This window comes from Staurois parvus, unplaced genomic scaffold (assembly GCF_062004578.1).
Source record: "Staurois parvus isolate SC_StPar_1 unplaced genomic scaffold, SC_StPar_1.0 ptg001731l, whole genome shotgun sequence".
Classification (NCBI taxonomy): domain Eukaryota; kingdom Metazoa; phylum Chordata; class Amphibia; order Anura; family Ranidae; genus Staurois; species Staurois parvus.
The window spans coordinates 60,714-132,802 of NW_028319527.1; the positions used below are offsets into that span (position 1 = coordinate 60,714).

General features: G+C 44.6%; 1 protein-coding gene across 1 annotated transcript; it reads left to right on the plus strand.

Annotated features, from left to right (window-relative positions):
- Positions 1-7,059: 7,059 nt before the first annotated feature.
- IRF8 (interferon regulatory factor 8) lies at positions 7,060-44,419 on the plus strand. The gene is made up of 9 exons (XM_089663613.1): positions 7,060-7,124; positions 14,528-14,701; positions 21,087-21,270; positions 22,931-22,995; positions 25,580-25,688; positions 27,952-28,005; positions 35,266-35,649; positions 42,966-43,081; positions 44,179-44,419. Exons 2-9 carry the CDS (start codon positions 14,528-14,530, stop codon positions 44,350-44,352), a joined length of 1,260 nt encoding a protein of 419 aa, XP_089519739.1. The 5' UTR covers positions 7,060-7,124; the 3' UTR covers positions 44,353-44,419.
- The last annotated feature ends 27,670 nt before the right edge of the window (positions 44,420-72,089 follow it).

Sequence of the window (72,089 nt, forward strand, 5' to 3'; positions counted from 1 at the left end):
CGCCCCTACTGGACACTGATAAGAACAGACACTACACTTGATCTTAGCCAAAAGGCCGAGGCACAACTGCCCCCGGTCATAAAGGGGTTAAAGAAAGCATATAAACAAATGGACAAGTACATTCCGCTGCTAGGTGTACACACAACATGAATTATCCCAGGGAAGTCACATTTGTAACCTTGGGGTATTGTGTATGATTGTTGGCTGGGAGGAAGTAACAAAGTAACCAATGGAAATGAAAATAGAAAGGGTGCAAACAGAGAGACACTAATAGGAAATACAAGGAAGGAAGAGCGATCAGTATTAAAGCTGAACTCCAGGTATGAGCCGTAGTGTATACTTACATTGGGCCAGCTTGGCATAGTGTAAGTATACAGATCCAGGGGTGTCCCTAGGGTTGGTGTCACCCGGTGCGGTAACACTTGGTGACACCCCCTCCGACGATCCCCGCAGGATGGTTCGGATCTGCGGATTGAGCATAATGGATCGGAGTCCGATCCATTTTGCTCCCCAATCCGCAGATCCCATCCATCTTGTGGGGATCGTCGGCATGCAACTTATACGGGGTGACACCGAACTCACTCTACGAAAAGGTAAGTCGTAAAGTAAGCCGACGATCCCCGCAGGGTGGATCGGATCCATCTTGTGAGGATCGTTGGCTTGCTTTACAACTTACCTTTTTGTGGAGCGGGACCGGTGTCACCCCGCGTGCTCGGTGTCACCCCGTGCGCTCGGTGTCACCCCGTGCGGGCCGCACCTGCCTCGGGATGCACCTGTACAGATCTCATACCTGATGGCCACTGTGACATCATAGAAAACACTGCAAATCACTTTATCAGTCACTGCTAATACAGTGATAAGTGTGATCTTCTGGGTCCTGCTCAGGTGCCAACTGCTGCCCCGCTGCACACTGATCACAGGGGATTGCTGGATTTTTACAACAAATACAAGACGTTCTCTGATTGGATGAGGTGGTGATAATGACATCACCATTCCTTTTTTGCTACTTGTCCAAGCAGAAAATCATTGATTCTTCTACACTTGTCCCCTCCTTTGCCCATATCACAGACCAGGTTCATCAGCAAGGCATACTAAGCAGGAGCCTATGAACTGGTGGATGTCAAAGGGGCTCAGCAATAACCAGGAGGACAGCACAATGGGTCAAAGTTCTGCTGTCATTTTACAGTGGAGGGGGAATGTTCTTGTAGGATGTTGGTGTCGGGGGGAGACATACAGTACAGTTTAGATCAGTGATCAACGATGGGGCACAATTCCTCCTAGTGACACAAATGATAGGATCCAATGACATCAATGATGGAGCAGAATTCCCTCCACTGACACCAAATAATGGGGCATTATTCCTTTCCCACTGATGTCAGGACCTTTTCTACTCCCACTGGCCGCAGTCCGACCCTCGGAAAGACTGAAGGACAGTAAACTGGCCCTTTGTTTAGAAAGTTTGGAGATCCCTGGTTTAGATGATGCAAAGTGCCAAGGTGTTCTGCAATGACATGGAGTGAGACATAGAAGAGTGACAACAGAAAAAAGACCAGGTTTCCTATCACATCTTTCCTGATTTTTAAATAAATAAATATATATATACTGTATCTATGTTTGTCCCAAACATATTTGAATCCACTAATTGTACTGAGTCAGTAAAAAGTGAGTGGATACAAACCTACCTGGGCCAAACATAGATCTATACTCAGACAAAAAAGTTATAGTGTTACTAAACCCCAGACCCTGCATTCACTATATCTGGTCTCCCCGGTCCCTGCATTCACTATATCCGGTCTCCCCGGACCCTGCATTCACTATATCTGGTCTCCCCGGTCCCTGCATTCACTATATCCGGTCTCCCCGGACCTTGCATTCACTATATCTGGTCTCCCCGGACCCTGCATTCACTATATCTGGTCTCCCCGGTCCCTGCATTCACTATATCCGGTCTCCCCGGACCCTGCATTCACTATATCTGGTCTCCCCGGACCCTGCATTCACTATATCTGGTCTCCCAGGACCCTGCATTCACTATATCTGGTCTCCCCGGACCCTGCATTCACTATATCTGGTCTCCCCGGACCCTGCATTCACTATATCTGATCTCCCCGGACCCTGCATTCACTATATCTGGTCTCCCCGGACCCTGCATTCACTATATCTGGTCTCCCCGGTCCCTGCATTCACTATATCCGGTCTCCCCGGACCCTGCATTCACTATATCTGGTCTCCCCGGACCCTGCATTCACTATATCCGGTCTCCCAGGACCCTGCATTCACTATATCTGGTCTCCCCGGACCCTGCATTCACTATATCTGGTCTCCCCGGACCCTGCATTCACTATATCTGATCTCCCCGGACCCTGCATTCACTATATCCGGTCTCCCCGGACCCTGCATTCACTATATCTGGTCTCCCCGGTCCCTGCATTCACTATATCCGGTCTCCCCGGACGCTGCATTCACTATATCTGGTCTCCCCGGACCCTGCATTCACTATATCCGGTCTCCCAGGACCCTGCATTCACTATATCTGGTCTCCCCGGACCCTGCATTCACTATATCTGATCTCCCCGGACCCTGCATTCACTATATCCGGTCTCCCCGGACCCTGCATTCACTATATCTGGTCTCCCCGGTCCCTGCATTCACTATATCCGATCTCCCTGGTCTCTGCATTCACTATATCTGGTCTCCCTGGACCCTGCATTCAATGTCTGGTCTCCCCGGACCCTGCATCCGCTATAAATCGTCTCCCTGGACCCTGCATTCAATATGTCTGGTCTCCCCGGACCCTGCATTCACTATATCCGGTCTCCCCGGTCTCTGCATTCACTATATCTGGTCTCCCCGGACCCTGCATTCAATATATCTGGTCTCCCCGGACCCTGCATCCACTATATCTGGTCTCCCCGGACCCTGCATTCAATATGTCTGGTCTCCCTGGACCCTGCATTCACTATATCCGGTCTCCCCGGACCCTGCATTCACTATATCTGGTCTCCCAGGACCCAGCATCCGCTATATCTCATCTCCCTGGACCCTGCATTCAATATGTCTGGTCTCCCTGGACCCTGCATTCACTATATCCGCTCTCTCCTCGGACCCTGCATTCACTATATTCAGTCTCCCAGGACCCTGTATTCACTATAACTGGTCTCCCTGGACCCTGCATTCACTATATCTGGTCTCCCCGGTCCCTGCATTCACTATATCCGGTCTCCCCAGTCCCTGCATTCACTATATCTGGTCTCCCCGGACCCTGCATTCAATATATCTGGTCTCCCCGGACCCTGCATTCACTATATCTGGTCTCCCCGGACCCTGCATTCACTATATCCGGTCTCCCTGCACCCTGCATTCACTATATCCGGTCTCCCCGGACCCTGCATTTAATATGTCTGGTCTCCCTGGACTTTGCATTCACTATATCCGCTCTCTCTCTGGACCCTGCATTCACTATATCTGGTCTCCCACAGCACACACAACATGGAAATGCAATTATTTTAGTAAATATAAACTGCTAAATACCTTTACTCATCAGCAGTTAGAGCAGTCTTGTGTCTTCTATCAGTGTCCAGCAGAGCACTGGTTAAAGTTTGTAGGAGGGGTTTTCTTTCTGCTCTAGGAGGATGCAGAACCCCTGACCTCTGTCTGACCAGTGCTGATTGGCCCTGTGCTGATCATATGCATCCTCCCAAAAAAATAAAAAAAAAACCTCTCTAGCAATACACACTAAACTGAGCATGTGCAGAGTGACTCCACAAGATATGTCTTATCAGGAGATAAGAGAGGGACACTGGAAGAAGGGGAGGATCAGAGAAGTCAAGATCAAACAGCGTTTTTACACAATGCAGAGGATTAACCCCTTAGGTTTCAAAGTGAGTATAACAAACATGCTTTACCCACTGTAGTGGGTTTAGCAACACTTTAAATGAACTAAAAAAAAAACAAAAACCCAAACATACATAAAAAATGAATACATAAAAATGAGGAAGACTCAATGGACCTCTTTGTCTTTTTTTCTGTCACTCTTATTTTTTTATTTCAGGTACTTATATAGCACCATCAATTTACACAGCACTTTACATATATATTGTACATTCACATCAGTCCCTAACCCTCAAGGGGTGTACAATCTAAGGTCCCTAACTCACATTCATACATACACATACTAGGGACAATATAGACAGGAGCCAATTCACCTACCAGCATGTCTTTGGAGTGTAAGAGGAAACCAGAGTACCCAGAGGAAACCCACACAGGCACAGGGAGAACATGCAAGCACTCTTCTATATTTCTATGTATATATATGAAAATTTTACCTCCAAATTGAAGTGAAAACTGGTAAGAAAAAAAAAATATATAGCTGAAATGCAATAGAATGAAAAAAAAAATACACCACCTTGAGTGTTGCTCCTTCTCTGCTCCCCACAACTGAAAATATACATTTTATGTTTGTGAGACACCCTGTGTAGTCATCAAAAGTAAAGACAGTGTCATGAATAATGAAAACACAATGACAGGACATGAGGGTTCAGTGCTGGGCTCTCTGGTGTCAGGCACAGCGCAGGTCTCTCTGTAGCTCTCTGGTGTCAGGCACAGCGCAGGTCTCTCTGTAGCTCTCTGGTGTCAGGCACAGCGCAGGTCTCTCTGTAGCTCTCTGGTGTCAGGCACAGTGCAGGTCTCTCTGTCTCTCTCTGGTGTCAGGCACAGTGCAGGTCTCTCTGTCTCTCTCTGGTGTCAGGCACAGTGAAGGTCTCTCTGTAGCTCTCTGGTGTCAGGCACAGTGAAGGTCTCCCTGGTGTCAGGCACAGTGAAGGTCTCTCTATAGCTCTCTGGTGTCAGGTGGTGCTGGGTTGGTGCTATGTGTAATGCATTGGGGTTCTGTGTTGGGCTCTCCAGTGTCAGGCAGTGTAGGGTAGGTTCTATATGTATTACGGCAGGGTTTTGAGCTTTCCAGTATCAGGAACAGTGCTAGGCTTTCCTTTGCTCTCCGGGGTCAGGCAGTGCTGAGTGGTGCTATGTGCAGTGAATTGGATCACAGTGTTGAGCTTTCCAGTCTAATGCAGTGCTGGACTCTCTGTTTCTTCTTCCTGCCAAGCACAATGATGGTCTTTCTATCCCTCTCTGGTATTAGGCACAGTGCTGGGCTTTCTCTTGCTTTCTGGTGTTAGGTAGTGCTGGGATTATTTTGTGTACAGTGTATTAGGGCACAGTGCTGGGCTCTCTGTAGCTGTCCAGTGTCAGGCAGTGCAGGGTTGGTGCCAGGGGCGGACTGACAACTCATGGGGCCCCCGGGCAATAAGGTATCATGGGCCCCCTGTGTCCTTGCCCAAACTCAAAAAAGCCTATGAAAAAGGTACCAGGGGCATCTCATGGGACCTCCTACTGACCCCAGGCCCTCGGGCTGTGCCCGAGTTTCCAAATGGTCAGTCCGCCCCTGGTTGGTGCTAAATTCAGTATATTGGAGCACAGTGTTGAGCTTGCTAGCATCAGGCACAGTGCTGGGCTTTCTATTGTTCTCTGGTGTCAGTCAGTGCTGGGATAACATATTGTGCAGTGGATTATGTCACAGTGCCTGTCTCTCTGTTTCTCTATGGTGTCAGGAAGTGCAGGGTTGGTGCTATATACAGTGTATCAGAGAACAGTATTGAGTTTTTTGGGGGTCAGTTGTAGTGCTGGACTCTTTGTTGCTAGTGTTGGCCTGATGGTGTCAGACGTGGTGCTGGGCTTTCTGTTGCTCTCTGGTGTTCGACAGTGCTGGGATAATATTATGTACAGTGTATTAGGACACAATGTGGGGCTTTTTGTTGCTCTATGTTTTAGGCAGTGCTAGGATAATGTAATGTATGGTGTATTATAGCACAGTGTGGGGATTTCTGTTCTCTGGTCTGAGGCAGTGCTGGCGTAACCTTATATACAGCCTAGCAGGGCGCAGTGCTGGGTTCTCCTTTGCTCCCTGGTGCCTGGCACAATAGTGGCCTCTCTATCCCTTTCTGGTGACAGGCGCAGTGCTGGACTCTCTGTTGCTTTCAGGTGTCATGCAGTGCTAGGATAATGTACAGGACATAGTGCTAGGCTTTCTGTTGCTCTAAGTTGTCAGGCAGTGCTGGGGTAATTGTATGTATGATGTATTAGGACACAGTGCTGGGCTTTCTGTTGCTCTAAGTTGTCAGACAGTGCTGGGATAATTGTATGTATGATGTATTAGGACACAGTGCTAGGCTTTCTGTTGCTCTCAGTTGTCAGGCAGTGCTGGTATAACGTTATGGACGATGTATTAGGACACAGCGCTGGGCTTTCTGTTGCTCTGAGCTGTCAGGCAGTGCTGGGATAATTGTATGGACTATGTATTAGGACACAGTGCTAGGCTTTCTGTTGCTCTGAGCTGTCAGGCAGTGCTGGGATAACGTTATGGACGATGTATTAGGACACAGTGCTGGGCTTTCTGTTGCTCTGAGTTGTCAGGCAGTGCTGGGATAAGGTTATGGATGATGTATTAGGACACAGTGCTGGGCTTTCTGTTGCTCTGAGCTTGAGCTGTCAGGCAGTGCTGGGGTAATTGTGTGTACGATGTATTAGGACACAGTGCTGGGCTTTCTGTTGCTCTAAGTTATCAGGCAGCGCTGGGGTAATTGTATGGACGATGTATTAGGACACAGTGCTGGGCTTTCTGTTGCTCTGAGTTGTCGGGCAGTGCTGGGATAATTGTGTGTAGGATGTATTAGGACACAGTGCTGGGCTTTCTGTAGCTCCCCGGTGTCAGACAGTGCAGTGACGGTGTTGTATGCAGGATTGGGGCACAGGGTTGAACTTTTCGTCAATGGCAGTGCTGAGATCTCTGTTGCCAGTCAGTGCTGGTCTGATGGTGTCAGTGGGATTTTCTGTGCTTTCTCTCCCAGCAGGTGGGTGGAAAGGAATCTCTCCCCCGTCTCTATACGGTTTCTCGGAAAAGCCTTCACTTATTAGAATCTGCTACAGCCTAGCCCGGCCCCTCCTCCGGAGCTGATTGGATGCAGGAACTGTCAATCATGCAGAGGGCGGGACACGGAGTTTATTACATTGTAAAGTGACAGCAGAGTGACAGTGTGCACCGAGGACAGACACTGACATCCAGAGAGGTAATTATCCTACCATGGGAGAGAGAAGAGAGAGAGTGAGTGAATGAGTGAGTGATTGAGAGAGAGAGAGAGAGGGGTGGAGGGGAGAGAGAGGGGAGAGAGAATGAGTGTGTGTGAGAGAGGAGAGAGATACAGATAGAGATGAGAGAGAGAGAGAGAGTTAGTGGGGAGAGAAAGTTAGGGAAGATAGAAAAGGGAGAGAGGGAGAGGAGAGAGAGGGGGGGGGAGTTAGGGAAGAGAGAGAGAGAGAAAAAGGGGGGTTAGGGAAGAGGGGGGAGATAATACAGAGAGAAGAAAGGACAAAGAAAGTGATAATAAGGAGAGAGAGAAGAAAACGAAGAGAGGGGGGGGGGGGGGGGAGAAAATACAGAGAGAAGAGAGAGAGAGGAGAAGAGAAAGAGAAATAAAGGGAGGAGAGATAAAGGGAGGAGAGAAAAAGGGAGAGAGAGAGAAAGAAATATACAGAGAGAGAAGGGGAGAAGAGAGAGACAGAAAAGAGAGAGAGAGGAAAGAGAAACAGATAAGAAAGAAAGAAAGAAAGAAAGAAAGAAAGAAAGAAAGAAAGAAAGAAAGAAAGAAAGAAAGAAAAAGAAAAGAAAGAAAGAGGCTGCTTGGTGTATGCATTAAATAATACAGAACTATGGTAATTGATGTGAATATATGTCGGAGTGGCAGCACATGGGTACATCTGATCAGTGACATTATAGTGACATATATTATTATATGGGACAGTCTGCACTCAGCACAGCACACAGGTGGATGTATATCGTAAGACAGATGCAGAGTGACAGCACACAGATATCTGTCCTACAATCTAGCCTATGATATCACAGCTGCATTCAGAGACATTATATCCCATTGTATCAATGATTAAAATATTATTCAAATAATAGAAGAATATTGTCACAGAGATATCCTTCTACATTACCAGGTACCGTACATTCTATCTTATTATATCACATTCTATTACATTGGAAGGGTGAAAGCTGCAGTCAGGGCCATTCAATCACTTTGTGGCATGTTGTATCTCATAATGTTAAAATATAATAATAATAATAATAATGATAATGACATGTGCACAGTCTATCTTAATATCACATTTTTTACACAGGTGAATGTATTTATGATAAAGATCTCTTTAAATTACACTGCAGAGTGACAGCACACAGAGAGCTCCACATTATCAGATGTCATATGTTCTATTCTATTACAGCTGCATTCAGAGCCATTATATCACATTGTTTCATGTTATATATAAAATAATAATAATAATAAACATTGGTATATCACCATCTTCTATGGATTTGTAAACAATACAAGCATGCCTAATACAATATATGATTCTATGTCACAACATATTACATAGCTTTACAATACATGAGTCTGTGTCATGATAGATCACTCTTCACTGCATTATGTCACAATATACTACATTAAATTACATTATTTCACCTCGTGTTGCATTATATTATAACACATTGTCATGTTACACTGCCATATTATATAATAGTCTACTACTGCATTATGTCACAGCTTGTCAAATGATAGTAAATTCAATTATATTGCATCACATTGTTATTATATTAAAATATCACATATGACTTTGTACTACATTATATCATATTTGTATTTCATCACAATCTATCACATTACATTTTTTGTTTTAAATAATTATATAAAACATTGGGGTAATTTTACTAAAGGCAAATAGACTGTGCACTTTGTAGGTGCAGCTGCACTCCTTTTCCTTAGTAAATGTATTGCGGTAAAGCTTCGCTCTGTAAAGAATACACAATCAGGTGCAAGAATTTTTTCTTGCACATTTTTTGGAACATGACTAGTCTCTTTGCTTTGAAGGTATCAGATGATAACAGCCAATCAGATTTACCCTAGGTTCACACCTAAGTGTTTTTCTGCAGAAACGCAATACAGTCTATTTAAGATGATTTCCTATGTGACCAAGGGCAGACTGACAACTGATGGGGCCCCTGGGCAATAGGGGATCATGGGGCCCCTGTGTCCTTGCCCAAACTCAAAAAAGCCTATGAAAAAGGTACCAGGGGCATCTCATGGGGCCCCCTACTGACCCCGGGCCCTCGGGCAGTCCCTCAGGGACTGTCCCTCATTTGGAACAAAGTCCCTCTGTCCCTCCTTCCCCCTTATTTGTCCCTCATTTTGATCTGATCTTTATAGTTGTATATAAATTACACATTTTATCTATCAAAAAGTGTTTTACAGTGCTAAACCTTTCATCCAATTTCTAAATTTGTAAATGTAACAAGCAGGGGCGGACTGACAACTCATAGGGCCCCCGGGCAATAGGGGATCATGGGGCCCCTGTGTCCTTGCCCAAACTCAAAAAAGCCTATGAAAAAGGTACCAGGGGCATCTCATGGGGCCCCCTACTGACCCCGGGCCCTCGGGCAGTGCCCAAGTTTCCAAATGGTCAGTCTGCCCCTGTATGTGACATGTTCAGATCTCCACGTTTTCACCCAGTGTGTTTTTTGGAAAGGGTCAGGGACTTTTTTGAACGAAAAAAGTTGCGTTTTTGGTTTTTTAGACTTCCATAGAAATGCTGCAGAAAGCATGTTTTGTGTTTTTGAAGCGTTTTAAATCTGTCTACCAACAAGGAAAATTTAAGAAAGTGCAAAACGCATCAAAAACACAGGTGCAAAAATGCAAAACGCAATTCAAAACGCAACGGCTCAAACGCAACCTGTATAGGTGTGAATCTAACCTTAGCCTTTTGTGAGTTTAGGGCAGCTAGGGGGATGCTGATTGGTTGTTTTGAGTTGCTGCAGTCTGGGTGGTACTGCGCTCCTTATATAGGATGTATATTATATATACTGTCACAGCTGAAGTTGTGTATTTACTTTTTCTGTTTTTTAGATTTTACTGCAGAAGAATTTTTTTTTTTTGTAATCCTAAGGCTAAGTTCACACTAGTTTTGTAGGCATTTGAGGGACATTTTAATTTATAATGAAAATTATAGACGTGGCAGCACACAGTGCTGTTCACACTGAAGCATTAGTGTCGCGGCAAAATTGACGCCTCATGTAAGGTCAGGAGGACTTGAAGCCTTCCAACACCTCCCATTCAAGTCTATGGTGAAGTTCCTCAAACGCCTGGCAAGTGTTTTTGAGGCATTTGCGAGGCATTTGCAAAGCGGGACGTTAATACCATTAACTTCATTATAGGCATTTGTGGTGCGGTTTTAATGCTTGGAAAATGCCTCAAAAACACGTATAGGGTGTTTGGGGAGCATTAAAAAGCAACTAATGCCTATCAAACCCTATAGGGGTGTCTGGAAAGAAGTCAAGTTAGAACAAGCCCTTAGAGTTTTGTGGCCGCTTGTATAATAAACAACTTAAAGATCACAAAAGAAAAGCAGAGTTTGCAGCGCTGGTACTTCATCTCTGCGGCGGTAGATGCTGCGAAGGGATTCTATATTTAGACATTCAGGAAATGGCGTGTCTTTGTGACAAGTGTCAGGTAAAGAGAAGTGGCTTTATTTTGTGTCGAGGATCGCTGAACCGAGAGAATGCTGAACTTTGAATATTGTTTAAAAAAATAGTTAATTTTGTAGCATTTAATATAAAAAATGGCAAAAATGTAAAACCAATAAAAGATAAAAAAATAGCTTTTTCTACAAAGTTCATCTTCAATCCAGAGATTTCCCCTGCAATCCTTTTTTCTGCCTCTAGAGGTCTTCAGTCTGATGCCCAGCATAATTCAACCTACATCCTCTGAGCCCAGGTTATCCTAGACCCTCCCCGAGCATGTGATACCAGGTCACTAATCATGTAATAATGATTATAGAGCTGTGTTTATTATTGCCTTTTATATCTGCCTGGACTTCAGATTTAACCCCTTGGTGCCGGTGCCTCCTGGCCCTTTAAGGGTTTCAGAAGCCGGGAGGTGGGCGGGGTTTTAAGGTCATGTGACTGCCGTGATTCGCCGTCACGGTGGTCTCATGATCAGGAAAGGTGCTGGTCGAAAGAGGGGATCTGGACCTTTCCGTGAGTACCGGACATGTGTGCAGGGCGCGCTCTCAGCGCATATGGTTTTTTTAATTGCACGCAAATGTGCGCCCGCTCGGCATCTAGGCTCAGACGCCGGGAGGCCGCACATTTGTGTGCGGCCGGCGTGAAGAGGTTAAAGTGTATTTTTTAAAATACAACTAGTGCAAGAATGTGACCGGGTGTCCTTTAATCTCCTGCAAAGCAGAGCTCAGACTGGGAGAGGAGCAGCACAGGAATCCAATCAGATGAGCTACCATGTTCATGTACTGGTAGAGACAGGGGCAGACTGACAACTCATGGGGCCCCCGGGCAATAGGGGATCATGGGACCCCTGTGTCCTTGCCCAAACTCAAAAAAGCCTATGCAAAAGGTACCAGGGGCATCTCATGGGGCCCCCTACTGACCCCGGGCCCTCGGGCAGTGCCCGAGTTTCCAAATGGTCAGTCCGCCCCTGGGTAGAGAGCATGTTAATAGGAGAAGAGAACAGAGTGACTTCATCAGTGAACTGTTCCAATCACAGTCTGTGGGCAGGGAACTGACCAGTATTGTATTTCCTAACTGCAGGGAAGAAAAGTCTGGTCAACACTCTGGCTGTGCCTAATGGCAGAGCTCTGTAAATCTCAGGGCTGGATGGACAGAAATACAAATCATTTGGTAGATAAGGCAGCTCCTATACACGTTGCAGCTGTTTCCCTAGAAATCAGCTTCTAAATTTATAATTGCAAATTTTGTTTTTTTTTTACATGCTTGCTGTACCATATTTTCATAGCACATCGCAGACTCGCCTCTAGTGGCTGTCTTCATAGCTGTCCCTGACTGCAGCAAAAGTAAAAAGGAAACATATTCCAGGCTTTCATTTCAAGGTCATTTTCACTCTGACACATCTACAGACACCTTTCTCCTGGAGAAAATCAGTGTGAATTCTGCAGGAAATATGTTTGAATTTCAGTCTTGGTTTACACTCCTGCGACCTGAAAGTCGCGCAACTCACAGTGCGACTTTGCCAGGCGACTTGAGTACGACTTTGAAGCGACTTTGAAGCTACTTTCAGGGGCCTGGGTAATCTTCCTGTAATGTCGGATCCAAATCACATCAATATAGATGAGGATCCGACTTGGAGGCAACTTCCATTAAAGTCTATGGGCACAAGTCGGATAGAAGTCACACATCAATATAGAGGAGGATCCGACTTGGAGGTGACTTCCATTAAAGTCTATGGGCACATGTCGGATAGAAGTCGCCTTAAAGTAGTACAGAAACATTTTCTAAAGTCGGAGCGACTGCTTACTACTAACCCCTGCATTCTGTGATACATACTACTGATCTCTGAAGTTTGCCTTATTTACTGCTAACTCCTGAACTCTGCATTACATACTACTGACCTCTGCATTCTGCTTTACTTACTCCTGACTTCAGCACTGTGAATTACATACTACTGATCCCTGAACTATGAACTACGTATCCCTGATCCCCCATTCTGCATTACATACTACTGACCTCTGCAGTCTGCTTTACTTAATCCTGACCTATGCACTCTGGATTACACATTACTGAGACCTGTACTCTGTGTTACTTATTCCTGACCTCTGCACTTTGAATTACATACTACTGACCCCTGAACTATGCGTTACCTACTCCCGACCCTACATTGCACATTTCGCACTACTGACCTCTGCACTCTGTGTTACTTACTCCTGATTCTTGCACTCTGCATTACATACTACTAACCTAAGAACTCTGTGTTACTTACTGCTGACCCTGCATTCTGTGATACATACTACTGATCTCTGAAGTTTGCCTTACTTATTGCTGACTCCTGAACTCTGCATTAGATACTACTGACCTCTGCACTCTGTGTTACTTACTGCTGACCCCTGCATTCTGTGATACATACTACTGATCTCTGAAGTTTGCCTTACTTATTGCTGACTCCTGAACTCTGCATTAGATACTACTGACCTCTGCATTCTGCTTTACTTACTCCTGACCTCTGTACTGTGAATTGCATACTAATGACTTCTGCACTCTGTGTTACTTACTCCTGACTCTTGCACTCTGCATTACATACTGCTAACCTCTGAACTCTGTGTTACTTACTACTGATCCCCGCATTCTGCATTACATACTACTGATCCCTGGATTCTGCTTTACATACTACTGATCCCTGCATTCTGCTTTACATACTACTGATCCCTACATTCTGCATTACATAGTACTGACCTCTGCATTTTGCTTTATATACTACTGACCTCTGCATTCTGCTTTACTCAACCTCAACCTATGCACTCTGTATTACACCCTACTGAGTTCTGAACTCTACATACTTACTCCTGAGCTATGCACTCTGCATTACTTACTCCGGATTAATGCACTGTGAATTACATACTAATGACCTCTGCACTCTGTGTTACTTACTGCTGACCCCTGCATTCTGTGATACATACTACTGATCTCTGAAGTTTGCCTTACTTATTGCTGACTCCTGAACTCTGCATTACATACTACTGACCTCTGCATTCTGCTTTACTTACTCCTGACCTCTGCACTGTGAATTGCATACTAATGACTTCTGCACTCTGTGTTACTTACTCCTGACTCTTGCACTCTGCATTACATACTGCTAAACTCTGAACTCTGTGTTACTTACTACTGATCCCTGCATTCTGCATTACATACTACTGATCCCTGCATTCTGCATTACATACTACTGATCCCTGCATTCTGCATTACATACTACTGATCCCTACATTCTGATTTACATACTACTGACCTCTTTGTTACTTACTACTGATCCCTACATTCTGCATTACATACTACTGATCCCTGCATTCTGCATTACATACTACTGATTCCTGCATTCTGATTTACATACTACTGACCTCTTTGTTACTTACTACTGATCCCTACATTCTGCATTACATACTACTGACCTCTTTGTTACTTACTACTGATCCCTACATTCTGCATTACATACTACTGACCTCTTCATGCTGCTTTACTTAACCCCGACCTCTGCACTCTGCTTTACACCCTACTGAGCTCTGAACCCTGCATACTTACTCCTGAGCTATGCACTCTGTATTACTTACTCTGGACTTATGCACTGTGAATTACATACTACTGACCCCTTAAATGGAGCCTTACGAGGTTATATCTTGAAAACAAAACCCAAGTTCCATCCTGGTGATCTTGATTTCTCTCATGTTATTCAGGCAGATCTCCACCTACTCCCTCTGCCTACCCCCCCCCCCCCCAGCGCCCCCACCCCGCTCCAGCCCTTCCTCAGTCCATCTAGAACAATAGAGTCCATCTCTAACAGAGAGATCAGAGGAAGATCTCAGGTGACTCTTTCTTACCTCCTTTTGTCTTCTCTCCCATCAGATGTGTGACCGTAACAGTGGTCGGAGGCTGCGGCAGTGGCTGATTGAGCAGATCGACAGCGGGCACTACCCCGGGCTTATCTGGGAAAATGACAGCAAAAGTCTCTTCCGCATCCCCTGGAAACACGCCGGGAAGCAGGATTACAATCAGGAAGTGGACGCCTCCATCTTCAAAGTAAATACGCGCACCACCCTTCTCAGGAACCACAGATCAGTTGTGAGGTTTGGAATCAGTTCTCCAGCAGAAGGCAGCTGGGCTTGGAAACACCAGAAGTATACTAACCGATCGTCAAAGTAAAGGGGATCGGTCAAATGAGAAAGGGAGGATGTCACCAGCACAGTGAGGATCACCAATTGGGGTCCAAAAGTTTTAATGAACGATCACATAGTTACAGCAAGGAAACGTTTCGGAGTCTCGCAGGACCCCTTCATCAGGCATGAAGCTACATGCCTGATGAAGGGGTCCTGCGAGACTCCGAATCATTGCCTTGCTGTAACTATGCGATCGATCATTAAAACATTTGGCCCCATACTGGTGATCCTCGCTGTGCTGGTGACATTCTTCCTTGCTGATTCTGTTCGGTTCCAGCCGACGGTCACTGTAGCACCCACTTATACACATCGCCATTTTAACCCAGGAACGTGTGCGTTTGGATTGCACTTTGATGCGTTTTTGATGCGTTTCAGTTTTAATCTACCTAGCAACAAGAAGAAAAAAGCAAAACGCTTCAAAAACGCATGTGCAAAAACACTGCAGAAACGGATCAAAATAAAACTGCATGGATGTGAACCTAGCCTTCCCATTCCTCTTACCACAATGATGGGGTGACAACACAGGAGCACATTTGGGAGACAAGGAGGCAATGGGACAGGTTCACATCTCTGCGTTTTCACCCGGTGTGGTTTTTTGGAAAGGGTCAGGGTTTTTTTTAAATGCAAAACATTACATTTTTGGTTCCATAGACTTCAATGGAGAAGCTGCAGAAATGCATGTAGTGCGTTTTTGATGCGTTTGCCTTATGAAGGGGTCCTGCGAGACTCAGAAACGTTGCCTTGCAGTAACTATGCGATCGATCATTAAAACATTTGGCCCCATATTGGTGATCCTCGGTGTGCTGGTGACATCCTCCCTTGCTGATTCTGTTCGGTTCCAGGCGATGGTCACTGCAGCACCCACTTATACACACTGCCATTTTTAATGCAGGAACACGTGCGTTTGGATTGCACACTTGCAGTCAAATGAGAAGACGCCTGGGTGAAATGCCTCAGATGGAAGCTGCCAACTTATGGCTCCTGACTTCACTCACAATGGAGCAGGTTCACCCTCTCAGGCTTCCACCTGAAGCTTCTCACAAAGGAACTCACGACGAAGTGCCTTGAAAGGGTTTCAATTGACGGACCGGCCCATTTTGTTTCTGGTGGAGTGTGACGGCAGAAATGTATATTGACCATGTCAGCCCCGATGTGAAGCGTCCGGTAATCTCCTCCCCTTTGCTGCGCAGGGGACTGAATGCCTACATCGCTGCGAAGTGGGATGGCAACAGAAACAAGACGGCCCACTGGCGGGACTCCGCCCACACCCTGGCGGGACTCCGCCCACACCCTGGCGGAATGGAGCAGCAAGATTGGGAGATGATCGGAGGAGGTCCTAGAACTAGATCAACACATCGGGGCTGTAGTGGTCAATGTACTCTTAGGCTCAGGGGCGGACTGACAACTCATGGGGCCCCCGGGCAATGGGGGATCATGGGGCCCCTGTCTCCTTGCCCAAACTCAAAAAAGCCTATGAAAAAGGTACAAGGGGCATCTCATAGGGCCCCCTACTGACCCTGGGCAGTGCCCGAATTTCCAAATGGTCAGTCCGCCCCTGTTTAGGCTGCATTCACACTTGAGCGTTTTGTAGCTCGAAGCTCCAAAAACGCTGAAACTTAAAAAAAATCAATTGTTCTCTATGCAGGGGCGTCCCTAGGGTTGGTGTCACCCGGTGCGATAACACTTGGTGACACCCCCTCCGATGCTCATTGGCTTGCTTTACAACTTACCTTTTTTCGTGGAACGGGTCCGGTGGCACCCCGTGCGGTAGGTGTCCCCCCCGGTGCAGCGCACACCCCTGCATCTGCCTAGGGACTCCACTGTCTCTATGGTGCCTGTTCACACCTGATCACATGAACAGGCACCATAGAGAACAATTGATTTTTTTTTAAGTTTGAGCATTTTTAGAGCTTCGGCTTTCAAGTGTGAATGCAGCCTAAAGGTGGGAATACACGACCGAGAGGCGTTCGTTCATTGGTCAAAATCGTGGCCCACATTAACCAATCTAAAAAAATTGTTCGTCGGGCAATGCGTAGTGTTGACGTCTTCAGTACAAGTGGAAGTGATGCGGCGTGCATGTGACCTTGTAGCCACGCCCTTCTGACCACAACGATCGATATACACAACGATTACCAGCAATGAGGATAATATCGTCTATTACATGACCTATATACATAAATAGTGATACATAAACTATAATCTGCAGAATTCTGCTTTCATTATCTCATTCGGCCGATCGACTTTTAACATTTGGATTTTTCGTTCGTGTTTACGAAGATTCCTTGGACATAAACATCCGGGTCATCTTCTGTTTCCGCTCATGCGTGATCGCGCTTGATAGATTTTTTTCGTACGACCGTCATACCGCCGCATAGAAAATCGGTCATTTGTATGCGAAACGACAACATTTTTCACTGTTGATCAACCGGATTTTTTTATCGTTCACAATATTGTTATCGGTTAAAACATCCTGCTCATCAACGAAGAGAAAATCGTTCGATCAATGGTTCTGTGGAATTTTTCATACGATTTTCTTATCGTGTGTACAGAGCATTACACGCAGGTCACATTTGTCAACTGCCAATCAAAGCAACATTTAGAGCAGGGGTGTCAAACTGGCGGCCCTCCAGCTGTTGCGAAACTACAAGTCCCATCATGCCTCTGCCTTTGGGAGTCATGCTTGTAACTGTCAATCTTGCAATGCCTCATGGGACTTGTAGTTTGGCAACAGCTGGAGGGCTGTCAGTTTGATTTAGAGTTTTAGGGAGAGAGACCCCCTTTAAGAGGATCAGGTATCAATGAATTGACAGCAGTTATAGGTGGAGCTCTGATGGATTGCATGATCCCCAACTCCTTGGATCTCTCTGGGACTTCATTGATTGGAGTTCTTTCTTGGAGTTCTCACCTCTACATTTCATTATATCTAAGTCCTGGTTCACACTGATGCGGTGGGGAATTTGCAGCGTTTTCCACACCACATCAGAATCGCACCCTGTTCATGCGAACCGCAGGTGTGTATGTTAACAAAACCCCAAAATCGGTCCGCAAAATGCGGTGCGATGTACAGAATCGGATCATAGGTGTGAATACCCATGCGATCCGATTCTAGTGCGGACCAAAAAAGGGTCCTGCACCTCTTTGGTGCAGATGCGTTGCGATTTGAGCCATACATTATGTACATACATCCAATCGCACGGAACACAATTTGCATGTGATTTGCACAGGAGTGCGGCGCGGTTCCTATGCGAATCACATGCGATGTACTACACCGCATGAGTGTGAACCCAGCCCAAATGTCTAACTGACACCACACAAGGTCAACCGGACATCTCCTTCCCCACAAGACATGAGACTGATGTCAGAGGGTGAATCCCTTTAAATGGACACAGCGGTGGGGTGGGTGTAGCTGGGAGCCCAAGTGCAGAGATCATACCAATGAAGTCTTTGAAAAGTATTAAAAGTCGATCGATCCATCCTCTCCAAAACTGACGTGGGTCAAAATAGGGACATAAATGTGAAAGCCAGGGGCGGACTGACCATACGGAAACTTGGGCACTGCCTGAGGGCCTGGGGTCAGTAAGGGGCCCCATGAGATGCCCCTGGTAATTTTTCATTAGCTTTTTTGGGTGTGGTTTGAGTGTGGGCGAGGACACAGGGGCCCCATGAACCCCTATTGCCCAGGGGTCCCATGAGTTGTCAGTCCACCCCTGGTGATGGTGGAGATCGCTGATCACAACTGCAGAGCACACGGGCAGGAATATGAGTTCAGGAATGCATGGCGAGCGTTCAGCCTGGAGGGGGTTAATGAGGAAGAAGCTCACTTACTTCCCTTTTACAGAGCAAATAAAACTTTTTATTCAAATCTGGCTGTCCGGGGTCAGGGAAGACTGCTGAACACGCACTCACTGTAAATAATACAATGCCATGGAAACTTCACTTATGAAACACGCTAACCGATAATAACATTTAATAAAAGGAGAATGCCACGCATGCGCCAAGAGGAGCGTGTTGTGGGATGGATTGCAATCATGGAGATGCAGCTTCTACTTCAGGCCCCTGCTGCCATCGCGGAGTAGTCAGAATCTGCAGCTTCACCACGCAGAAAGCAATATTAATCATTAGTGTGGATACAGAGAGACATGGCCACATGGTGGAAACTAGCTATTAGTAAGTGGTCAAAGAGGAACAGCATTAATTATATATATATATATATACATATTACTTGGTCCAGGGTTCAATAATAATAATAATACTATACATTTTTTAAATAATAAATTATGATGTGTATCATTAAAAATGATACTATTTTCATATTATTGTTATCATCATCATCAATAGTACTACTATTACTTCTAATAAAAACATTTATAATAATATTCTCCCTTTTAAATAATAAATGATGATGATTATTAAAAAAAACACTGTTTTTTAAATAATTTAAAATTTTTTTTTCATTTTTTCAATGATAATACTATTATTATATTATTATTATTATTATACAGGATTTATATATTATTATTATACAGGATTTATATATTATTATTATTATTATTATACAGGATTTATATATTATTATTATACAGGATTTATATATTATTATTATATACAGGATTTATATATTATTATTATACAGGATTTATATATTATTATTATATACAGGATTTATATATTATTATTATTATACAGGATTTATATATTATTATTATACAGGATTTATATATTATTATTATTATTATACAGGATTTATATATTATTATTATACAGGATTTATATATTATTATACAGGATTTATATATTATTATTATATACAGGATTTATATATTATTATTATTATACAGGATTTATATATTATTATTATACAGGATTTATATATTATTATTATTATTATACAGGATTTATATATTATTATTATACAGGATTTATATATTATTATTATTATTATTATACAGGATTTATATATTATTATTATACAGGATTTATATATTATTATTATTATTATTATTATTATACAGGATTTATATATTATTATTATACAGGATTTATATATTATTATTATTATACAGGATTTATATAGCGCCAACAGTTTGCTCAGCGCTTTACAATATAATACTACAAAAATATTCCCCTTTCAATCATATACATTATATATTATTTATTTATTTATCGAGTTTATATAGCGCCAAAGGGTTTGCTCAGCGCTGTACAATAGAGGGGGGGACAATACATGAAACAGTACAGTAACATCAAACAGGACACAAGGGGTAAGAGGGCCCTACTCTTTCGAGCTTACAATCTAGGAATTTATCATTATATATCTATATATATTATCATATACTATATCATATACTAAACTATACTCTTTTCATATTATTATTGATATTATTATATTACTACTACTGCTATTACTAATATTCCCCTTTTTTAAATAATAAATGATGATGATGATTATTAAAAAAAATACAGTATATACTTTTTCTATTTAATAATGATGGAGACGATGATGATTATTAATAATAATAAAAAATATTACAATAATAACAATCTATTAGCGCATAATAATCACATTTATAAGCGTCTGCGTTTGAAATTTTTTTTTAACTCTTCCAGTTCACGATGCTGTCCAGAGCCTTTTTTCATCATGAAAAATGCATGCAAAGCGTTTTCAAGGTGCTCAGATGGACAAAACACTGAACACAGGATGTTCCTACCAAGCTTGTCACACATTGTAATGACCAATTCACACCTCAGACCTCTCCCACCCTTGGAAACAAAAGATATGTTAATGACCAATTCACACCTCAGACCTCTCCCACCCTTGGAAACAAAAGATATGTTAATGACCATTCACACCTCAAATTCCTCATGAAGACCCCCTGCCAGGAGATCTTAATGACTCCCTCCACCAGACACCTGACCCACCCTTGGAAACAAAAGAAATGTTAATGAGCAACTCACACCTAATAATTTCACCACATACTGCTGTCTCTGCTTCTACTCTCTGTATTTCTCTGAAAGAGTCTGAAATAGTTAATAATTTACCACTTTTCAGAGCATTCTGGGTATTTGGGAGGTTCTCCTGTGCATATCTTTAAAAAACACTTCTAAAGCCATGCAGACCCCCATGGCCTGTACTTTTTTATTTTTTTTTAAAGAAAAATTAAAGAAAAACAAACTGATGTGTGGGTAATGTTGGTGCAAATAGTGCTTACCAGAGCTCATCTTTACATAACCAGTTCTTCTCTTTATAGGCCTGGGCGATATTTAAAGGAAAATTTAAAGAGGGCGATAGGGCGGAGCCAGCGACGTGGAAGACCCGCCTACGCTGCGCTCTCAACAAAAGCCCCGACTTTGAGGAGGTGACAGAGAGATCCCAGCTGGACATTTCGGAGCCGTACAAGGTGTACCGGATCGTCCCGGAGGAAGAGCAGAAATGTGAGTGGTTGACCCTGAGTCATGTGATTGTTTGTTAGTATTCCGAAGGCGGAGCTAGTGACAGATCTAAAGATTATTTATTATTATTATTATTATTATTAATTATAATAATAATAACAACAACAATGTAACTTTTTTTGCAATGGGAGAACAGCTAATGGGTAGACATCCAACCTAAATCCACCACCTTCATTCACCTTCTGTAATACTTCATGGATGGGGAAACGCATGCAGCAGCAGAGCAGGGAAAACGCTCATTGCAGTATGAGAAAGGAGTTTTTTTCCTCTTCCAACTAACCAGGTGTGAAGGTGAAAGAAGCACAAACAAATTCAAATTCCCCAGAAAGGATTGTACTTTTTTGAACCTGGTAATTGGTTTTATGTGACTATTTACCATACATGTGCTCCCTCTTTACCCCCACCCCGGTATTCCTATGCCCTGCCCTGATATTCCTATGCCCCGCCCCTGTATACCTATGCCCCGCCCCGGTATTCCTATGCCCCGCCCCAGTATTCCTATGCCCCGCCCTGGTATTCCTATCCCGGACCCGGTATACCTATGCCCCGCCCCGGTATACCTATGCCCCGCCCTGATATTCCTATGCCCCACCCTCTTTAGAGAGCACCACCTGCCTGGTATTGGACTGGATTTGTAGGGTTGTCTACCTGCACCTTGCAGTGGATTCAGCTGATTGGCGAATTATAGTGCTGGCAGGAATTGTATGTTTAACAAATGGTGTGGGGTTCCCCTAATAATTCATACCAGGCTTCTCAGGTCCAATGTGAATTTTAAGTGGGAACCCCCCCAAAAAAACATTGTGCCCCCCCCAAAAAAGCTATGCTAGACCCCTATCTGAACTTGGCCAGGAAGGGGGAAAAAGCCCTGAGCCACACCTGCCCACACACCCTCAACATGGGGGCACCCTTTATGAGAGGCTTTCACCATCCCTGTGCTGAGTTCCCGGATCTGTACACCCGCTGTGTCCATTTTGAGAGGTTCCCACCATCCCTGTGCTGAGTTCCTGGGTCTGTACACCTGCTGTGCCCATTATGAGGGGTTCCCACCATCCCTGTGCTGAGTTCCTGGGTCTGTTCACCTGCTGTGCCCATTATTAGGGGTTCCCATTATCCCTGTCCTGAGTTCACGGGTCTGTACACCTGCTGTACCCATTATGAGGGGTTCCCACCTACCCTGTGCTGAGTTCCCAGGTCTGCACACCTGCTGTGCCCATTATGAGGGGTTCCCACCTTCCCTGTGCTGAGTTCCCGGGTCTGTACACCTGCTGTGCCCATTATTAGGGGTTCCCATTATCCCTGTCCTGAGTTCACGGGTCTGTACACCCGCTGTGCCCATTATGAGGGGTTCCCATCATCTCTGTGCTGAGTTTCCGGGTCTGTACACCTGTTGTGCCCATTATGAGGGTTTCCCACCATCCCTGCTGGATTGGATATCTAATATAATAAAAATGTAATTTATATGAAGAAGCACCCCGTGGTGGATTGGAACCCCCCAAAATTCAGGATGGGGTGGGGTTAGAGTCGGTAGTGATGGCAGGCAGACACCAGCGGTGGACCCAGCTCACTAGGACTCCGCCTACAACTGGATTGTCTGTATGTAGTACTTTACTTCACTGACAACATCATCAATTTCATTTTGAAGGTAAAATTGTGGGGACCAACATGAGTGAACTCACAGAGATGGACTGCAGCTCCTCAGAAATGGAGGTAAGAAGATAAAAGGAAATGATGAAATCCCTCCATTCAGTAAGTTAGCGAATTATATAAAACAATCAGCAAACATATTATATATTTCAGGTACTTATATAACACTTTACATATATATTGTACATTCACATCAGTCCCTAACCCTCAAGGGGTGTACAATCTAAGGTCCCTAACTCACATTCATACATACACATACTAGGGACAATTTAGACAGGAGCCAATTCACCTACCAGCATGTCTTTGGAGTGTGGGAGGAAACCCAAGTTTCCCAGAGGAAACCCACACAAGCACAGGGAGAACATGCAAACTCCAGGCAGGTGGTGCTGTGGTTGGGATTCAAACCAATGACCTGAGTACTGCCAGGCGGAAGTGCTAACCATTTAGCCACTGTGCTACCCAAACATATGTGAATTATTATTAGTATAATAACCTGATATCTGTTTTTATATAAACTTCCCTTCATTCCCTGCACCGCTCCAACACTGCGCACCTGCTGGACTGCATTGTAGAATTCTGCCATCCCCACATGTTTCAGGCTTTGGGGGATGTCAAGGGAAGAATTAGAGGAGGTGGACAGGGAAGACCTCGCTAGTGATCAATGTCGTTAATTCATAGGGGCGTCCCTAGGGTGGGTGTCACCCGGTGCGATAACACTTGGTGACACCCCCTCCGATGATCCCCGCAGAATGGATTGGATCTGCAGATTGAGCATAATGGATCAGACTCCGATCCATTATACTCAATCCTCAGATCCGATCCATCCTGCGGGGATCGTCGGCTTACTTTACGACTTACCTTTTCGTGGAGCGGGTCTGGTGTCACCTCGTATAGGTTGCATGCCGACGATCCCCGCAGGATGGATAGGATCTGCGGATCTGCGGATTGAGCATAATGGATCTGAGTTCATTATGCTCCCCAATCCGCAGATCCAATCCATCCTGCGGGGATCATCGGCATGTAACCTATATGGAGCAACACTGGACCCAAAAAGGTAAGTTGTAAAGCAAGCCGATAATCCCCGCAGGATGGCTTTGGGGGATGGCAAGGGAAGAATTAGAGGAGGTGGACAGGGAAGACCTCACTAGTGATCAATGTCGTTAATTCATAAAGGCAGAGGCGTCCCTAGGGTTGGTGTCACCCGGTGCGATAACACTTGGTGACACCCCCTCCGATGATGCCCGCAGAATTGGGGAGCATAATGAATCGGAGTCCGATCCATTATGCTCAATCCGCAGATCCGATCCATCCTGTGGGGATCGTCGGCTTGCTTTACAACTTGCCTTTTCGTGGAGCGGGTCTGGTGTCACCCCGTGCGGTAGATGTCACCCGGTGCAGCACACACCCCCTGCACCTGCCTAGGGGAGAGCAGCCTCCAGGAGGGGGGTGACACAGGAACTCTGGGGCGTGGTGTTGACCACAGGAGCAGCCAAACAGAATCACAAATATCTTTTTTTTCCATAGACCAGGCCACAGCTGTGTTCATTTGCTGGCTTGGAGTTGAGCTGTATCCATGAACATAACTTCTTTAAGACTCCATTCACATTAGCGCGTCACGTGATTTCCAGCGTGACTTTGGAGTGACTCGTGGTGCAACTTTTATCCAACATTTATTGAACCAAAGTTACATCAAAAGTCGTACCAAAGTAGTGCAGGAACTATTTTCAAGTCCCTGCGGCTTGAGGTTGTACAGATTTGAATGGTATTCGTTGGGACACACGGGGTGCGACTTGTTGGGGTTGACGTTGGTGTCCAGAGTGTGAATGGACTCTTAACTTTGGCAATGAAAACTTTGTATACATTTGTATCACTTTTTACATTCATGTTACTGTCTTGATTTAACCACCTCCTGTCCGGCAAAAAAAAAATCCCCGTGGTGAATAAATACCACCAAAATAAAGTTTTATCTGTCTAAAAAAATGCTAAAAAATTCATATGGGTACAGTGTTGCATGACCGCGCAATTGTCATTCAAAGTGTGATAGCGCTGAAAGCTGAAAATTGACCTGGGCAGGAAGGGGGTGAAAGTGTCCGGACTGGAAGTGGTTAAAGAGAACCTGTCATTATATAAGTGCAGTGGCAGCCATTACTGACTTTATAAGATGTTGCCGGGTCCCAGGCTGCCATACTTGTTGAGTTCGGTGACTTAATTGGGTCCAGGTTTGTCCCGGATCAGGATGAGCATGACAGTCAGGAAGAAGTGGCTTTTATTAAGGCTTGGCTCACACCTCTGCAGTTTGCGTTTGATCTATTTCTGTAGCGCTTGTTGCAGTGCGTTTTTGCACGTGTTTTTCACAGCGTTTATTGTCTTTTTTTTGTTGTTGTTTTTATGCAAGTTAAAACGCAAAACACATCAAAAACGCACGTGTTTCTGCCATGTATCCATCAAAGCCTAACGCACCATGTTGTGTTTAAAAAAAGTCCCTGACCCATCCCAAAAATGCATAGGTGTGAACGTGTCACATAGGAAACCATGTTAAATGGACTGCAGTGCCTTTCTGCAAAACGCACTAGAAACGCATCGTTGTGATCCAGCCCTTGGTAGATATTGTTCTTTCCTGTCTCTGAATGGCTCCTTTGTGTTTCAGACGTCTGCGGAAGACTTCTTGGTGAACATCAAGCGCAGCCCGTCCCCGGCCAAGGACAGCTGTCAGAAGCCAGGGTCACATGACTGGTGGATGTACCCTCACAGTGCAGGTATTGCACCCTCACACCATACACTGCCCCCCCCCCATAAGGATACACAGGGATGGAGAATGGAGGCGTGGCCCTATGTTAAGTGCTCTCTTAACCAGGGGTGGACTGACCATTTGAGCACTCGGGCACTGCCCGGGGGCCCGGGGTCAGTAGGGGGCCCCATGAAATGCCCTTGGCACTTTTTATAGGCTTTTTTGGGTGTGCTTTGAGTGTGGGGAAGGACACAGGGGCCCCATGATCCCCTATTGCCCAGGGGCCCCATGAGTTGTCAGTCCGCCCCTGCTCTTAACCCCTTCTGCAATCTGTAGATTTACATTCTCAGGCTCCATACTGCTGTGCCTGTGTGCTGCAGTGTGCGCATGAAATGGCTTACTCTGATTTCACTGCACACTGTTCTCATAATGTACATGAAGGCTCCATTTACACTTGTGCAACTTCAAAATCCTGCAATTTTCATTGCGACTTTACAGTGCGACTTGATGCGACTTTGACTCAATGTTGTTGCTACTTTGATACAACTTTGGCTTTGATCACGGATGATTGTTTTTGGTTTACAAAGTCGCACACAAGTATCATGAATATCATGAATATCATTCTGGTGCGTCTTTGGAGGGTTTACATTAGGGTTGCCACCTCATCCCTTTAAACCCGAACACATTAATTACACAGGTTCTGGGGCTAATTTAATGCAAATAAGGCACTGACCCACATGGAAGAAAAATATATTTTAAATATATTTTTTAAATATTCTTCCCTAATATATTGACAAATATTTAAAATACTACAATTTTGGCCTTTTTTTATATATTACAAAATATCTGAAAAATATTTTTTTAAATATATATTTTTTAAATCTATTCTTCAGATTTTTTTTTAACATATAAAAAAGTCATTTTAACATATATTTTTACATATATTTATAAATGCATTCCAAAAATGTAGAGTAAATGTATTTATAAAGACATACAGCATATTTGAAAATGTATTTTTAAAAATATTTTTCATATATTTTGTAATATATAAAAAATGCATTTGAACATACAGTGTGTATATATATATATATACTGTATATATATATATATATATATATATATATATATGTACTGTATGTTCAAATGCATTTTTTTATATTATAAAATATCTGAAAAATATTTTTAAAAATATATATTTTTTAAATCTATTCTTCAGATTTTTTTTTAACATATAAAAAAGTAATTTTAACATATATTTTTACATATATTTGTAAATGCATTCCAAAAATGTAGATTAGATGTATTTTCAAAGACATACTGTATATTTGAAAATGTATTTTTAAAAATATTTTTCAGATATTTTGTAATATATAAAAAAACACATTTCAACATGTATATAGTTATTGAAATATATTTTGAAATATATTGAATCCGGCCAAAATTGTAGTATTTCAAATATAGGTCAATATATTTGGGAAGAATATTTTTAAAATATATTTCAAATATATTTTTCTTCCATGTGGGAAGTGAGTTTAATTACCACCTTAATCAGCCCCAGAACCTGTGTAATTGATATGTGTTCGGTTTTAAAGGGATGAGGTGGCCACCCTAGTTTACATTGAAGTCTATGGCCCTCAAGTGACATGAAAGTCAGATCAAAGTCGCGCAGGAACTACTTTCAAGTCGCTGCGGCTTGAAGTCGCACAGTAATGAATGGTACTCATTGAAAAACATGGGGTGCGACAAGTCACACAAGTGTGAATGGAATCTAAAAGAGGCAGGAAGTCACCCCATTTCCTTGCTGGTGAACATCCAGCATCATCTAGCTCTTTCCTCTCGAACCTGACTTTCCCTGGCCCACCCCTTTCCTTCATAGGATTTTAGTTCTATTAATTATGGAGGCTCAGCATCAAATGTGGGTGTTACCTATGTAAATACAGCCAGCCCAGTAACGCCCACATCTTCAGACTGACACCCACCCATCAAGGCTTTTTAATATGTGCATAACTCCCCTCAAAAGCCGCCCCATTACTTGCATCAGGAATGAGCGCTCTTGAGAGGAGTAGACGAGTAGGGTGCTGTGATGCTTTCAGGACACTATGTCCAGCACCCTGCTGGTCCCCCCCCCACCAGCACTCAACTGTATGCATTGCATAGATAAAAACAGAGACCCAGGGATGACATCTCTGGCTCTAAAATTCAGGTATGTAAAGAAGACTGAAAGGTTTTATTAAAAAAAAATCTTTAGCTCCCTGAGAGATCTGAGTTATAATTATTTTTGTCTTCTTTAGGAATGCATGGAGTGGAAGGTTATAACGTGTATCCGAATGAACCGGTCCCTCCCGGTAAGACATAACATAGACGTCCAGGACAATCTCTTTCTTAACAATCTAAGTGTACAATCTTGTTTGGACTGCATTCACACCTTCACATCCCATGAGACCGTTTTTTTTTTTTTGGTGCATTTTCACACTACACCCATAGGGCAGCCTATTCATTTGTGTTGCCTTATGTACAACAATTGCACACTTTTTTTGGGAATTGAGCTTCAAGTGGACCACTGAGCAACTTCTTCCCTCCCTGGTTAGCTCTCGCCTTGACTATTGTAACTCCCTCCTCATTGGCCGACCTCATCGCAGGCTATCTCCTCTTCAGTCTATCATGAATGCTGCTGCCAGACTCATCCACCTCACTAACCGTTCTGTATCTGCCATCCCTCTCTGCCAATCCCTCCACTGGCCTCGACCCCTCTCTGCCAGTCCCTCCACTGGCCTCCATCCCTCTCTGCCAATCCCTCCACTGGCCTCCATTCAGTGTCCTCCATCCCTCTCTGCCAGTCCCTCCACTGGCCTCCATCTCTCTCTGCCAATCCCTCCACTGGCCTCCATTCAGTGTCCTCCAACCCTCTCTGCCAATCCCTCCACTGGCCTCCATTCTGTGTCCTCCACCCTTCTCTGCCAATCCCTCCACTGGCCTCCATCCCTCTCCGCCAATCCCTCCACTGGCCTCCACCCCTCTCTGCCAATCCCTCCACTGGCCTCCACCCCTCTCTGCCAATCCCTCCACTGGCCTCCACCCCTCTCTGCCAATCCCTCCACTGGCTTCCATCCCTCTCTGCCAATCCCTCCACTGGCCTCTATTCAGTGTCCTCCACCCCTCTCTGCCAGTCCCTCTACTGGCCTCCGACCCTCTCTGCCAATCCCTCCACTGGCCTCCACCCCTCTCTGCCAATCCCTCCACTGGCCTCCATCCCTCTCTGCCAGTCCCTCCACTGGCTTCCATCCCTCTCTGCCAATCTCTCCACTGGCCTCCATTCAGTGTCCTCCACCCCTCTCTGCCAGTCCCTCCACTGGCCTCCATCCCTCTCTGCCAATCCCTCCACTGGCCTCCATTCAGTGTTCTCCATCCCTCTCTGCTAATCCCTCCACTGGCCTCCATCTTTCTTTGCCAATCCCTCCACTGGCCTCCATTCAGTGTCCTCCACTCCTCTCTGCCAATCCCTCCACTGGCTTCCCATTGCCCAATGGATAAAATTCAAACATTAACAATAACATATAAAACCATTTATAACTCCCCAAATCACATCACCAATATTGTCTCCAAATATCACCCAAACCGTACTCTCCGCTCCTCCCACGACCTCCTGCTCTCTAGCTCCCTTGTCTATCCCCAGCATCCACTCAATGTGCAGAATTTACCCAGGATCTCTCAGCTCTGAAAGGCAGGGGGGGAGCTGAAGTTACATCAGTGAGGAGAGCTCTGAGAGCTGATTGGAGGGAAGAGACACACCCCCCTTCACACAGCACACAGGTACACAGCTGACACTGTCAATCACACGCTGCGCCCTCCCCGTCACCATTTATCTCTTGGTGTCAAAAAAACATGTCAGAAGTGACTCCAGTAACTCTGGAGTGAGACAAGTACACACGATAGAGGGATATGCTTTGTTCATATTTCATGTCTTTAATGTTGGCTTTGATACATAGGCGTTCATGGCAATGCCCGGTCTCCCATGTCTTTTGTTTGACAACAACATCAAAATATCACCCAAACTGTCCTCTCTGCTCCTTCCAAGATATCCTGCTCTTTAGCTCTCTTGTCTCCTCCCCCCATGCTCATCTCCAGGACTTCTCCAGAGCCTCTCCCATCCTCTGGAACTCTTTACTTCAATCTGTCCGGCAATCTCCTACTCCATCTAACAACTGAACTTTAAGGGCCAGTTCACACTGTAGAAATTCAGTCCAGATGCATTCCGGATGCTTTTCTGCATGCACATTTTTTATGCATTTTTTGGCACGTTCTGGTGCATTTTTGATGCATTTTTGATGCATTCCAGTTCATTTCCCCCCCCCACCTCTCTTTTTCTTCAATTTAAATAGGGACATGTACGTTCCAGTGCATTTCTTGTGCGTTTTGGTGCGCTCCAGTACGTTCCAGTGCATTTTTGACGCGTTTTACCGCGTTCCAGTACAGTTCTGTACAGAAAGAATGCAGCCTCTTCTACTTTTTTTTCTGCAACCGGAATGCATTGGAACTGCAAGCGCTGATGTGACCTTAGAGTTGCCACCTCATCCCTTTAAGGCTAAGGCTAGACCTATGCAGGTTGTGTTTGAACCATTGCTGCCTTGCATTCTGCGTTTTTGCACTTGCATTTTTGACACGTTTTTGATGCGTTTTGCGGTTTCCTCCGGGTACTCCGGTTTCCTCCCACACTCCAAAGACATGCTGGTAGGTGAATTGGCTCCTGTCTAAATTGTCCCTAGTATGTGTATGTATGAATGTGAGTTAGGGACCTTAGATTGTACACCCCTTGAGGGTTAGGGACTGATGTGAATGTACAATATACATGTAAAGTGCTGCGTAAAGTGATGGCGCTATATAAGTACCTGAAATAAATAATAAATTGTATGAGAAGATTTACACCCCCATAGACCTCTATGGAACTCAAACAGATTCACTCATCCCTAAATGAAGCATTGAAATGCTTCGTATAGATCATGTGAAGCGTCGAGTTTCGGCGTCCTGGGCGAAAATACGAAACCTCCCTTAGCAAACCCGGTTTGGTCCTGGCTGTTCATTTTTAATACCATGAGGCCTGTTATTCCCCCGATGTACAGATGAAACCCTCGGGGGGGAGGGGGGAGGAAGCACCTGCGGCTGAAGAGCCCGCCCCCTCACTTGGTGGTCACTGATCAATGAAGCACGGCTGTGGAAAATTCCCGCACAGTATTCAAGCTGATGGGGGAAATTTACTGCTGTATGCATTAACATAATATTTTCGGGGGGTTACGTTGAAACAGAAACAGGACAGGTGCATGCAAGCCCGTTATAAAACAAAAATCATCCGAAGATGGAACATACCTTTAATTTTATCTTTAAGGGGAAATTTATCACAGTTTATAATTTATCACGGTTTATAATTTATCACGGTTTATCACTTATCACAGTTTATCATTTATTACGGTTTATCATTTATCACAGTTTATCATTTATCACAGGTTATCATTTATCACAGTTTATCATTCACCACAGGTTATCATTTATCACAGGTTATCATTTATCACAGGTTATCATTTATCACAGGTTATCATTCATCACAGGTTATCATTTATCACAGTTTATTATTTATCACGGTTTATAATTTATCACGGTTTATAATTTATCATGGTTTATCATTTATCACAGTTTATCATTTATCATTTATCACAGTTTATCAATGGTTTATTTTTACCAGTATTTTAGTTTCTGTTAAATAAGATAATAGGAATATTTTGTGAGAAGTTTTTCTTTTTTAGTGGTGGTGTTGGTGGGGAGGAATGGGGGGGGGGGGGTGGCCAAATGTAACATTGTTATATTTAGGAAAGCTAGTAAAAGCTGTAAAGTGAGGATGCTTTTAAAAATAATCAAATGATTAATTTTTATATATCAATTTACAGCCTGCATAGTGCAGACACAGGAAAAAAAATCTAAACCAAATCAATCTGGTGCTCACTGTGTAGCAGGGGCGGACTGACCATTTGGAATTCACTCTTTCATTGGGGCATAAGGATGGGAAACTGATGAACACTGTGCTCCATCACTTTATTGGTCAATATGGCGTACGCTGTACATTGTATCCTTCATTCATTCTATATACATTATATCCTTCATTCATTCTATATACATTGTATCCTTCATTCATTCTATATACATTGTATCCTTCATTCATTCTATATACATTGTATCCTTCATTCATTCTATATACATTGTATCTTCAGCTCAGTCCAAATACATTGTATCCTTCATTCATTCTATATACATTATATCCTTCATTCATTCTATATAGATTGTATCCTTCATTCATTCTACAGTCATGGCCGAAATTGTTGGCACCCTTGATATTTTTCCTGAAAATCAAGTATTTCACACAAAAAAGGTATTGCATTAACACATGTTTTGCTATACACATGTTTATTCCCTTTGTATGTATTGGAACAAATATAAAACAGAGGCAGAAAAGCAAATATGACATAATGTCACACAAAACCCCAAAAATGGGCTGGACAAAAGTATTGGCACCCTTAACTTAATATTTGGTTGCACACCCTTTGGAAAACATAACTGAAATCAGTCGCTTCCTATAACCATCAATAAGCTTCTGACACCTCTCACCCGGAATTTTGGACCACTCTTCCTTTGCAAACAGCTCCAGGTCTCTCTTATTGGAAGGACACCTTTTCCCAACAGCAATTTTAAGATCTCTCCACAGGTGTTCAATGGGATTTAGATCTGGGCTCATTGCTGGCCACTTCAGAACTCTCCAGCGCTTCTTTGCCATCCATTTCTGAGTGCTTTTTGACGTATGTTTGGGGTCATTGTCCTGCTGGAAGACCCAGGATCTTGGACGCAAACCCAGCTTTCTGACACTGGGCCCTACAGTGCGACCCAAAATCCTTTGGTAATCCTCAGATTTCATGATGCCTTGCACACAGTCAAGGCACCCAGTGCCAGAGGCAGCAAAACAACCCCAAAACATCATTGAACCTCCACCATATTTTACCGTAGGTACTGTGTTTTGTTCTTTGTAGGCCTCATTCCGTTTTCGGTAAACAGTAGAATGATGTGCTTTACCGAAAAGCTCTATCTTGGTCTCATCTGTCCACAAGACGTTTTCCCAGAAGGCTTTTGGCTTACTCAAGTACATTTTGGCAAACTGTAGTCTTGCTTTTTTATGTCTCTGTGTCAGCAGTGGGGTCCTCCTGGGTCTCCTGCCATAGCGTTTCATTTCATTTAAATGTCGACGGATAGTTCGCGCTGACACTGATGCTCCCTGAGCCTGCAGGACAGCTTGAATGTCTTTGGAACATGTTTGGGGCTGCTTATCCACCATCCGGACTATTCTGCGTTGCAATCTTTCATCAATTTTCCTCATCCGTCCACGACCAGGGAGATTAGCTACAGTGCCATGGGTTGCAAACTTCTTGATAATGTTGCGCACTGTGGACAAAGGCAAATCTAGTTCTCTGGAGATGGACTTGTAACCTTGAGATTGTTGATATTTTGCCACAATTTTGGTTCTCAGGTCCTCAGACAGTTCTCGTCTCCTCTTTCTGTTGTCCATGCTTAGTGTGGCACAGACAGACACACAATGCAAAGGTTAAGTGAACGTCTCTCCTTTTTATCTGCTTTCAGGTGTGATTTCTATATTGCCCACACCTGTTACTTGCCCCAGGTGAGTTTACAGGAGCATCACATGCTTGTAACATTCTTATTTATCCGCAGTTGTGAAAGGGTGCCAATACTTTTGTCCAGCCCATTTTTGGAGGTTTGTGTGACATTATGTCGAATTTGCTTTCTTTCCTCCCTTTTTTTGTTTTGTCCCAATACACACAAAGGGAATAAACATGTGTATAGCAAAACATGTGTTAATGCAATACGTTTCGTGAGAAATACATGATTTCCTGGAGAAATATCAAGGGTGCCAACAATTTCGGCCATGACTGTATATACATTGTATCTTCAGCTCAGTCCATATACATTGTATCATCAATTGATTACTTGATTATCCTCAATTCATTAATATGCATTGGGAGAGATTTACTAAAACTGGATCACACACAATCTGGTGCAGCTCATTAATTTATGTTCTGGCAATGAAACCTGGAAGTTGATTGGTTAGTATGCAGAGCTGCACCAGACATTTTATCCTCAATTCAGTCCATATATATTGGGGGTTATTTACTAAAGCCGGAGCCGTGCACAGTCTGGTGCAACTCTGCATACTAACCAATCAACTTCCAGGTTTTATTGCCAAAACGTAATTGAACATACTATGCACAGCTGCACCAGATTTGCACTCTTCGGTTTTAGAAAATCAACCCCATTGCATCCTCAGTTTAATCCATATACATTGCATCCTCATATCATTAGTATACATTGTATCCTCAGTTCAGTCCATATACTTTGTATTCTCAATTTGGTCCTTATACATTATATCCTCAATTCATTCATATACATTGTATCCTGCGTTCAGTCCATCTACATTGTAAACTCAATTTGGTCCATAGGCTTTGCATCCTCTGTTCAGTCCATATACTTTGTATCCTCGGTTCAGTCCATATACTTTATATCCTCAGTTCAGTCCATATACTTTGTATCCTCAGTTCAGTCCATATACTTTGTATCCTCAGTTCAGTCCATATACTTTGTATCCTCAGTTCAGTCCATATACTTTATATCCTCAGTTCAGTCTATATACTTTGTATCCTCAGTTCAGTCTATATACTTTGTATCCTCAGTTCAGTCCATATACTTTATATCCTCAGTTCAGGCCACATACTTTATATCCTCAGTTCAGTCCATATACTTTGTATCTTTAATTCAGTCCATATACTTTGTATCCCCAGTTCAGTCCATATACTTTATATCCTCAGTTCAGTCCATATGCTTTGTATCCTCAGTTCAGTCCATATACTTTGTATCCTCAGTTCAGTCCATATACTTTGTATCCTCAGTTCAGTCCATATACTTTGTATCCTCAGTTCAGTCCATATACTTTGTACCCTCAATTCAGTCCATATACTTTGTATCCTCAGTTCAGTCCATATATTTTGTACCCTCAATTCAGTCCATATACTTTGTATCTTTAATTCAGTCCATATACTTTGTATCTTTAATTCAGTCCATATACTTTGTATCCTCAGTTCAGTCCATATACTTTGTATCCTCAGCTCAGTCCATATACTTTGTATCCTCGGTTCAGTCCATATACTTTGTATCCTCAGTTCAGTCCATATACTTTGTATCCTCAGTTCAGTCCATATACTTTGTATCCTCAGTTCAGTCCATATACTTTGTATCCTCAGTTCAGTCCACTTACATTGTTTCCTATTCTTAAGCCCTGAAGAAGAGTGTTTGGCCCTGACACGTGTCGGCTTTATTATTTTTTCCGTCTGACTTTCCATTGGAATTTGTACCTGGACAGAAATTTGACTCCACCCACTAAAACTAAAAAAAAAAAGATGTGAGTGGGACTTACAGTTAGGGTTACACCAGCCAACAAATGATGATAAAAAAGTCACCCGAAGCGAAACTCCCCCTTGAAAACATGTCTTGTGCCTCCGCAGGGTTTTCACAGATGATCATCCACTTCTACTACGGAGGGAAAGCGGTCAGCCAAGTGACGACGACGCGTGTGGAAGGGTGTCGCCTCTCCTTGCACCCGCCCATCAGCACTGAAAAGTATTACCCGTTAGAAGGATTCGAAAACATCCAGTTCCCTCCGGCGGAATACATCATGAGCGAGCGCCAGCGGCAGATCACCAAGAAGCTGTTCGGACACCTGGAGAGGGGGGTCATCCTACTCAGCAACCGGCAGGGAATCTTCATCAAGAGGCTGTGCCAGGGCCGGGTGTTCTGGAGCGGGAACTGCATGCCGTACAAAGACCGGCCGGCCAAGCTGGAGAGGGACGAGGTCACCAAGATCTTCGACACCAATCAGTACATAAGAGGTGAGCCAGGGATCCCATTTATATGCTGACGTCCAAGTCTGCAACATTTTATTGTATTTTAGAACTTCTGATAATGTTTTTATCATTTTTTTTTATTTTTTATTAGTGTCTGTGGGTTTCCTGTCCCGGTGACAACCACATCCCCTGCTTCTTGTGTAGGTGTCATAGGCACAGGAAGTGAGGGAAAGTCTGCCTAGCATGGTCAGAGACAAAAATGACCCTCTACATATACTGTATGCAGGCTGTTCTTTCTAATTAGCCGTGCACAGTGACTGTGCTTTATTTATTATTTCAGGTACTTATATAGCGCTGTCAATTTGTGCAGTGCTTTACATATATATTGTACATTCACATCAGTCCCTAACCCTCAAGGGGTGTAGAATCTAAGGTCCCTAACTCACATTCATACATACACATACTAGGGACAATTTAGACAGGAGCCAATTAACCTACCGGCATGTCTTTGGAGTGTGGGAGGAAACCGGAGTACCTGGAGGAAACCCACACAGGTACAGGGAGAACATGCAAACTCCAGGCAGGTGGTGCTGTGGTTGGGATTCGAACCAAAGACCCTAGTACTACCAGGCAGAAATGCCAACCATTTAGCCACTGTGCTGCCTAGGCTCACACCTCTGTGTTTTGTGGAAACGCACAGCAGTCCATTTAACATGATTTCCTATAGGATAGGTTCACATCTCCACGTTTTCACCCGGTGTGTTTTTTGGAAAGGGTCAGGGACTTTTTTGAACGCAAAAAAGTTGCATTTTTGGTTCTATAGACTTCCATGGAAATGCTGCAGAAAAGCATGTATTGTGTTTTTGATGCGTTTTAAATCTGTCTACCAACAAGAAAAATAAAAAAAACGCATTAAAAATGCGTACAAAACGCAGGTGCAAAAATGCAACACGCAATTCATAAACGGCTCAAACTCAACCTGCATAGGTGTGAACCTAGCCTTAGACTTTTGTGAGTTTAGGGCAGTTAGAGGGATGCTGATTGGTTGTTCTGAGTTTTTTGGAAAGGGGTCAGGGTCTTTTTTAAATGCAAAACGTTGCGTTTTTGGTTCTATAGATTTCAATGGAGATGCTGCAGAAACGCATGTAGTGCGTTTTTGATGCTTTTGCCTGATGAATCTATCTCTCAACCCCCCACCTCACCCCCTCAGTCTCTGCCCGAATCACACACCTACTGAGCAACATATCAGACTGGATGTCACTCCACTTCCTTAAACTGAACCTCTCCAAAACCGAGCTCCTTGTCTTCCCTCCAGCCCGGACACCACCCCCACTGACTTCTCCATCACATCCAACAACGCTACCATCAAACCCGCCCCGCAGGCCAGAGTACTGGGTGTCATTCTGGACTCCAACCTATCCTTCCAGCCCCAAGTCCAATCTTTAACAAACTCGTGCAGACTCCACCTCCACAACATGCAGACTCCACCTCCGCAACATCGCCAAAATCCGCACGTTCCTAACCCCAGAAACCACTAAACAGCTCATCCACTCCCTCATCATATCACGACTGGACTACTGCAACTCCCTCCTCACTGGCCTGCTTCGCCGCTGGCTATCCCCGCTTCAGTCCATCCCGAATACGGCTGCCAGACTCATTCACCTTTCCAACAGCTCCATCTCCGCCACCCCCCTCTGCCAATCCCTCCACTGGCTTCCGATTGCGCAACGGATCAAATTCAAAATCCTAACACTGATGTACAAAGCCGTCCACCATACTGCCCCGAACTACATCACTGACCTAATATCCAAGTACTGCCCAGCACGCACACTCCGCTCCTCACAAGACCTCCTTCTCTCTAGTTCCCTGGTCTCCTCCTCCCATGCCCGCCTCCAGGACTTCTCCAGGGTGTCACCCATCCTCTGGAACTCCCTGCCCCAACCCATCAGATTATCACCTACTCTCCTCTCCTTTAGGCGCACCCTGAAAACCCATCTCTTCAGGGAAGCCTACCCCACCCCCTGCTAACCTGCCGACCTCCTCCATTCTTCCTACCACTCCATCCCCCACAGCTATCTCCTCCTGTGCCACCATCCCCTCCCTCCTAGATTGTAAGCTCTAAAGAGCAGGGCCCTCGATCCCCTCATGTTTTGCATTGTATTGGTATTGTTCTGTCACATGTTCTGTCCCCCTTTGTAATGTACAGCGCTGAGCGAACTATTGGCGCTTTATAAATACTGTATAATAATAATAATAATAATAATAACAATGAAGGGGTCCTGCGAATCTCCGAAACGTCGCCTTTCTGTAACTATGTGATTGTTCATTTTGTTTGAGTTGATTGTAGCCGTATTAGTGCATTTGCGACAGAAACAATTGAGTACTGTCCGTCATTAAAACTTTTGGACCCATATTGGTGATCCTCGGTGTGCTGGTGACATCCTCTAGACCACGGGTGTCAAACTGGTGGCCCTCCAGCTGTTGCCAAACTACAAGTCCCATGAGGCATTGCAAGATTGACAGTTACAAGCCTATTAAAGGGATGCATGATAGATGTTAACACGAAAAAAAAAACAAAAAAAACGTGAGCAGGAACATGGGATCCCACTAGGCTCAGGTGTGAATGCAGCCTAAAGGATATCAAGTCATTCAATGTTCCTGACAGGTTTATTGTAGTAATGACACTGCTGGCAGCTCACCACATGTAGTGATGGGAGGTGAACGATAGAGCAATATATGAATACTGAATATAGGTATTTGCATTGTTATCAGGCAGGTGCTGAGATGTTATTTATAGTGAGGAGGAAATACTTTGCCTTTATTACTGTTTACTCTGTTACCAGGAACATTGTGCTCCGCATACACGCCGGGGTTTAGCCTTCTCTCTACTGGACATGTGCAGAATGAAAAAATTACTTTCATTTAGTTTTGGATCGATTTGTTAAGGTCTTAATTTCCTTTAGATGCATTTGTAACAAAATTCATTTTGTTTAGTTTTGTTTCGTTTGTTCGTGTTTTTTAACCGGATTAAAATTTTTTCAGTGGATTTGAAGTAGTGGAATCGAATTCAAATCAAAAATATCAAATCAATCAAAATTCATTGAGAAGAATAGCTGGTTCTTTTTTAAAATTTGAATTTTGGAAGACGGCCATATTCTCTCTTTATTCTAATCTATTCTTTTTTATTCTATTCTATTATTTTCTATTATATTGTACTGCTTTATTTTCTATTCTACTCTTTTCTATTTTTGTATACTATTCTATAGTATACAATTTATAGAAGAGAAGGCTAAACCCCGGTGTGTATGCAGAGCACAATGTTCCTGGTAACAGAGTAAACAGAAATTCATTTTGTTTAGTTTTGTTTCGTTTGTTCGTGTTTTTTAACCGGATTCAAATTTTTCCAGTGGATTTGAAGTAGTTGAATCGAATTTGAATCAAAAATATCAAATCAATCCAAATTCATTGAGAAGAATAGCTGGTTCTTTTTTAAAATTTTAATTTTGGAAGACAGCCATATTCTCTCTTTATTCTATTTTATTCTAATCTATTCTTTTTTATTCTATTATTTTCTATTATATTGTATTCCTTTATTTTCTATTCTACTCTTTTCTTTTCTATCTTTTTATAAAATTCTATTCTTTTTCATTCTGTTCTAGTCTTTCAAATTTGAATTTCAGGAAGAAACAATTGAGTACTGTCCGTGATACTTTTTTTTATTTGCACTAACATACAATTTTGAGGACAAGCTTTCGGGGAATGTCCCCTTCTTCAAAGTCCAAGCAGTACTAATCACAAAGTTTTAGCAGAATGTTAGAATCCCCCACATCTCTTCTAACATTCTGCTAAAACTTTGTGATGTGTATAGTACTGCTTGGACCTTGAAGAAGGGGACATTCTCCGAAAGCTTGTCCTCAAAATTGTATGTTAGTGCAAATAAAAAAAGTATCACTGACAGTACTCAATTGTTTCTGTCGCAAATGCACTAATACGGCTACAATCACCTCAAGCAATTTCAGGAAGGAAATCAGAAATATTTAGCAATGTGTATACATTTCGACTTAGTCTTCCAATTCGATTTTAATTTGTTTTTTGGTCAACAATTTGTTTTGTTATTTTGGATTTGTTTAAATTCGTTATTATTGAAATTCGGATACATCCAAATCTCCAAATAATACAAATTTAATAAGAAATTTGATTTGGAACAAAGTGAACCACACGTCTACTCTCTAAAAATGCCCAGAGCATTAATCCTGAGTTTCAAATGACATTAAATTTGGATTTAATTTTATATATTCAGATAGTTAAATTAAAATCTGAATTTTTGTATTATTTTTGGTTGTTTGGACTTCCAAACAGTGTAACAGATGGCTCTACATGGCTGTTTGGAGGTGGCTTAATACAGCCTCAGTTCAGGGTTTCTGTTATCTTTTCCTGATTATAATTCAAGCCCTGAAGAAGGGGAGTTCTTTCCCTGAAACATGTTGGTTGCATCTGAAATAAAGTATTTCATAATCATTTGAAGCAACATGAAAGTTTTACTAGGCCAGGGGCGGACTGACCATTTGGAAACTAGGGCACTGCCCGAGGGCCCGGGGTCAGTAGGGGGCCCTATGAGATGCCCCTGGTACCTTTTTCATAGGCTTTTTTGAGTTTGGGCAAGGACACAGGGGCCCCATGATCCCCTATTGCCCGGGGGCCCCATGAGTTGTCAGTCCGCCCATGTACTAGTCCCTCCTAACCGCACACCCAATTTATGGGAAGGCAAAACCCATTTGAAGCAGGTCAAATGTAAGTCAGAAGGAGGTCAACTGCAGGTCAAATACACCTGTTAATGATTTCTGAATGATAATGAGATGCTCATCAGGCATGGCTGCCAGGGTCATCCCAAACCATTTTGCACAAATTTGCTGCTCACTTGACCTTAATGGGACATCTGATTCAAAAACTCCACATTTTGAAAGCTTGAGATTTTTTTTTAAAGTTCAGACTTTTAAGAAGTTTGCTCATCTCTATTAGAGAATGAAACTGTTTGGAAAAATACTCTCCGACTTCAGCTTGGAAGGGCTATTATGAAGACCATTTCCAAAGAATGGCTGCTATTAATGATGCCCTGTACTTATATTCAACATATATTCAACATAAAGGCATGTTAGCAGTGCTGGGAGGGATAAATGTGCAGTAAGGCTTTATTCAGATCTGTGGATTGCACTATTGTGTGGTTGAATTTGTAATACTTTGTGGAGACATTTATTTTGAATGGTATCCAACGCTTCTAACCAGCACACAACAATGCAGATGCACTTCAGCAGCTGCAGTAAACCATCTATGCGTTGTGCTCGGCTGCATTAGCAAAAATGGTGTGGGATTATTCAGTCCAGCATTGTGGTACATTGACAGAACACTCAAAATGAATGTGACAACTTGCCACCATGGACACTGTGGTAATGTCCCTCATTAATATGAATTGCCCCTATGAGAAGGTTTGAAAGACTCTAAGAAAATGCTGCTTCTGGTTCCCTCCAATTCCGGTCAGATGTTGGAAGGTCCAGGTCAGCCTTTCTCAACCCTTTTACCATAGAGGAACCCCTGAAGTAGCTTTCAGGTCTCAAGGAACCCCCACTAAAATTTTTAGACCTACAGCTCATGGTATAGTAGTGTGATCAGTAGGATGTTGAGCGGTTTAAATAAAAAAAATAGAGAATGGGGTTTACTTAATAACCAACCTCTAGGACTCCTCCTGAATGGGGTTTATTTAATAACCGACCTGTAGGACTCCTCCTGAATGGGGTTTATTTAATAACCGACCTGTAGGACTCCTCCTGATGGGGTTTATTTAATAACCGACCTCTAGGACTCCTCCTGATGGGGTTTACTTAATACCCACCTCTGGGACTCCTAATGATGGGGTTTACATAATAAACAACCTCTGGGATACCTCCTGATGGGGTTTACTTAATAACCAACCTCTGGGATTCCTCCTGATGGGGTTTACATAATAACCAACCTCTGGGATTTCTCCTGAATGGAGTTTACTTAATAACCAACCTCTAGGACTCCTCCTGATGGGGTTTACTTAATAACCGACCTCTAGGACTCCTAATGATGGGGTTTACATAATAACCAACCTCTGGGACTCCTCCTGATGGGGTTTACATAATAACCAACCTCTAGGACTCCTAATGATGGGGTTTACATAATAAACAACCTCTGGGATTCCTCCTGATGGGGTTTACATAATAACCAACCTCTGGGATTTCTCCTGAATGGAGTTTACTTAATAACCAACCTCTGGGATTCCTCCTGATGGGGTTTACTTAATAACCAACCTCTAGGATTCCACCTGATGGGGTTTACTTAATAACCAACCTCTGGGACTCCTCCTGATGGGGTTTACATAATAAACAACCTCTAGGATTCCTCCTGATGGGGTTTACATAATAACCAACCTCTAGGACTTCTCCTGATGGGGTTTACATAATAAACAACCTCTAGGATTCCTCCTGATGGGGTTTACATAATAACCAACCTCTAGGATTCCACCTGATGGGGTTTACTTAATAATCAACCTCTGTGACTCCTCCTGATGGGGTTTACATTATAACCAACGTCTGGGATTCCTCCTGATGGGGTTCACTTAATAATCAACCTCTGGGATTCCTCTTCATGAGATTTACTTAATAACCAACCTCTGGGATTCCTCCTGATGGGGTTTACATAATAACCAACTTCTGGGACTCCTCCTGATGGGGTTTACATAATAACCAACCTCTGGGAATCTTCCTGATGGGGTTTAATTAATAACCAACCTCTGGGATTCCTCCTGAATTGGGTTTACATAATATCCAACCTCTGGGACCAACCTTGAGAGTAGAGCTTCTTAAGGAATCCATAGGTTCCACAGAACCCTGGTTGGGAAAGGCTGGTCTAGGTATTTAGTTACTTGATATGTGACAATGTGCACAGGAAGTAATGGGAAATCTTAGTATTTATGAACTGGCACAGAAAGTAATGCCTTCCCTTTGGCTTAGAAAAATTCTACTCTTGTCATTCTATTAATTTCTTGTCCTGTCACCCTATTGGCTGCAGCTTTTTCACAAGGCTTGATGGGAAGGCAGGAAATTGTTGTTTTCTGCTAATAGCCTATGTGATCTCTGAGATACTTAAGGGTAAGTCTGCTCTAGAAATATGGTCAAGGTCTTGCCTTTGCCCCATGGCATGATGGGATGCACTTTGTGACCCTGTTGCAATATTTCCATAAAGTTGTTTAGTGGCTTTGGGATTTTGGTGACAGTCAAATAGGAGGGGTCACTTCTTCTTTATAGCCCCCCTTTCATATGTCTTCTTTTTTATCCCTGCAGACTTCCAACATTGTTACTCCAATCAGATGAGACTCCCAGACAGCAAAGTGACGCTGTGCTTCGGGGAGGAGTTTCCTGACGCCACGCCGCTGCATATGAAGCTCATCATCGTACAGGTAATGAAAGACCTAAAAAAAATGCTACATAGAATTGACTCAACCGTCACAGCCTGGATGCCCCTGGGCTCATAGGGTGAGCAGAGCTGAGCATTTTGGTAGACACGCCACCATCTCCGTGTTTCCAATAATTGGGAATGATGGAAGAGAGGGCACAAAAACAGGTCCAAGATAACTGGAAGGAGCTTTTCTAACACTCAGGAGTCATTTCAATCTCATTGCCTACCAAAAACCACTTTGGTTTCACCTTCTCAATGTCAAAGCTTCTGGTTTAATAGTGAAATTTTACCAAAATACTTAATGGACCCCCAAAACAAAATACCACCCAAGCAACAAATGACCCCCAGCAGTTACAACAGATCTCCCAGCAGCCAGCGTCAATAGACTTTCCGGCAGCCAGCAACAATAGCCCCTTCCCTCAACAGTAGATCTCTTCTAGCAACAACTGACCCCAATCAACAATAGATCCCCCACCAGCAACAATGGACCACCACACACAAATAGATCCCCTTTAGTGACAATAGATTCTCCAGCAGATAGCAACAACAATTCGTCCGGCACGCCACAGCACCCTTTGCCATTACATACACACCACAGCACCCTTTGCCATTACATACACACCACAGCACCCTTTGCCATTACATACACGCCACAGTACCCTTTGCCCCCCCTGTGTTCCCACAGAGGAGGACTTATGCAAATATGAAAAAAGCCTTAACATATAGGCGCCAATCTAGACAAGTGGGCGTTCCTAGGCAGGCTGTATTTGCATTGTAATACCCACATGTGATCCTGAACCTCCATGATTGAAAGAGCTGAAATCCAATGAATGAAAGGGGTGGGTAAGAGATAGTCAGGCTGGGGAGGAAAGTGCTAGATGATGCTGGATGTCCTCCAGCCAGTAAATGCCTGACTTGCTGCAGCTTCTAATGCACATTGTGAGAAGCTCACAGTGTGCAGTGAAATCAGAGTAAGCCGTTTCAGTCCAGGAGAGGACCTGGTACAACTGTGCATGGGAGGCTGGAGGTCAGCATTCAGTAACCCCGTTGCTCCAGCGATTTTATATCTGACTCCAGTATCCTCTCTTGTCTCTGCAGGTCGAACAGCTCGGCTTGAGGCAGCTGCTGGAATCTTCTACCAAAAACTACAACATGGCCGGATTGCACTTGGTCCCTGACTCTCAAATGGACTCCATCCAACGTCACCTCCCGGATCCCTGCACCACCCACCAGAGGGCGTTCTATCGGGACACCCCGCAGATCACCGTCTGAGCCCCGCCCCGCGCTCCTCTGCCCGTATTTTTACCTGTACAGTGACAAATAAATTTCTATTTTTCTAGTTTGTTGGTGATACTTTGTATAGTCTGTGTGAAGGGAATACTCCTGATTATTTTTGTATTATACTCAATGAAAGAAATAAATCTTTTCTGGAAGATGTCCTAGAGGGAGGATCGAGCGATGCGTCAGATAAAACGCTGAGAGTGGATTAGGCGTCACATACATACAAAATGCTCCGCCCGTTTTCAGACCAATACCCCGACCAATACACATCGGCGCCCCGCGGGAGGGAAAGCAATCATTCTTAATAAAAATGCAAAGTGAAAAGCTATTTTCCTGTGTGACTGTTTTTGTTAATGATTGCAATAAAAAAAAAAAAAAAGATAGCTTTCAACAATACGGGATCATAGCGACAAACCGCTTCCTGAACCTGTGCGTTCTGGACACAACCTGACCATTGCACACAATGCACGCTGCACCAGGGGTGGACTGACAACTCAAGGGGCCCCCGGGCAATAGGGGATCATGGGGCCCCTGTGTCCTTGCCCAAACTCAAAAAAGCCTATGAAAAAGGTACCAGGGGCATCTCATGGGGCCCCCTACTGACCCCGGGCCCTCGGGCACTGCCCGAGTTTCCAAATGGTCAGTCCGCCCCTGTGCTGCACACATCTTTAAGGTGCTATTAAAACCCAAAAGCAAACATTTATTGTATTGCAGCTTACCAATTCTTAGATGTGGTGGCTGCATTAGTTTTCTTTTCATCTGGTGATCCAGCCAGTAAGCCTGTTGTTTTTCAACAGTACAAGCTCTCCTGCAGATATAGCAGTTATTTTTTATTTCATTTATTTCAGGTACTTATATAGCGCTGTCAATTTACGCAGCACTTTACATATATATTGTACATTCACATCAGTCCCTAACCCTCAAGGGGTGTACAATCTAAGGTCCCCAACTTACACTCATATACAAGGGCCAATTTAGACAGGATCCAATTAACCTACCAGGATGTCTTTGGAGTGTGGGAGGAAACTGGAGTACCCGGAGAAAACCCACACAGGCACATACAAACTCCAGGCAGGAGGTGCTGTGGCTGGGATTCAAACCAATGACCCTAGTACTGCCAGGCAGAAGTGCTAACCATTTAGCCACTGTGCTGCCCAGTTAGAGGGTTAATACAAACCATTTAACACTGACAGGGGTGCTTACAATGGTCAGCTTTATTAATGTATTTAAAACATTTATCCCAAAAGGAATTTAAAAAGAACTGCTTGCTGTAACCGATTATAAAGTGTCAGAAGTACTAGCAGATTTAGATACACTATCAAATTGAAGCCAAAATTCAGCTAAAACTCCCTTTGTCCCCCCCAAAGACTGACAATGATGCTGTCCAAAGGTGACCCCTGTGCTCTTTAATTCGGAGTGTAGGTACTCTAATACAGGAGGTGTCTTACGGACCAGATCAACAGGTGAAAATAGAGGGGAAAAAAAGCCTAAAAAAGAAAACTAATGCAGGCACCACATCTAATGACTGGTAAGCTGCAAAATATTACATGCTTGCATTTGGGTTTAATACTGCTTTAAGACCCAATTCACACCTGAGCTGTTCTTTTTCAATTATTGCTTTATGCATTAACATACCTCCTTAGCCTCAATCTATCCGGACAGTATAGTCACCTGTTGACTAGGCACCATCCACAGGCAGCTTAACTCTTCAATAAGACACAGAAGTTGAATCCATTTGTATTGGTCATTGCAGACACCTCACCATTGCTGCACCTCTCACAAAGGTTCCTGTAAGGTGTATGGTAGGCTCTCTAAGGTGTACAAAGGTTTGTTAAGCTGCATGGAGGATTCCTCTAAGGTCTATGGAGAGTTCTTCTAAAGCATATTGAGGGTTCCTCTAAGCTGCATGGAGGATTCCTCTAAGGTCTATGGAGAGTTCTTCTAAAGCGTATAAAGGGTTCCTCTAAGCTGCATGGAGGATTCCTCTAAGGTCTATGGAGAGTTCTTCTAAAGCATATTGAGGGTTCCTCTAAGCTGCATGGAGGATTCCTCTAAGGTCTATGGAGAGTTCTTCTACAGCGTATAAAGGGTTTCTCTAAGCTGCATGGAGGATTCCTCTAAGGTCTATGGAGAGTTCTAAAGCGTATAGAGGGGTTCCCCTAAGCTGCATGGAGGATTCCTCTAAGATCTATGGAGAGTTCTTCTAAAGCTTATAGAGGGTTCCTCTAAGCTGCATAGATGATTCCTCTAAGGTCTATGGAAAGTTCTTCTAAAGCGTATAGAGGGTTTCTCTAAGCTGCATGGAGGATTCCTCTAAGGTCTATGGAGAGTTCTTCTAAAGCGCATACAGGGTTCCTCTAAGCTGCATGGAGGATTCCTCTAAGGTCTATGGAGAGTTCTTCTAAAGTGTATAGAGGGTTCCTCTAAGCTGCATGGAGGATTCCTCTAAGGTCTATGGAGAGTTCTTCTAAAGTGTATAGAGGGTTCCTCTAAGCTGCATGGAGGATTCCTCTAAGGTCTATGGAGAGTTATTCTAAAGCGTATAGAGGGTTCCCCTAAGCTGCATGGAGGATTCCTCTAAGGTCTATGGAGAGTTCTTCTAAAGCGTATAGAGGGTTTCTCAGCTGCATGGAGGATTCCTCTAAGGTCTATGGAGAGTTCTTCTAAAGTGTATAGAGGGTTCCTCTAAGCTGCATGGAGGATTCCTCTAAGGTCTATGGAGAGTTCTTCTAAAGCATATAGAGGGTTTCTCAGCTGCATGGAGGATTCCTCTAAGGTCTATGGAGAGTTCTTCTAAAGCGTATAGAGGGTTCCCCTAAGCTGCATGGAGGATTCCTCTAAGGTCTATGGAGAGTTCTTCTAAAGCATATACAGGGTTTCTCAGCTGCATGGAGGATTCCTCTAAGGCAATGTTTCTCAACCTGTTTTCAGTCAAGTTACCTTTTAAAATTCTGCACAATCTATCACAAAACTAAACTAATAGTTGTACAGAACGCAGCAACATCCACACGTGTAGGGACCCAACCTCAGAGGTGATTAAATCTTCCAAAGCAAATACACTTTTGCACACTGGTCCTGACTAGTATTCCATTGTTTATCTCACTCAACTAATGTGATCCCAGACAGAGATGGTCAGGGGAGGGGCAAGCAAGGATGCTGTTCAGGTGCCCGATGTCCTTCTTATCAACTGATGACATCTTTGGGTTTTTTATGTCATCAGCAGCTATAAAGTTGTAATGGCGCACAATGAAAACCTGTGGCTTTGTGTAACTAGAAGGCAGGTGTGATCCACCCGCTGGCTTGTATACAATTTTTGGGAAATTTTTAGGCATTTTGCTAAGGCACCCCTGAAGCAACCTGAAGGCACCCTGGTTGAAAAAGGCTGCTCTAAGGTGTATGGAGGGTTCCTCTAAGGTGCATGAAGGGTTCCTCTAAGGTGTATTGAAGGGTTCCTCTAAGGCAGTGGTTCTCAACCTTCCTAATGCCGCGACCCTTTAATACAGTTCCTCATGTTGTGGTGACCCCCAACCATGAAATTATTTACTCAGTAATTATAATTCATGAGTGTCGTTTTACCTCCAATACTGCTGCTTTCAACACAGCAGCTGCTTTCTACACAGTAGCTGCTCTTTACACATCGGAAATATGTGTTTTCTGATGGTCTTAGGGGACCCCTGTGAAAGGGTCGTTTGACTCCCAAAGGGGTCGCAACCCACAGGTTGAGAACCACTGCTCTAAGGTGTATTGAAGGGTTCCTCTAAGGTGCATGAAGGGTTCCTCCAAGATGCATGGAGAGTTCCTCTTAGGTGTATAGAGGGTTCCTCTAAGGCAGTGGTTCTCAACCTTTCTAATGCCGCGACCCCTTAATACAGTTCCTCATGTTGTGGTGACCCCCAACCATAAAATTATTTTCGTTGCTACTTCATAACTGTAATTTTGCAGTGGGAGGACTAGTGCCACATCATTGGTGTCAGTGGAAGGAGTAGTGCCCCATCACTGATGTCAGTGGGATGAATAGTGTCCCATCGTTGGTGTCAGTGGGAGGAATAGTGCCCCATCGTTGGTGTCAATGGGAGGAATAGTGCCCCATCGTTGGTGTCAGTGGGAGGAATAGTGCCCCATCGTTGGTGTCAGTGGGGGGAATAGTGCCCCATCGTTGGTGTCAGTGGGGGGAATAGTGCCCCATCGTTGGTGTCAGTGGGGGGAATAGTGCCCCATCGTTGGTGTCAGTGGGAGGAATAGTGCCCCATCATTGGTGTCATTAGGGGAAATAGTGCCCCATCATTGGTGTCAGTGGGAGGAATAGTGCCCCAACATTGGTGTCAGTGGGGGGAATAGTGCCCCATCATTGGTGTCAGTGGGGGGAATAGTGCCCCATCATTGGTGTCAGTGGGAGGAATAGTGCCCCATCATTGGTGTCATTGGGAGGAATAGTGCCCCATCATTGGTGTCAGTGGGGGGAATAGTGCCCCATCATTGGTGTCAGTGGGGGGAATAGTGCCCCATCATTGGTGTCAGTGGGGGGAATAGTGCCCCATCATTGGTGTCAGTGGGGGGAATAGTGCCCCATCATTGGTGTCAGTGGGGGGAATAGTGCCCCATCATTGGTGTCAGTGGGAGGAATAGAGCCCCATCATTGGTGTCAGTGGGGGGAATAGTGCCCCATCATTGGTGTCAGTGGGAGGAATAGTGCCCCATCATTGGTGTCAGTGGGGGGAATAGTGCCCCATCATTGGTGTCAGTGGGGGGAATAGTGCCCCATCATTGGTGTCAGTGGGGGGAATAGAGCCCCATCATTGGTGTCAGTGGGAGGAATAGAGCCCCATCATTGGTGTCAGTGGGGGGAATAGTGCCCCATCATTGGTGTCAGTGGGGGGAATAGTGCCCCATCATTGGTGTCAGTGGGGGGAATAGTGCCCCATCATTGGTGTCAGTGGGGGGAATAGTGCCCCATCATTGGTGTCAGTGGGAGGAATAGTGCCTCATCATTGGTATCAGTGGGAGGAATAGTGTCCCATCATTGGTATCAGTGGGAGGAATAGTGCCCCATCATTGGTGTCAGTGGGAGGAATAGTGCCCCATCATTGGTATCAGTGGGAGGAATAGTGCCCCATCATTGGTGTCAGTGGGAGGAATAGTGCCCCATCATTGGTGTCAGTGGGAGGAATAGTGCCCCATCATTGATGTCAGTGTGGTGGAGGGGGAAATAGTGCCCCATCATTGGGGTCAGGGGGGGGAATAGTGCCCCATCATTGGTGTCAGTGGGGGGGGGAAATAGTGTCCCATCGTTGGTGTCGGTGGGGGGAGGAATAGTGCCCCATTCTTGGTGTCAGTGGGGGGAGGAATAGTGCCCCATCATTGGTATCAGTGGGAGGAATAGTGCCCCATCATTGGTGTCAGTGGGAGGAATAGTGCCCCATCATTGGTGTCAGTGGGAGGAATAGTGCCCCATCATTGGTGTCAGTGGGGGGAATAGTGCCCCATCATTGGTGTCAGTGGGGGGAATAGTGCCCCATCATTGGTGTCAGTGGGAGGAATAGTGCCCCATCATTGGTGTCATTGGGAGGAATAGTGCCCCATCATTGGTGTCAGTGGGGGGAATAGTGCCCCATCATTGGTGTCAGTGGGAGGAATAGTGCCCCATCATTGGTGTCAGTGGGAGGAATAGTGCCCCATCATTGGTGTCAGTGGGGGGAATAGTGCCCCATCATTGGTGTCAGTGGGGGGAATAGTGCCCCATCATTGGTGTCAGTGGGGGGAATAGAGCCCCATCATTGGTGTCAGTGGGAGGAATAGAGCCCCATCATTGGTGTCAGTGGGGGGAATAGTGCCCCATCATTGGTGTCAGTGGGGGGAATAGTGCCCCATCATTGGTGTCAGTGGGGGGAATAGTGCCCCATCATTGGTGTCAGTGGGGGGAATAGTGCCCCATCATTGGTGTCAGTGGGAGGAATAGTGCCCCATCATTGGTATCAGTGGGAGGAATAGTGTCCCATCATTGGTATCAGTGGGAGGAATAGTGCCCCATCATTGGTGTCAGTGGGAGGAATAGTGCCCCATCATTGGTATCAGTGGGAGGAATAGTGCCCCATCATTGGTGTCAGTGGGAGGAATAGTGCCCCATCATTGGTGTCAGTGGGAGGAATAGTGCCCCTTCATTGATGTCAGTGTGGTGGAGGGGGAAATAGTGCCCCATCATTGGGGTCAGGGGGGGGAATAGTGCCCCATCATTGGTGTCAGTGGGGGGGGGAAATAGTGTCCCATCGTTGGTGTCGGTGGGGGGAGGAATAGTGCCCCATTCTTGGTGTCAGTGGGGGGAGGAATAGTGCCCCATCGTTGGTGTCAGTGGGGGGAGGAATAGTGCCCCATCGTTGGTGTCAGTGGTGGGAGAAATAGTGCCCCATCGTTGGTATTAGTGACACCAATGATGGGGCACTATTCCTCCCACTGACACCAATGATACTTACCTTGCTGACCCCTGCTGCAGCCTGGGCTCGCTCTCTCACTTACCTGTCAGCTGTCTTCCTTCTCTGGCCGCTCTCCTCTTCACTTACTCCGGCAGCTCCCTCGATCTTCTTAGATCTACGCGCGCTGCCGCTCAGCTCCTCCTCTCCAAGCTCCACCTCCTCGCCGGTGATTGCCCGCCTGTGTGCCTCTCCTGAGCTACAGTTCCGGTGGCCAATCAGCGGCAAGGAGGCGGAGCTGTTGAGTGATCCTGGAGGTGTGGCCAGGAGACAGGGCAGCGTATCATCCCGCCCACACATCGACTGAGTCAGAGGAGCGGTGTCTCGGTTCCTAAAACCATCGGAAATATGTGTTTTCCGATGGTCTTAGGCGACCCCTGTGAAATGGTCGTTCGACCCCCAAAGGGGTCGCGACCCCCAGGTTGAGAACCGCTGCTCTAAGGTGTATTGAAGGTCCCTCTAAGGTGCATGAAGGGTTCCTCTAAGATGCATGAAGGGTTCCTCTAAAATGCATGGAGAGTTCCTCTAAGGTGTATAGAGGGTTCCTCTAAGGTGCATGAAGGGTTCCTCTAAGGTGTATAGAGGGTTCCTCTAAGGTGTATAGAGGGTTCCTCTATGGTGTATAGAGGGTTCCTCTATGGTGTATAAAGGGTTCCTCTAAGGTGTATATTGAAGGGTTCCTCTAAGCTGCATGAAGGGTTCCTCTAAGGTGCATGAAGGGTTCCTCTAAGGTACATAGAGGGTTCCTCTAAGGTGTATATAGGGTTCCTCTAAAGGTGTATAGAGGGTTCCTCTAAGGTGTATATTGAAGGGTTCCTCTAAGGTGCATGAAGGGTTCCTCTAAGGTGCATGAAGGGTTCCTCTAAGGTGCATGAAGGGTTCCTCTATGGTGTATAGAGGGTTCCTCTAAGGTCTATAGAGGGTTCCTCTAAGGTGCATATTGAAGGGTTCCTCTAAGGTGCATGAAGGGTTCCTCTAAGGTGCATTAAAGGTTGCTTTAAGATGTATAGAGGGTTCCTCTAAGGTGTATTGAAGGTTCCTCTAAGGTGTATTGAAGGTTTCCTCTATGGTGTATAGAGGGTTCCTCTAAGGTGCATGAAGGGTTCCTCTAAGGTGTATAGAGGGTTCCTCTATGGTGTATAGAGGGTTCCTCTAAGGTGCATGAAGGGTTCCTCTAAGGTGTATAGAGGGTTCCTCTAAGGTGTATAGAGGGTTCCTCTAAGGTGCATGAAGGGTTCCTCTAAGGTGTATAGAGGGTTCCTCTATGGTGTATGGGGAATTTCTCCAAGGTGAAGATGGTTTCACCACAGATTATGGTTGATAAATCTTTCCTGAGACTTACAGGCTTTTATAAGGCGATGCAAAGTGAAATGTGGACTTTTCACACCTAAAAAGTTACCTTTTAGATAAACTTTCGTTTAAATTGTAACCACTTCACATGGCACATTCAAATGTCTCACAGTGCTCCACCTTCACTGATCTGATTGCACTGTACTCAGATCTCATTTCTACAGTTGGGCCCTTGTTGATGCACTGAAAGAGGCCCATTGGGGCAATTGGCCGTCTCTGCAGATTTTACTCAACTATCTGGCCAAATCTGAAATGGGGGAGGAGGGGGGGAATACAGAAATAAAGAACCGACCAAACATCTGCTTCCTCCTGGCTCTGTAACCCCCAAGACTCAGCGTGTGAATTTTGTCTGTTACAAAACAGCCACTTCTGATCTCTGACTAGTGGTTTTCCAACCATTTGTTGCCTAATTTGCGGTATTGGGTGAGCACAGCAAGGACACAGGAATTAAATCAGTGTCAGACTCCAAGACTCTTCAAGAAGATTATTTATTGTCTTTTTATGTAAAAATCAATAACTTTCTTCTAACTACTAAGTGTGTAATTTAGCTAGGCAATCACGTTACACACATCCTCGGTGGTCATATAGGCCACTCCTTCTTCCATCTGTTAGCCCTTTCACCTTGGGGGAACCTTCAAAATAAATGTCAGGTCTTGGGGTACTCCTCTGCTAAAGCAAATGGGAGGTCAGTGGTAAAAGTTCCCTTTATATTGTCTCCTTTACGATGGTGGCTTGAATGCCAATCCTACGGACAGCTGAAAAGATCATTGTTGTCCTCAGGGGCGGACTGATCTTTTGTTTCGAAAAGCAGATCTAAGAACAGGGGCGGACTGACAACTCATGGGGCCCCAGGGCAAGAGGGGATCATGGGGCCCCTGTGTCCTTGCCCAAACTCAAAAAACCTATGAAAAAGGTACCAGGGGCATCTCATGGGGCCCCCTACTGACCCCAGGCCCTCGGGCAGTGCCCAAGTTTCCAAATGGTCAGTCCGCCCCTGGTTTTCCTAACAGAAGCCCTGCCCTTGTGCAACATATTTAGAAAATGAGTAAACACATATTTAAAAAAAAACACTCCCAAGAAATTCCGAGGTTTTCCCGCATTCTGATGGGGGAGGGGCACCGCGTACGGCGTGTCACAAGCGCTGTTGGCTCTGCACTTTGTCTTGCAGGATTGTGCAATGCTCACACAAGTGTTTCTCGGGGTCACGGCTGTTTTTTGTGTCTGAATTCCCTCTACAGAGGAAGTATCTATTCCACTTAAAAACAGTCAGGAAATTGTGTTTTACTGTTGAGGCCGAGTGTCAGTTTTTTATTTTCAATGCATCCGAGTCAAAAAGAACATTTCAACGAATTCGAAGGACGGCACCTGCCTGACGATGCTCCTTGTCCAGCTGGCTGTCCCACTGGCTGAGTCTCTGGATTTGTTGGACGTCTTATTTTCTGAACAGCCTTGGAAATGCAGCCAATGGGGAAATGAGCGAGAGCGGGGGATACGTGTTATGGCGCGTCTACATCGCAGGTCGTGATCCCGATTGCACACTGATGGTCAATGTGTACCGGTCTAAGGCCGGCCATACATGGGTCGATATGCGAACGATCTTTTGTTTCGAAAAGCAGACCTAAGAACAGGGGCGGACTGACAACTCATGGGGCCCCCAGGCAATAGGGGATCATGGGGCCCCTGTGTTCTGGCCCACACTCAAACCACACCCAAAAAAGCCTATGAAATGTACCAGGGGCATCTCATGGGACCCCCTACTGACCCCAGGCCCTCGGGCAGTGCCTGAGTTCCCAAATGGTCAGTCCGCCCCTGCCTAAGAATAATCTGCTGATTTTCGCTCTGTTAGTGGGGCATTGGCACCGTCCGATTTTCGTGGTTCCTCTCCATTTCGTTTATTGGGCATACTGTAAAATTAGTGAAAAACAACCGATTTTCTATATCATTGGTGGCACCATTGGATTACAGAACAAACAATGTTTTTGATCAAAAAATAGTTTGGAATTCAACCCATGTATGGCCTGCTTTAGATAACCCCTTGACACCGATGTAATACAAATATGCGGTCTCACAGAACTGGGCTTTTTTCCGTGGGGCCCCATATTTGCGTACACACGGCGCTTTCCCAGCACAAAGACCACGGTGTCACTGAGAGCACCGAGTCCTTTTCCTTTTCTAACGATCAGGACCCGGGACTCCCGATTCCGGGTCACATGATCGCTGTGATAGCCTCTCATTGGCTATCACAGTGATCAGTCACTGTACAGCCCGGCTCCCTTGTTTTTTTTTCTCTCTTTGAGTGGAGGAGAGATACATTGTAACTCTCTAGCTCGTGGCATAGAGGGGGAAAAAATGTTTGTAAAAAAAAAAAAGATAAATAAATATTAAAAAATTTAAGAAAAAACAAAGAAAAAATACCTAGATCAAGGTTTGATCTAGTTCAGTGCCAGGGTTAGTGTTTGGGTCAAGGTCAGGGTCAAAGGGCAGGATTTAAAAAAAAAAAAATTTGGTGTTAGGGTGTTTTAGGTAAAAAAAAAAGATAAAAACAAAATGTGCACTATTGTTTCTGGGCTGTACTGAGGGTACAAACAACAAATAACATACACATATATGGTATTGCTGCGATCGTCAAGAGCTGAAGAATTTATTTTGGGTTGTGACAAGAAACACACAGCTAAATAAAAAGAAATTTTTTTTTTTTACTATTTTGGGCCAGTTTCCTCTGATAATAAAAAAAAAAAAATCAGGAGATATCCATTATCATTTACCAACAAATGAAAGCTCAATTTGTCCTGAAAAAAACGAGGTATAATTCACCGGGATGTACAAAGTAGTTGTGATGATATGGACGGTTTTACTAACACATGTCAACGTTGCAAAATTGTGCTTAGGCATTTAGATTTATTTTACCCTTAGGAGTGAAGGGGTTAACTTTATTATTGAACAGCTGAATAACAGATTTCATTCCTTTTTATAAATTGTGCTCTGGGATGATCATATCAACATTTACTTGAGCTGAAGTTTTTTATTTTATTTATTACAGGTACTTATATAGTGCCGCCAATTTACGCAGCACTTTACATATATATTGTACATTCACATCAGTCCCTAACCCTCAAGGGGTGTACAATCTAAGGTCCCTAACTCACATTCATACATACACATACTAGGGACAATTTAGACAGGAGCCAATTAACCTACCAGCATGTCTTTGGAGTGTGGGAAGAAACTGGAGTACCTGGAGGATACCCACGCAGGCACAGGGAGAACATGCAAACTCCAGGCAGGTGGCACCATGGTTGGGATTTGAACCAACAGTCCTAGTACTGCCAGGTAGAAGTGCTAACCATTTAGCCACTGTGCTACCCAAGTTTAAGCGGCTTATATTTTTTTTAGCATAAAGTTTATTGGATGGCAACAAAATTACAGCGAAAGCAAGTAGGCAGAAAGAGAACAACAATATGGCATACAAGAATCAAAATAGAACAGGTAGGGATGGCAAGTGGACAGATCAGTGCAAAAATGTGCAAACAACATATCAAAGTATAAGCAATGAAACTCAGAGTAGCATAGTAAAATATGCAAATATTCAGGTCATCCCCAGGTGTCAAAATAAAGGAAAAGAGGGGGAGACGAAGGAAGAAAACAAGATGGGGGGGGGGGTCTAAGGGGGAGAGAAAAACAGGGAGGGGGTGGGCTAGGGGGACAGAAGAGGCAACCCCGTAGTGATCAGAATAGAGTGATACACCAAATAATAACAATGGGTCATAGCATTAGGTCCCTGGCAATCTGCTTATATTTTACCTTCCCTGGTCCCCCCCCCCATCAACATGGTAATGACATTTAAAAAAAAAATTCTATTTTCATTACATACCTTATCAATGGATCTCTATGCTTCTCTATGCAACACAGACAGATCATGGCTGGTGGGAGGGTGTTGCCTAGCTTCCTGAAAATATCACAATACCCTGCCTCATTACTTCTCTCAAGAGCCCTCAGCCATGATGCCAGCAGTGAGCTGGATTATGAGAGGAGCTATGCAAATATCAAAATGCATTGATGGGTGGGAGTCAGCCTGGAGTAGTGGGCATTCCTGGGCAGCCTGTACTTGCTTGCCCTAGATAGCTACCACATGTGATGCTGAAACTCCATGATTGAGATAATAGAAATCCGATGAATGAAAGGCGGGCCAGTGAAAGTCAGGCTGGGGGGGGGGGGACGTTCTAGATGATGCTGGACGTCCTCCAGCCAGGAAATGAGGTGGGCTCTATCTGACTGTCTCAGCTTCTAATGCACATTGTGAGAAGCTCACAGTGTGCAGTGAAATCAGAGAAAGCCATTTCAGTCCAGGAGAGGAGCCGGTACAACTGTGCAAGACTGAAGGGACACAAGGAGGGGAATAGAGGGGAAATTTTAAATTAGTGAAACCTTAATTCATTTCCTGTGTACAAAGCAAAACAAGAGTGGGTAGCACTTCCGCCTGGCAGTACTCGGGTCGTTGGTTCAAATCCCAGCCATGGCACCACCTGCTTGGAGTTTGCATGTTCTCCCTGTGCGTGGGTTTCCTCTGGGTGCTCCAGTTTCCTCCCACACTCCAAAGCCATGCTGGTAGGTGAATTGGCTCCTGTCTAAATTGTCCCTAGTATGTGTATGTATGAATGTGAGTTAGGGACCTTAGATTGTACGCCCCTTGAGGGTTAGGGACTGATGTGAATGTACAATATATATGTAAAGTGCTGTGTAAATTGATGGCACTATATACCTGTAATAAATAAAATAAAAAACTTCAGCTCAAGTAAATGTTGATATGGTCATCCCAGAGCACAATTTATAAGAAGGAATGAAATCTGTGTTATTCAGCTGTTCAATAATAAAGTTAACCCCTAAGGATATAAGGATCTGTAATAAATAAATAATAAGAGTACCATTTGAAATATTAAAAAACACATAGCTGTTTGTCCATGAAAACTGCATATAAATTAATTCTGGGCAAAATCGAATGTTCCCAGGCTATAGCCTCTACAGATGGAATGTGTGGATATGGAAAATACCGCAATATGGTCACTAGATGGCGCTGAGGAGCCTAGTTTCTATCATAATCAGTGCCATCTAGTGGCCATAATGCAGAATTCCCTCATTCACACATTTGATGTACAGAGAATACAGCCTGAGAACATTATATTTTGCTACTTTTCCAAAAAAAAAATTAAATATAGTTTTGTTGGATAACCAGCTTGTTTTTTTTTTGTTATAATTACACCCTAAAGGTTTAAGTTATTATAATATTGGTTATGGTTCATAACAAGACAACATAGATTAGTCATCACAATTTGGGGGCTCAAGGTTCTCCCTTCCTGTACTGACTCCTGGATATGTGTAACCAGGGGTGGACTGACAACTCATGGGGCCCCCGGGCAATAGGGGATCATGGGGCCCCTGTGTCCTTGCCCAAACTCAGAAAAGCCTATGAAAAAGGTACCGGGGCATCTCATGGGGCCCCCTACTGACCCCAGGCCCTCAGCAGTGCCCGAGTTTCCAAATGGTCAGTCCGCCCCTGTGTGTAACTTTTATTTTTTACAGCAAACTAATATAAGTAATATTTATTGGTTTTCAAGCACAAGCCCTGAGGAAGGGAGGAGATCCCCTGAAACGTGTTGTCTGTCTATAGCCCGTTACCAATTAAAATAATCTGGACTCTTAGCCCCTATGTGGGACACTTCCCTTTGACCTTGTACAATTCGGGGTCCCCAAGACGGGGACCCCATTTTCATTGACAGAAGCCTGCCACAGCCACTGCGCCCTATTATAATCAGATTGGGCTGCTGATAATTCCTATGCGTTACAAATGAACTCTTCCCCTGTCTGTGATACCGATCTGAACACCAAGTGTATTGCTGAAAGCTGGAGGACTTTCTTATCAGCCGATAGTGAGTAATTGTTTCCCCTGTGTGGTGGCGTTAGTTCCTGCTCACTCATTGGCTAGCACTGCCTGGTAAGACTTGTAGCTGCTCAGCCAAATTTCAGCCAAAGTCGGCTTGAAGCGTGTGCTGGGCTCAGACCGATGGCTCTGAGAAAAGGGGAAGGAGCTGAAACTAGACGTGGAAGTCAGTTCCTGTGTGGCGCCCGTGGTGAAGCTGTTGGTCTAGGCACTCGCCCCCTCTCAGACTATGCCGAGATCCTGAGGGTTTCGCTTTTTTGCTGTGTGTGTAACTCAACCGCAATGCAGATTGCAACACCAAAGCACGACAGATGTCAGAGAATCACAGCGTCTCAGGATTCTCAGCTAGAAAATTACTAGGCCTCAGCCGAGGGGGGACAGTAAGGGAGAGGCCTCAGCCAAGCGGAGACAGTAGGGGAGAAGCCTCAGCCAAGGCCAGACAAAAGGGGAGAAGCCTCAGCCAAGCGGAGACAAAAGGGGAAAAGCCTCAGCCGTGGGGAGACAAAAGGGGAGAAGCCTCAGCCGTGGGGAGACAGAAGGGGAGAAGCCTCAGCCAAGCGGAGACAGAAAGGGAGAAGCCTCAGCCAAGCGGAGACAGAAGGGGAGAAGCCTCACTTGAGGGGAGAAAAAAGGGTATAAGCCTCAGGTGAGCAGAGACAGTAGGGGAGAAGCCTCAGCCAAAGGGGAGACAGTAAGGGAGAAGCCTCAGCCGAGGGGAGACAAAAGGGAACAAGCCTCAGCCAAGGGAAGACAGTACGGGAGAAGCTTCAGCAGAGGGGAGACAGTACGGTAGAAGCCTCAGCCAAGAGGAGACAGTTGGGGAGAAACTTCAGCTGTGGGGAGACAAAAGGGAAGAGGCCTCAGCCAAGGGGAGACAGTAGGGGAGAAGCCTCAGCCGTGGGGAGACAGTAGGGGAGAAGCCTCAGCCGTGGGGAGACAGTAGGGGAGAAGCCTCAGCCAAGAGGAGACAGTAGGGGAGAAGCCTCAGCCAAGAGGAGACAGTAGGGGAGAAGCCTCAGCCAAGAGGAGACAGTAGGGGAGAAACCTCAGCTGAGGGGAGACAAAAGGGAAGAAGCCTCAGCCAAGAGGAGACAGTAGGGAAGAAGCCTCAGCCAAGAGGAGACAGTAGGGGGACACCTCAGCGGGGGAGACAGTAGGGGGACGCCCTAGCCGAGGGGAGCCAGTACGGGACGCCTTAGCCAAGAGGAGACAGTAGGGGGATGCCTCAGCCGAGGGGAGACAGTAGACCTCGCTGTGTAATACCCTCCTGTAAACCAAATTCACTGGGTGATATCCCCCCTGTAACCAGGCTTTGCTGTGTGGTAGCCCCCCTGTAACCAGGCTTTGCTGTGTGGTAGCCCCCCTGTAACCACGCTTTGCTGTGTGGTAGCCCCCCTGTAACCACGCTTTGCTATGTGGTAGCCACCCTTTACCCATGCTTTGCTGTGTGGCAGCCCCCGTGTAACCAAGCTTTGCTGTGTGGCAGCCCCCCTGTAACCACACTTTGCTGTGTGGCAGCCCCCCTGTAACCAAGCTTTGCTGTGTGGCAGCCCCCCTGTAACCACGCTTTGCTGTGTGGCAGCCCCCCTGTAACCACGCTTTGCTGTGTGGCAGCCCCCATGTAACCACGCTTTGCTGTGTGGCAGCCCCCCTGTAACCAGTGAGGCCTGGTTATCGAGTTTTCAAGTCAAATTCAGAGACACATAGCAAGTGAATAACAATGGCTTTGGAAAGGGAAAATACTGCATTTTCTATACGTGACCATTCTGTGCTTTTACCTTATGTTTTTTCAAGCAGCAGGGTCTCAATATGGAAACCTGTAGAGAAAAAGAAGGGAGGATGCCATTAATCACCCTTCTTCTAAAAATGCTGCTTTCCTGGCTGTCATTCCAACGCAATGGTTTTAGTACCTTCTGGGTCACTGACCAGGAACATGTATTCAGACTGGGAGTTTGGACCTCATTTTTACTTTCCTGTCTCAGAATGTATTGAACCCACTTTTTTAAAGCATCATCCAGGGTTTCCGTCCACAGAGATGACACGATCATATAAATCCTGGTGCCTGTGCTACAGCCTCTCACCTTGTGACAAAGTTATAATATACAGTCTGGGTACTGGGGGAGGGGAGAATGAGGAAATGCCTGCAGCAGACTGATGACATCATCTCAGCCTAGGCAAAGTCACTGGACTAGAGCTCCAGGACACGAAGTAGATGATTTATTGACTTTGTTTCAAACCACTATAGAGCTGCCCGCCAGTACACAGTATAGTATTACTGTGCCGGATTCGCTTTCTACTATTTTCTCTTTTCCTGGTACATTATAAAATGCAACAAATATGACATTTCAAGCAAAACATTTCAAACTTGTAATATTTCCACTTTAAGATCCTAGAAGACCATTTCCAGCTGGGCTGCACTGATACAATCTTCTCCAGTTTCAGGATTTCATAAGCCCATGTGGGTGAATTTCTTCACACCGCTGAGTCACATCGCATGTCTGTTGCAACCGACCGTATAGAAATAATGTGATTTTTTTTTTCTGTTTTTCTTGTGGGTAAGACATGCAGCAGATGTGATCATGTATGATTGATGCCCTGTGATAGAAAATTCCCTGAGCATGCTCCCTTGTCATTTGTAAATTACCCAAAATTTGGCTACAATGTCATCGCTGAAAGTCCCTTCCATGTTACATTGTGTACAGTACGTCATGTCCCCTAGAAGATCGGGAGACCCCGCAAACCAGCCTTTGGCAGACCTTTGATAGAGGAACCCATAAATAACTCTCAGGTCTAATAATTACCATAATAATAATAGACATAAGAAATATTACAATACAATCATAATTATTTACAGTTTACAGTACATTCTTTGGATCAGTGTTTTCCCCGCACCTTGCAGCACAGTGTACCCGCAGGTTTTGTGTGGGCTACCTGTTCTTTGCCATAGACTTTCATTGTATTGGGTGCTTTTGGTGCATTTTCTGAAAGCTTTCAGAAAAGGCACTAAAGCTAACCTTTTTTTCCTTTTTCTTTTTTTTTAATATACTTTATTTTTATATAAGTACACTATATTACAAAAAGTATTAGGCCCCCATCCAAATCATTGGATTCATTTGTTCCAATCCCCTCCTTCATCACAGGTGTATAAAATCAAACACCTAGATTGTAAGCTCTAACGAGCAGATCCCTCTGTTTCCTCTTGTACCAAATTGTTTTGTAACTTTAATCGGTTCCCATCCAGCCTATGGCCGAATGGCGGCCGGCAAAAACCCTCACCGTTCCGGGTGGATGCCATACGGCGCCTTTCAGGCATGCGCAGTTTGCCAATCACAGCCCAGCTGTGTCATGTGATTAGCCGTGGCCAAATCACAGCTAAGCACAAAAAAAAACAAAAAAACATGAATGGATTGATGTCATTCAGGTAAATGCTTGCTTATAGCAAAGTAATTCTTTGCTATAAGCAAATTGTGTAAAAAAAAAAAAATAAATACTGATCACTTCCCCAAAGTAGTACAATGTTACTATGGTAACATTATACCACTTTGGTCATAGTGAAATATGAAAAAAAAATCTTAAAAAAAAGAAAAAAATGTAATAAAAAATTAAAAATAATAAAAAAAAAAATATATATATTTTTTTCATACTGTCACCAGTCAGTGTCCCTGATCACCGCCATGCCAGTTATATGATGACGCTGTACTGCACTGGTTACAGTATGTAAACAAAATAGTGAAAATAATTTAAAATTTTTTCATTTTCTGAAAAATTATGATCAAAAAAATACAACTTCAAAAAACTCACCATGCCTCTTATGTAATACGTCGGGCTGTCTACTTTGCAAACAGGGATCATTTGGGGGATATCTGTACTATTCTGACATTTGGGGGATATCTGTACCGTCCTGACATTTGGGGGATAGCTGTACTGTCCTGACATTTGGGGGATATCTGTACTGTCCTGACATTTGGGGGATATCTGTACCGTCCTGACATTTGGGGGATAGCTGTACTGTTCTGACATTTGGGGGATATCTGTCCTGTCCTGACATTTGGGGGATATCTGTCCTGTCCTGACATTTGGGGGATATCTGTCCTGTCCTGACATTTGGGGGATATCTGTACCGTTCTGACATTTGGGGGATATCTGTACTGTTCTGACATTTGGGGGATATCTGTACTGTTCTGACATTTGGGGGATATGTGTACCGTCCTGACATTTGGGGGATATGTGTACCGTCCTGACTTTCGGGAGATATCTGTCCTGTCCTGACATTTGGGGGATATCTGTCCTGTTCTGACATTTGGGGGATATCTGTACTGTTCTGACATTTGGGGGATATCTGTACTGTCCTGACATTTGGGGGATATCTGTACTGTTCTGACATTTGGGGGATATCTGTGCTGTTCTGACATTTGGGGGATATCTGTACTGTCCTGACATTTGGGGGATATCTGTACTGTTCTGACATTTGGGGGATATCTGTGCTGTTCTGACATTTGGGGGATATCTGTACCGTTCTGACATTTGGGGGATATCTGTACTGTTCTGACATTTGGGGGATATCTGTACTATTCTGACATTCTTGGACCTCAAGAAATTAGATTGGCTGTCAGTACTTCAGGATTGATCAATATTCAGATCTATACCATAGTTTGTGAACTCTATAACTTTCCTACAAACTAAATAATACATCCTAATTTGGGTTATTTTCACCAAAGACATGTAGCAGAATACATCTCGGCCTAAATTTATGAAGAACAATTATTTATTTGCAAACTTTTATAACAGAAACAAAGAAAAACCTTTTTTTTTCAAAATCTCCAGGTTTTTTTTGTTAATTTAGCAAAAAATAAAAACCCCAGTGGTGATTAACTACCACCAAAAGAAAGCTCTAGTTGTGTGAAGAAAATGATAAAATTTTAGTTTGGGTACAATGTTGTATGACCGCGCAATTGTCATTCAAATTGTGAGAGCGCTGAAACCTGAAAAATGGCCTGGGCAGGAAGGGGTAAAAGTCCCCGGTATGGAAGCGGTTAATGTCTGCCTTCATTTTGTAAAGAGCTGCTCAAACTGTTGGATGACCGTGCAATTGCCAGTTAAAGTAGCACAGTGCTGAATAACAAAGAATGCCCTAGTCATCCTAAAGGGAGTGAAATCTTCCAAGTGGTTATATTTAAATGAAATCATTATTGTTATTAAAAACTTTTAGACTTGGATAGGCTGTGAAGTACAATCAACCCATCGATGGTGTAAGTGTCCTGTTGGAACACCGTTGCTATGATATAATCTTCATTGCATATATTTTCTGCTCTTTATATGATATTTTTTCATGTCTTTTAGTTCCAATATGAAGGTTCAATTTTGACTCTGAAGAAGAGGCAACTCGAAACGCGTTGGAAACACAAAGCGAATCTAGACACTCCATCTTTGGGGTCCAATTGTTGACCATTGAGCTATGATAGGACATTGACACGAGCATATTGATGGTTATGAGAGATGATTGTATTGCCTTACATGCAGCTAATGTGCTTTTATTGTTTTTTAACATTGTTATAATAAAATTATGTTTTTTACTATATGGCTTCACTGAATTGGTGCTCCAAAAGTCCCTGTTCAGATAACATGTTGCAGGAGCAAACGTTTCCACTTGTGATTCTGAAAGTGCGATTTACACGCATTTCCATTCACTTCAATGGGCTGCCCTATGCACATTTGTTGCGTTCAGCTGAGCACTGGTTAAAGCTTGCAGGAGGAATTTTCATTCATTGTCCTATGAGGCTGCATAACCCCTGACCCTCTGTCTGGACAACACTGATTGGCCCTGTGCTGATCACATGCACCCTCCTAAAGAAAAAAAACAACTTTCTAGCTATACACTCTAAACTGAGCATGTGCAGAGTGACTCCTAGAGCTCTGTACTATCAGCAAATGGATTGGGGACAGTAGAAGAAGGAGAGGATCAGAGAAGACAGGATCAAACAGCCTTTTTACACAATGTGGAGGATTAACCCCTTAGGCTCCACAGTGAGTATAACAAGCATACTTTCCTGCATCTACAGACTGATTGTACTGTTGTGGATTGAGTAACATATATGTGAACACAAGTGGTGCACCAAAATGTGAAAACCGGAGCCAAAAATTCAGAATAGACTTGGCCAAAAACTGAAACTGAAACATTTTTTTAAAACATTTTTTAATAAAATGTGGCTGGCGTTTTTGCATTGAAGTCAATGGGACGCTAAGTGGAACTTCACTCTCTGTCATCATGGACTATTTCTAATCCTTATGCTGCCAGCATTAGCAAATAGACAGGAAAGTACCTGATTTTCCGCTCCATAAGACGCACCTAGGTTTTAGAGGAGGAAAAAAAGCAAAATATAACCAATGGACTGCAGACACAGTACAGGAGATGACCAGAGACTGCGGACATAGTACAGGAGATGACCAGAGACTGCAGACACAGTACAGGAGATGACCAGAGACTGCAGACACAGTACAGGAGATGACCAGAGACTGCAGACACAGTACAGGAGATGACCAGAGACTGCAGACACAGTACAGGAGATGACCAGAGACTGCAGACACGGTACAGGAGATGACCAGAGACTGCAGACACGGTACAGGAGATGACCAGAGACTGCGGACACGGTACAGGAGATGACCAGAGACTGCGGACACGGTACAGGAGATGACCAGAGACTGCGGACACGGTACAGGAGATGACCAGAGACTGCGGACACAGTACAGGGGATGACCAGAGACTGCAGACATAGTACAGGAGATGACCAGAGACTGCGGACACAGTCCAGGAGATGACCAGGTACTGCGGACATAGTACAGGAGATGACCAGAGACTGCGGACACAGTCCAGGAGATGACCAGGTACTGCAGACACAGTACAGGAGATGACCAGAGACTGCTGACACGGTACAGGAGATGACCAGAGACTGCGGACAGTACAGGAGATGACCAGAGACTGCGGACAGTACAGGAGATGACCAGAGACTGCGGACACGGTACAGGAGATGACCAGAGACTGCGGACACGGTACAGGAGATGACCAGAGACTGCTGACACGGTACAGGAGATGACCAGAGACTGCGGACAGTACAGGAGATGACCAGAGACTGCGGACAGTACAGGAGATGACCAGAGACTGCGGACACAGTCCAGGAGATGACCAGAGACTGCAGACACGGTACAGGAGATGACCAGAGACTGCGGACACGGTACAGGAGATGACCAGAGACTGCGGACACGGTACAGGGGATGACCAGAGACTGCGGACACAGTACAGGGGATGACCAGAGACTGCGGACACAGTACAGGGATGACCAGAGACTGCAGACACAGTACAGGAGATGACCAGAGACTGCGGACACGGTACAGGAGATGACCAGAGACTGCGGACACGGTACAGGAGATGACCAGAGACTGCGGACACAGTACAGGGGATGACCAGAGACTGCGGACACAGTACAGGGGATGACCAGAGACTGCGGACACAGTACAGGGGATGACCAGAGACTGCGGACACAGTACAGGGGATGACCAGAGACTGCGGACATAGTACAGGAGATGACCAGAGACTGCGGACACAGTGCAGGGGATGACCAGAGACTGCGGACACAGTACAGGAGATGGCCAGAGACTGCAGACATAGTACAGGAGATGACCAGAGACTGCAGAACTTTGGGGGGGGGGGGGGGCGGATTCCTGAATTTGAAAGGTACCCACTCCCACTTCCGGTGCGATCGCCTAGGCAACTGCTTTAGTTTAATTCGATTTTGTTTGTTACTCCAGGCCAATAGACGAATAATTTATGAAGTATACCAATAATAATTTTGTACATTTTCTTCAGCGATCTTTAATTGAAAGATGTAAAAAAAAGAAAACAGTAAAAAAATCAGATTTTCCACTGCTGACTATTCAGCATAGGCAGTGTGAGCGTAAAAAATAAAGATTCACTCAGGTTCCTAAAAGTTTCACAATGGAGTCAGCTGACCCGGATTTATAGTAAACCAAAATCTGCTTCTCTGGAATCAAATGATAGAAGTTATTTGTGGGTCCAATCAGTTGTAACATCTCCAACAATGTAACTTCCTTAAAAAATTAAAACAAAATCTGTAAATGGAGGGAGACCTGCGGAGTCCATGGAACAAATGTAATGACTATGAGCCACTGTACATCAGTCATCTCTGCAAGATGTGTCAGTACCGATCTGTCAGGGTGTAAGTGGGATGGAGCGATGTTCTGCAGATCTCTAGAGGGGTCAGTGATGGAATAATCTGCAGAATATATCAATATGGATCTGTCAAGGGGGGATAGGATAGAGCAATATTCTGCAGATCTCTAGGGGGGGCAGTGGTGGAATACTATGCAGAGTATATCAGTATCTCTCTGTAACAGGAATAAGGGATGGAGCAATGTTCTGCAGATCTCTGGAGGGGCCAGTGATGGAATAATCTGCAGAATATATAAATATGGATCTGTTAGAAGGGGGATGGAACGGAACAATGTTCTGCAGAAGGCCAATGATGCAATAATCTGCAGAATATATCAGTATGCATCTGCAGAAGGAAGATGGGATGGAGTGATGTTCTGCAGATCTCTGGAAGGGTCAGTGGTGAAATAATCTGCAGAATATATAAATATGGATTTGTCAAGGTGGGTTAGGATAGAGCAATATTCTGCAGATCTCTGGGGGGGGGGGGGGGGGGGATCGGTGATGGAATAATCTGCAGAATATATCAGTATGCATCTGCAGAAGAAAGATGGGATGGAACAATGTTCTTCAGATCTCTAGGGGGGTAAATGGTGGAATACTCTGCAGAATATATCAATATCTATCTGTAGCAGGAAGAAGGGATGGAGTGATGTTCTGCAGATCTTTACAGAGGTCAGTGGTGGAATAATCTGCAGACTATATGGATCTGTCAAGGGGGGATAGGATAGAGCAATATTCTGCAGATCTCTAGGGGGGTCAGTGGTGGAATACTCTGCAGAATATATCAATATTGGATCTGTCAGAACGAGGATGGGACGGAACAAGGTTCTGCAGAAGGCCAATGATGCAATAATCTGCAGAATATATCAGTATGCATCTGCAGAAAGGAGATGGGATGGAGCGATGTTCTGCAGATCTTTAGAGAGGTCAGTGATGGAATAATCTGCAGACTATATAAATATGGATCTGTCAAGGGGGGATAGGATAGAGCAATATTCTGCAGATCTCTAGGGGGGTCAGTGGTGGAATACTCTGCAGAATATATCAATATGTATCTGTAGCAGGAAGAAGGGATGGAGCGATGTTCTGCAGATGTTTAGAGAGGTCAGTGGTGGAATAATCTGCAGACTATTCCACAATGTATCAGTCACAGGGGACAATGGTGACACCTCTGGAGTTCTGTATATAAATATGGATCTGTTAAGGGGGATAGGATAGAGCAATATTCTGCAGATCTCTAGGGGGGTAAATGGTGGAATACTCTGCAGAATATATCAATATGTATTTGTAGCAGGAAGAAGGGATGGAGCGATGTTCTGCAGATCTCTAGAGGAGAGAGAGATGGAATACTCTGCAGACTATTCCACAATGTATCAGTCACAGGGGACAATGGTGACACCTCTGGAGTCCTGTAATCTCAGCACAGGATTTTTTCATTGTAATAATGACATGTTGAGTTGTAGCGCCCCCATGTGGTTATAATGATTATGGCTTGTCCCCAGCACAGCTCCTAGTATCCTGATCCCTACAGTGGAGATTTCAGTATTTTGGCCCCTGGAAGTGCTGTCAGGATAAGGAAGACCAGGCCTGATATTTTAGGCTGCAACCTGTCGGACAAGTGCGATCCCCGGAGCGAAGGGAAGCGCTGCCATAACACTGAGCAGGCCTCGCCTGTTCTGGACAGTTTTGTTCTTGTTCTACAGAAAAAAAAAAAAAAAAGACACCTACAAAAATACCGCCTGAATCCTACATGATAAATCCCCAAACCGTGAGAATGTCCCTCCGACTGAGGCCTAATAACTCAAATCTCCGGCCTGCAAAGAATCAAGATTCCTGGCGGGATCCTGCCGTGTTAGACAGAAAACATTTCATAAGCACTAACTTTGATTAAAAGAAAAAATCCTAATAATGTATATAGTAGTGCTGGGGGGGGGGGGGGGGGGCTCTCAGAGGGGCTCAGTCTTCTCGGTACAACACCACGGTATATGTCAGAGCTACTTATATGTATAATAACACATAAAATAGTGTGTGACTGTGGGGGGTCATTAGAGTGTAAGCTCCTCTGGTGCAGAGACTGATGTGACTGGCTCAGTGTTCTCTGTACAGCACTACGGTATATGTCAGAGCTATATAAATGTATAATAATAGTGTGTGACTGTGGGGGGGCATTAGAGTGTAAGCTCCTCTGGTGCAGAGACTGATGTGACTGGCTCAGTGTTCTCTGTACAGCACTGCGGTATATGTCAGAGCTATGTGATTGACTGATGTACATAAAACAGATACCTTGGAGGTTTAGGTTCCTTCATTCTGTGGTTCTCATTGAATGAACAGTCTGAATGGTATGACGTGCAGGACCCCCCCAGGACCCCCCTCCCCCCTAGTCGGTAGGACAGTGGTCGGTGTCTCATTCTCCTCTGCCTGGTGGGTCTGTAATGTGGAGAGATTAGTGGAATCTGGAAGCTGACCCATTCTGGTGTTCGGGGTCACCCATGACTCACTGAGCTGGAAAACCACTTCATATATAAATATCGGATGCATTAACAAGACGCCCACAGCCCCATAACCTGCAAAATATTTACTCGGCAGAAGATAAATATCCATCTTGGCCCGGTGAGTGATTGGAGGGCCTTCCACCGCTGTGCGTGTCTGCGATCCGTGGCATTTACGACATGTGTGCACCGAACCTCGGTCACAGGGGCGGACTGACAACTCATGGGGCCCCCGGGCAATAAGGGATCATGGGGCCCCTGTGTCCTCACCCACACTCAAACCACATCCAAAGAAAGCCTATGAAAGGTACAAGGTCATCTCATAGGGCCCCCTACTGATCCCGGGCCCTCAGGCAGAGCCCAAATGGTCAGTCTGCCCCTGGTCGGTCATCATAATTCAGACATTTGTGCATGGCCTCGGATGTGTCAGACCCGGAGCTCATACTAAAACTGGGGGCGGCTTTTAAACAGGCAGCACAGTGGCTAAATGGTTAGCACTTCCCCCTGGCAGTACTCGGGTCGTTGGTTCAAATCCCAACCACAGCACCACCTGCCAGGAGTTTGCATGTTCTCCCTGTGCCTGTGTGGGTTTCCTCCGGGTATTCCGGTTTCCTCCCACACTCCAAAGACATGCTGGTAGGTGAATTGGCTCCTGTCTATAATTGTCCCTAGTATGTGTGTGTATGAATGTGAGTTAGGGGCCTTAGATTGTACGCCCCTTGAGGGTTAGGGACTGATGTGAATGTACAATATATATGTAAAGTGCTGCATAAATTGATGGCACTATATAAGTACCTGAAATAAATAAATAACTATTAAATCAAATGGATTTACAATGTGGGGGTGCTTAGAGATTATATTTATTATTTTGCAGCAGTGCTGATAGTGGAGTGTGACTGAATACATTCCTAAATGTACCGATATACAGCAATTGCTCTTCAGAAAAGCTCCACCATTTATTAATAAAAAGCCGCCCTTGAGATCTAGTCAGTGACTTTGTCTAGGCTGAGATGATGTCATCAGTCTGCTGCAAGCAGATGGAAGCATTTCCTCAGTCTCCCCTCCCCCAGTGATCAGGCTGTGCATTGTAACTTTGTAGCAGGTCACAAGGTGAGAGGATGCAGCAGGGGCTGATCTGTGTCAGATGTTTGTGAATAAGGGGCGGACTGACCATTGGGGAACTCGGGCACTGCCCGAGGGCCCGGGGTCAGTAGGGGGCCCCATGAGATGCCCCTGGTACCTTTTTCATAGGCTTTTTTGAGTTTGGGCAAGGACACAGGGGCCCCATGATCCCCTATTGCCCGGGGACCCCATGAGTTGTCAGTCCGCCCCTGTTGTGAACACTACACAGGCACCAGGATTGTGTCAACTCTAAGGCAGTATCTCAGTGCAAGAAGTAAATGATGACCCAGGATGATGCCTGGTGCCACAGTACTTTTTTTCTGACACTAGATGCCCTCAATCTGCTGGCCAGTAACATTAAACCCACTTACTCTGAGCCCGGGTTGTCCTGGACCCGCCCCCAGCCTATGACTGGACAGTGAATGGAGAGGCAACACAGTGATGACTCATCTCTCTCTGCTCTCTCCTCCTATCAGCATGCTTATGAACTGATTGGATCCCTGTGCTGCTTCCCCTCTCCCAGGTTAAGCTCTGCTGTACAAGGACTGACACTAAGTCAGATGAATATACTTGCACTGCTTACATTTGAAGAATAGTGATGTCCTCGATGTTCGAGTCGAATGTAAGTTCAACTTAAACATCGGCCATTAGTGTGTTCTGTGAATGCATGAACGGTAAGGGCGATCGGTGGGCTGTTCCCCCTCTGCGCATCACAATGCACTGTGCTCTAACAGTGTATTGTGATTGGCCAAAGCCAATATTAATGCTTTGGCCAATCAGTTTCGCCTGACCGCAGGTCAGGTGCAATGTTTTGGCCAATCACAGCATAACTGGGCGGAGCTAGCAGTGACGTCCCCACTAGCTCCGCCCAATTGTATACATCTGCCCGGCGACTGTCAGACCTGTCAGATGCGGACGGGTTGGCGAGGATTTTTTATTTTGGCGAGTCGCAATCGTCATGACAACCCTGGACGCCTTGATTGACGATGGATTACAATGATGGAACCATTTTTTTTGGCTTTTTTTTTTTTTAAATAAAAGACTTGTCAAAAACTGTTGTGTTTATTCACATTTTATACTTTTTTGGTGAATGGGTAGGATAGTACCCCATACTCATTCACAAGGGGGGGCTTCCAGATTCTGATAAGTCACCCCCCTCAAACCCTAACAACCACAGCCTGGGGTTGTGGGGAAGAGGCCCTTGTCCACATCAACATGGGCACAAGGTGCTTTGGGGGGGAGCCCCCCTACCCCAAAGCACCCCCCCATGTTGAAAGCATGTGGCCTGGTATGGTTCAGGGGGGGGGGGCACTTGCTCACCCCCCCCCCCTTTCCTGCCCTGCCAGGCCTGTGCTCGGATCAAGGGTCTGGTAGGAATTTAGTGGGGGCCGCACGCTTTTTTTTCTCCCATTCTTTGGGGATGGGGTTCCACTTAAAAGTCCTACCAGGCCTAAAGGGCCTAGTATGGCTATTACGGGGGAACCCCATACACTTTTATAAAAACGTTTTTACTGCGGGGTCCCTCCTAACCTCCCTACCAGATCTATTTGGTTTGGTATGTATTGGGGGGGGGGGACCCCATGCAGCAGGTTCTATACATTATACAGATGTGCAGCTTTGCAGGTAGTTTAAGGGGACCCCCCCCCAAGTATTTTTTTTTAAAAGTGCATGGGGTTTCCCCCCCATAAATGTGATACCGGGCCCCTTAGGCTTGGTAGGACTTTTAAGGGGGAATCCCACACAAAAATAAAAAAGCTTACTGTGGGGTCCCTCCTAACCTTCCTACCAGACCTAAAGGGTCTAGTATTGATTGGGGGGGACCCCATGCAGCAGGATCTATAGTTTATACAGATGTGTGGCTTTGCAGGAAGTTTAAGGGGACCCTCCCATTTTTATTTTTTTTAAGTGCGTGGGGTTTCCCCCCCCCCCCCCATAAAAGCCATACCAGGCCCCTTAGGCTTGTTAGGACTTTTAAGGGGGAATCCCACACACTTAAAAAAAACAAAACTTACTGTGAGGTCCCTCCTAACCTTCCTACCAGACCTAAAGGGTCTAGTAATGATTGGGGGAGGCAGGGGCAGACTGACAACTCAAGGGGCCCCCAGGCAATAGGGGATCATGGGGCCCGTGTCCTTGCTCAA

Bases quoted from the DNA above. Each gene is read 5' to 3' on its own strand.
- IRF8 (XM_089663613.1), top strand. From the start codon at position 14,528: ATGTGTGACCGTAACAGTGGTCGGAGGCTGCGGCAGTGGCTGATTGAG. The intron at 22,996-25,579 runs GTAAGAAGATAA...TTTGTGTTTCAG, and splicing joins GCAGCTCCTCAGAAATGGAG to ACGTCTGCGGAAGACTTCTT. The intron at 43,082-44,178 runs GTAATGAAAGAC...TTGTCTCTGCAG, and splicing joins TGAAGCTCATCATCGTACAG to GTCGAACAGCTCGGCTTGAG.